General features: G+C 33.2%; 1 protein-coding gene across 4 annotated transcripts; it reads left to right on the top strand.

The window, feature by feature from the left end:
* Nucleotides 1–1,259: 1,259 nt before the first annotated feature.
* POSTN (periostin) lies at nt 1,260–34,881 on the top strand. Of its 4 annotated transcripts, XM_060080307.1 has the most exons (23): nt 1,260–1,426; nt 2,720–2,818; nt 6,176–6,240; nt 7,947–8,104; nt 10,240–10,404; nt 11,348–11,494; nt 12,019–12,160; nt 13,095–13,307; nt 14,276–14,410; nt 15,569–15,717; nt 17,264–17,400; nt 17,985–18,115; nt 18,631–18,761; nt 18,868–18,970; nt 19,079–19,146; nt 19,870–19,915; nt 22,860–22,940; nt 26,030–26,119; nt 26,793–26,882; nt 27,632–27,709; nt 28,091–28,174; nt 32,539–32,580; nt 34,147–34,881. In XM_060080307.1, the coding sequence occupies exons 1-23, from the start codon at nt 1,308–1,310 to the stop codon at nt 34,182–34,184; spliced, it is 2,511 nt and encodes an 836-aa protein (XP_059936290.1). In that variant the 5' UTR covers nt 1,260–1,307; the 3' UTR covers nt 34,185–34,881. The 4 variants fall into 4 exon arrangements, with proteins under 4 accessions (XP_059936290.1, XP_059936291.1, XP_059936292.1 ...); XM_060080308.1 differs by lacking the exon at nt 22,860–22,940; XM_060080309.1 differs by lacking the exon at nt 28,091–28,174.
* Nucleotides 34,882–60,948: the final 26,067 nt, after the last annotated feature.

Raw genomic sequence — 60,948 nt, 5'->3', positions numbered from 1 at the left:
CAGTAAAGAGTGGATGACTATTTACAGTGATGATGTTGGAGGGATTTCTGTATTTTGAGTTTGATTTGTTTCCTGTAATTCCAAAATTCTATTGTTTTATCTTAGAAGATAAGCAATCTACGTTATAATGTCTCACCAGCCTAGAGTTGAAGACTTTTATATAACTGTTATCAGTAATGTTCTAATAGCTAATATACTGATATCAGATAGGCTAGTGTGTAACTTATTTATCCAGGGAAACTCATTGTAGTTATTTAGCTAATTGTTGACGTATCATGTGTGGAGTGGTGAGAGTGGATATTCCCTTGGCTAGGAATTGCACTGTGTAACATTAAGAGACTTTGGTTACTCTTGATAAAACAGAAGAAGAAGAATTCTGGCAATGCCCCTGTTTCTTAATATGTATTGCATTATTCTGTTGCAGTTAGACTGGTAATATTTGTTTCCAACAGGGGATGCTTTTGTCTTGTGGCTATCAAGAGATGCGCTGTCAAGAAATGGTGAACATCATGCCCTGTATGTAATGAAAAAACAAAATGACACATGTTTTTCTTTCCTGCTTTGCTTCAAAAGTTAGGGAAACTTACCAGAACCAGATTTATGTTAACTCTATCTATTCCTTGATATCTGAAAAGAGAAGTGAAATGGGAGGGATCCCCCCAGTTTACACATTGCAAGGAAAATGTGATTCCTCCTACATGTTTCATCAGCAAGTTAAAATTCTTGTCCCATACTCTGTGAATGTTTATGTCCACTCAACATTTGTTTTTAATCAACAGCCATTACTGCCTTGTGATTATCCAACCTACATCTACCTTTGTTATTTGGTGAAAAATAATCTTTCAGTTCTGATGTGAACTGAATATGACAAGATGTGATGAGATCAAATCATACTCTCATTGAGCACAGGGACATGCACTCTGAAAGGGATGTATTACAGAATCATTCTTAAAATGTAAATAAAATCATTTCCCATAAAAACCCTCTAAATCACAAAAGAATAAAACAGAAATACGAACATGAAATGAGTCAGGTAGTAAAAATAAAGAGAAATAAATAATATAAAAATAAAATAAATATCCTTTTGATAATGAGAAGAAAAAGAGGCTCAGTGTGCTCAGTAAACATAGCTGAAAAAGCAGATTCTAGCTGGCAACTTGAAGTTGCTGATGCCTTCTGGAGAGAGTTCAGATTCCCAGGTTGATACAGAGCTCCCTCCCAGAACTCTGCCATGTATATAAACTCTGAGCTCTCCAAAGCCCACTGCCAGTTCTCTTCGTGGACTAACTGCAACGGAGAGACTAGAGATGATTCCTCTCTTACCCATATTCTCTCTGTTCTTGCTCGTTGTGGTTAACCCTGCAAATGCCAATGGTCATTATGACAAGATCTTGGCTCACAGCCGTATCAGGGGCCGGGATCAGGGGTAAGTCAGTGGTTTGATTTTATAAACCTTCTTTTCCCTTAGCTTGTTGTATGTACAATTCTACATGCAGTTACTTATTTATACCTCAGGGTTTTTTTTTCCTACTTATTACAATGTAACAAGAAAAAGGAAAAAATGAGTATCCTGTGGTTGATGTATGTGTTTTAAACTTTAAGGATTACTGTCTAAAAAACTTGTGTATAATTGCTTTTTATGAAACATTGTAAGATTTTAATGTAATTAACAACATTTAACAGGGCATTTCTTTATGATTCAGTTTATTTGTGCTTTTATTTGATTCCAAATTTCTGGAATGAGGTTCTCAAGATGAAAGAATCTATTGTTGGAGACTCTCATTATGTAAACAGCTTTGAAATATCTCACATTATGTTAGGGGAAATTTCATTTATTATGAAAATTAAACAATAGGTAATGTAACCAGTTTCCTGAATTTTTTGAAGCACTTAAGAATGCTTTTAAATTTTGCATTCTGTACAATTTGCAAAAACTTTATTTCTTAGAATAAACTCAACTACAACTTAGCATTTTTTAAGTTATCAGACATAATTTAGTAACTTAACCAACCATTTATTATTAATTTTTGAAATGGATCTTGGCACTACATCCACAATGTCTCAGAGAGATGTTCATAATGCTCCAAAGTTCCCTTGCCTTACAGAGCAAATAAGACTTCCTTCTTTTTAAGGGAGAAAAACACTTAAAATTCTGGCAGAGGATGTCTTAATCTAATTACTTCCAGGCAAAGCAATAAATTTTCCTTTGTGCAGCCATATTATTTAAGTTAATCTTAGCATTCATTTACTTCTGTGATTGCTTACCTAGAAAATTACAGAGTACAGTGTCCTTGGACTTAGTAAAACTTGTCTATTTTGCTGTCTGATCTGTCATTGTTCCAGAGCCCTAAGCCACCCCCAAACCCTAAATGAGCACATGTTTGGTTTAAAAGGGTCAGTGAATTACCTACAATTAAAAGTAATAAGACACGTTGTTTAATTCTATTAGGTTAACTTTTGAAACAATGGCATTTTACTCTCAGAGATGTATAATTTCCTCTCTCTCTCTGTCTCTCATAGACTTTAGTTTTTCCAATGATTCAGTAGGATTGGATCAGAAGGAGATTTGTGCTGACTAGAATCACATCTTTTTTTAGAATTGCATCTTTGATAATCGAATCCACATATTAACTTTTTTTTCTTTTTTTACTATCTGACATGTGGATATGAAAAACTAGTTGTCATTAGGACATTAACTTTCTTTCCTTCCATCTTCCAGCCCAAATGTCTGCGCCCTTCAACAGATTTTGGGCACCAAAAAGAAATACTTCAGCACTTGTAGGAACTGGTATCAAGGTGCCATCTGTGGAAAGAAAACGTAAGTGTCATTTTTTCCTTAACGTGCCAGTTCCAAAGACAACACCACAGTGCCAATGCCTTTCCTTGGACATACACACGATGTTCTCGAAAATACTCTCCAAAATTATGAGCTTAAAAAAAATGGATCACATATGAATAAAGAAATTTTCCCTGAATTTCTCCCTCTACTAGTGGAACTCATGTTATTCCTGAATCTGTGGCAATGGCCATGTGATCTGGTATAGAATCACTGACAGTTTGACTATGTCATTTCTACTCCTGGTTTGGCCTCTTTTATCTTAGGCAAGTCAATTAACCTCTTTGCCTCAGTTTCCTCATTTTATTTAAAAAAATGCCAGAAGAACAAATTGATCTGAAATACCAGGGTTTTCAGGTAAAAATTAATGTTTGCCTACATTCATTTAGAAATTATACAAAGTACACCAGTTTACCCCAGAGTTTTCATCAAAGCTTAAAGTTGGAAGGGACTTAAGTTTCATATCTTCATTTAATCCAGTCATTCCATCCCAAACTGCCAGATCCCCAGGGGTCCCCAAAGGTGATAATGGAAACCCACCACTATATTACTATTTCAATAGCCAAAAAGATGATTACTTTTCAACTTAGTTATATATTTCACTGATTAACCTAGAGTTGGAAAGCATTTTTATCACTTGATAGCTTATTGGTTTAATCAATTAATAAATATTGGTAGAAGAAATATAATCCTAGACATATAAAGGTTGATAAGTACTCATGTGGTACAAATTCTTCATTTTAAGATGAAGGAGCTGAATTGTAGATAAAAAAATTAAAGCTGTCATCCTCAGTCAATGAAAAAATAGAAATGGCTCCTGCCTGCTTCTTATTACTTTGGACAGCAACCTCAGTGGAGGACGACTTGAGAACCAGAATATCTGAAGCACATCATCATTAAACTTCAGTTACCCTAAATAGGTGGAAGGATTGGGGGATTGTTAAAAAACATATTCTTAACTTAATAATATTGGTTACAAATACTAACTGTGGAATCACGTAACATTTTGGAGTCTTGTTTCTTTGCCTGTGAAATGCGGATTTAATACTTGGAGAGTTTCTGAAGGTAAAATGAATGAACTAATGTGAAATTACTAAGTAACTCTAACTCATAACATTAATCATACTTAAATTTAAACTATTTTAAGCAAATTGGGTATATGCTGGTGTGAAAAGGAGGTGTGTGCAGATGCCTATTTAAAATGCATAGGGTTCTCTGTATTTTACTAGAATCATGTATTCAAGGCATATAATCTTATCTGGACTGTGCCTCCCCATGGTAACCAAGACTAGGACCCCACAGGACATTGCTGCCCATTCCCACATGTTGGCTTAACAAGAGTTTTAACCGATGTTACTTTCTGACTTGGACATTATTCTTATTAGTTTGCATAAATCTGCTAGACTTGTGGATCATTCACACAACTACAGTGTAAGTCAGTAGTTACAAGGATCCTGGCCATGATTTAGGTGGCCCCAGTTGGGAACTCCAAAGCTCTGGATTTTTCTCGCTTTGTTCTTTGTATTCTTGGTTACCATGAGGCCTATTTGGAAGGCACACTAACTGCATAAGAAAGGACCTGCTCTCTGAAATATTTAGGGAAAATCTTTATTACACACTTCCTGGAAGTTAAGGAAGTCTGATACAATCTCACTTTAACCATCTAAATATGTTAGAGATGCCAACGCTTGTACAAAGCTTATGCCAAGATTCTTTCTTGCTTTCCATTAAAAAAGAAAAAAAAATCCTGCTTTGAAGCCTGGCTTTTTACCAGAAGTATAACAGTGTCTCCTTTGTTTAATTATATTAGCTTATTTCCCTTAACTTCATTTTCACAAACACATTAACATCTGTGCTCTGGAATAAATGTAAATGCTAGCTGCTAGTTTCAAACAACCAAAGGAATCAGTAACATTGACAGGAAGAATGCCTGATTTGCCATCTGCTTGCAGCTGCTAAAATTTCCAAAGTCATCTTTAGGACTTTATGTATCAGTTGACAGAAATGTTTATCTTCTGTTTGAATAGCTGCTTTGGGGATCTGGGGGAAGTAACTGGGTCTAATGAAAAGCAGGAAGTTTCCTAGGTTTAAGATATTCCCCACAATATACATTGGCTCAATAATATAGTATTTTGTAGACCTCCTTCAAAAAAATGTCAGTGACATTTTCAGTTGGCATTTCCATGAGATTTTAGATACTATTCAGAAAATGAAGATAAATTTCTCACTTTCAGAGATATGCACAGTCATGATTTTTTTTTACTCTTATTTGTCCTACTGACAATATGGGAACTTTGAGTTTTGCGTAGCATAAATTTCCTGGAAAAACTACTTTTTTGTTGTTGTTGCTTTCAAAGCATTAACTCAGACAACTGTATTGTTCAAGTATCATCTGAAATTGCAATTGCCTGTTTTGGAATTCTATACCATATAGTGCATTAATATGAGCATGTGTTATAGAAATTTCTGCTACTTTAGCAATTTCTTCTTCTATTTACTATTTTACATAAAGTATTATTAGTCCCGAACTAAAAATTATGTATCTCATTCTTATTGTTTATGATATATGCTAAAGCTAAAGTATAAGCAATTCTTAATCAATCCCTTGGCATTCAAATATTCACATTTATTTTTATGGGTAGCCATGTAAATAAAATTATTTCAGGGACCATATTTGCCTAAGGCTCTCTTACAGTCTGTATATGTTTCCAATACCAACTATTCTTGAAATTATATTAAAATTAGAGAACAGTTTGAAAATTTAGTTTCCCACTTATCTCTATCTTCTTATCTTTTAACTATCCATAAGCCAATATTCCATGCCAGAAATTTTATTCTCATCTATAGTTTCATATTTTACTACCTATAAGTGAGTTAATACATTTTTCTGATGTTCTTAGCTCCTAATAACCTTTTACTAATAAACATTTATAGCTATTTATAGTTTGCAAAACTATTTCCAAAGCATTGTTTTATTTGAGATTCACAACTACCCATGAATAAGTATTTTAGCTACTACACTCATGTTAAATAGTTGGGAAAACTGAGACTCAAATTTATTAAGTGATTTGCTCACGGTCACACATCAACTAAGTAGTGGAACTAGGAACCAAACTCCATTCTTCTGGCTCAAGATCCTGGAATTTTTCCACCATGCCATGAGGCTATAGAGAGAAATCAAGCTAATATAAATACCTCGATGTCATAAACAAACAAAAAAACTGGATTTCGAAATTCTCAATAAATCACGGCAATAAGTAATATGTTTTGCTAAGTTTATGTCAAAATGTATCCTTTGTAGTTCTTCCATTTTAATATTAATTTTCTTCCAATGTATAGGACTGTGTTATATGAATGCTGCCCTGGTTATATGAGGATGGAAGGAATGAAAGGCTGCCCAGCAGGTAAAGTTTCAATTACTGAATTAAATGAGGAATTTGTCTTGTTTGAGTTAAAAGAGTTGAAGTAGCTTATAGCGAAGCCAATTGTGTGTGTGTGTGTGTGTGTGTGTGTGTGTGTGTATTTAGCACCATGATAAATCCAAGATATATCCCCTATATCTTGGTGTTAATCATGACTTTATCATATTGATAAAGTATTAAAATATACATTATATACACTAAATGCTGGACAACAGAAGCTTATTCTAAATTTAAATTAGTTCAACTTTCCTTCAAGAACAAAACTCCCCACTACAAAATCCCTTTCTTTGAACTTGTCTAGGAACATGGACTGACTACTTGGCAAGGCATCATCTTCTCTGCTTCAACAGCTCTGATTTTATAACGTTTCTCAGATTGAAAGTTAGTTTCCTGTAACTTGCCAACTAGAGAAAAATTAGTTCATCTATTTCCTCTTTGAAATGACATCCATTCAGATAGTTAACACAAATCATCACACCCTTCCTCAGCTACCCTCTCTTCCCCAACAGAATCTTCTCTTCTCTGGGCTCATGGCCCCCAGTTTGAATGTGATATAGACTTTGGAGTCCTTACTGTAATTGGCAGCAACCCATGAAAAGCCTCTAATCCAGTCATTTTTTTTCTTCTGATTGTGATCCAAGACTGGTGTCTACTATCTATGTGTGTCCAGGAAGCTGAGAAAATATTAAGACAAATACCTCAGTTTGGGGTGGGTGGGCTCCGGAACTTTGGTTAATGTTATTGGTAACCATGTCATATCATTAACTCATGCTGAATTTTTAATTAATTAAAATTGATTACAGATCTTTTTAAAATGAATACTGTCAAACCAGGTCTTCCTTTGGGATTTGTTTTTTTTTTTTAACTTAGGTGTGGGACTTAAATGGAACCCTGTGACATTTAACTGTTACGTTTGACTCATTTTTCCCATCCTGTTGGGGTGTTTTTAAATCCTGATTTTGTGATTTAATTTACTAATTGTGTACCTAGTCTTGCTATATTCACAAAGGTAATAACCATTTCTCCTATGATATGATCCAAATCATACTAAATTTTAAATAAGACAGTCATAAAAAATAAGTTGGCTGCACCTAAACTTCAGGCTGACATTCATATATTAATCTTTCTTCTGAAGTTCAGAAGATATATTCTAGAAGTATTAGATATTTTTATATATTTCCTTCCTGAAATTATGATGAAAAGAAGCAGGTCTACATATTTCTTTTAGGGACCCAAATCTATATAATTATACCCCTATACCTAACAGTATTATACTATTTAGGAGCTTTAAACCAACATGAAAAAAAAAATTACCTTTGCCATTGTCAGTGAGAAGTGAGGAACTTTTGTTGTTTTCAGTGAAATAGTCAGATACTTACTAATAATTATAATTGAACCATATTGACATAGCAGATTTGACATGTAAATAGACTAAACATCAAACAAGGATAATAATTGAAAATTCATTTTCTTTCAACACCAAGGATATATGGAATGATATTTTTCAATAGTACTTTCTTATTTGACATTCAAAAGGCAACTTTCACATAAAATTGATGATTTATAGAACTGTATTGCTAAAATTATCATTTAATATATTGGGGGGCTTTATGTAAAGGTTAAATTATTGTAAAATAACATTCTTGAAATTTTTCCCTACGTACTTATTCATCTCTTGATTATTTCAGTTATGCCTATTGACCACGTTTATGGTACCCTGGGCATTGTGGGAGCCACCACCACGCAGCGTTATTCTGATATCTCAAAACTGAGGGAAGAGATCGAAGGAAAGGGGTCATTCACTTACTTCGCACCAAGTAACGAGGCTTGGGACAACCTGGATTCTGTAATTCATTATTTTTATGAATATAATTTTTTTTTACTGCTATTGGTATACTTTAATTGATTTACTGACTTGGAAATGAATAGAAATTGTATATCTTTCTGTCGTACATATATGAGGATACATAAAATGATGAGTTAATTGAGGGTAAGGAGAAAATCATTTTAATACATCCATAAATGGAATAACACCCCGGTAGGCTCATGGACTAACAAAGGCAAACTAATAGTGGATTGAACAAGCACTTTATCATTATTCTAGTTTACTCCTTTCCTCTTTCCCTTTTGGTTGTGAAGAAATATAGGTAATTTTAAATGACATATCTCATAGAAAGGCAAGTTAAGAAGCCTAGTGGAATTTAAAAATTTTAATAAGCTATATTATACATATACTTATTATTTTAATTATATGTAAATATATATGTCTGTTCAGAGACTGACAGATTTATAAACGTGTGTGGATATTTAAATTGAAGGGTTGTAAACAACACATTTAATTTTCAGGGTTTTTTTGTGCATAATCTGATTTACAACACACTAAATTATGACAATATACAAATCTGTAAAACTGGTATAGAAATATATTCCTACTTTCTACTTGATATGAAGATGAACTGATAATTACTACTAGAGTCATACAATATTTAGTAAAACTTAGGCAGATTCTTCTAGATTTTATCTTGCTGCATTAACTGTGAGGTTAATTGCTTGCATTATAGAACTTTCTCTCTTCTGGTTGTCTTTGACCACATCTCTAACCACCTTTCTGGTTCTTTTTGCAGACTCCTCTTCTTCCTTGCCTTAAGAATGGGTATTATGAAGGTCTCTTCCAGGAAGTATACTCTGCAGTTTAGATGTACTTCTGATGGCTTCAGCTTTCACTTTAATGCATAGAGCCATGGAATCTGAGTTTCTTGAATCCCAGGAGAATATTTCTAACATCTATCTTAATATTTCTCCTTGGATACACCATCTGTATCTTTAAACAAAACGTTATCTAAAACAGATGCCACTTTCTTTCTCCCCATCAACAACTGCTTTTCTGCTGTCTTTTTTCCATAATTGGCAGTACCAATCTCAGAGTTCAAACTTGAAAATTATGAGTCATCCTTACTTTGGCTCTCTCCAGTTCTTAGAAACTACTGTTAGTCACCCATATCTCATTTTTCATCCTCATGATAGTCTTTTTTTCTGCTACGCATTACCACCAGATTAACCTTCCTAAAGCCCAGGCTAATCATTATATTCCAAGCCCACAAAAGCCTCAATGGCTCCCCATTGCCAGTTTAATTTACTCTTTACTTGGGCATTAAAGTCTTCTATGTTATGGTCCCATATACTTTTCTAAAATTTATTTCTTAATATTATCTGAGAAACGTAAAGGCATACAATAACCACACTGGACAACTTCTGCTTTCCCAACGTTCACCCTGTGCCAGCAGCTGGACTTAGAATGATCATCACACCATCCCTACCCTGTCTACCTACCCTGCAAGACCTGTCTCCAAACCTGAATTGCCAGCCATCTTCATTTGACCTGGAAAGCATTTTTTTCTCCTTCCATCCTTTATCTTACTATGTTTATTTTTGCCTGTTGCTATAGAATAAGTACCTCAAAGGTCGAGACTTCACCTTACTTATCATTGTATTTCTCATAACACCAAGTACAGTATGATATAGTGTGGTACTGGATAAATAAAAAGGTACAGGATGGTTGAATTCTTGAATTTGTCATAGAATAAACATAAAACGGTTATTAAAACTCTGATGTTGTACACAAATATAATGCCATTTTTATTTTGTTTTCCACTCAAAGTACTTTAAATATCTGATAACTTCATATTCCCTAAGCCTTTACAGCAAGATCATCTCTTCATCAATACATTTATTAAAAATTTTGTTTTATCTCTAAAAATGTCCAAGTGCTCTATAAGATCTGGAACCCTTTACTGAGTACCTCTACTTACAAAATTTCTTAATCAATTGAAATAGTATAATTTTAAGTTATTTATGTCAATTTGGTTTGACCATCTGGGTAATTCAATGAGAAAATAACAAGAGAGTAGAAATAGTGTGATTATAAGATTTTTAATAATTAACGATCATAAAATAAACTTCTGTCATTTCAATTTTTCCTAGGATATCCGTAGAGGTTTGGAGAGCAATGTAAATGTTGAATTATTGAATGCTTTACATAGCCACATGATTAATAAGAGAATGTTGACCAAGGACTTGAAAAACGGCATGATTGTTCCTTCGATGTATAACAATTTGGGGCTCTTCATTAACCATTATCCTAATGGGGTAAGTTTCATTAATAAAAAGTACCTTTCTCAATAACATTGCCCTTAATTTTTTTCTATACCTTTTATATAAGGCTCACAGAAATAATAAAAAGTTAGTGAATATAATGTAAGTGCCATATCAAGACTTTTCCCTACATCTAGAGCATGTAAATTTCTAATTCAGTGAGTGATTTCTACTAAAGAGTGATTGTGAGGAAGAAAATAAATCAATAGTTCATTTATAGTAGACTTAGATGTTCTACAAAAGGAAATTTTAGTATTTGATGTGTTTGAAAAACAAATAATCAGAAAAAAATAATAAATAAGTATTTGTCAGAGAATTTATCAGAGAAAAATCAGAGAATGAGTATTCTTTTATTCACCCTCTGGCTACTATATTGATTTAGGTTCTTGTGTGTTTTAATAAAGTCTTTGTGGGAAACGTCCAACCAGGGTCATAGAGCTCTTTCAACAGTCAGAGTTCCAGGAAATAAAGGGTCACTGAGGAGTCAATATTTAGGAAATCACTGAAATAGAACTGATTATATTTATGCAATAATTGTTTGTTTCTGTCTCAGAACTTTTTTTTAGGACTAATTAGACTTCTTTATGTAACTAATTGACCTACATTAGAAATAGTGTATGACTATCTCTATGAAAGAAATAGAGGAATAAAAGCAATAATTTAAACAAAAAAATGTTTTTGCCTTGCATTTCTAGGTATGTTAAGTGTAACTGGACTTGGGTTCTCAACTGGTTGCAATTTTTCCCAGGTTTCTTTTTTTTTTTTTTTTTTGTACATAGTAATATGTAAGTCTTCACCCTCAGAATTTACATTCAGAATGTCAGTTCTTTCATGTTACACTTACCAGTAATCATGAAAAATAGGAAATGGGGGCTTGCAGTCTCAGTGGTCAACAGATAGCTGTGATTTCTAAAATCTGATTTTCTCAAATAATTAGGTTGTCACTGTTAACTGTGCTCGAATCATCCATGGGAACCAGATTGCAACAAATGGTGTTGTGCATGTCATTGACCGTGTCCTTACACAAATTGGTACCTCAATTCAGGACTTTATTGAAGCAGAAGATGACCTCTCATCTTTTAGAGTAAGTACAAGAAGTAATAGCAGATTGTCTTGGACCAATGAAATCCCTCCTCTTTCCCTGTCAGAATCTAAAATAATTATAAAAAGCTATTAAATCTGGCAGACATGTAACCAATATATTTCTTGAAATGAAAAGGTTTTCATTTTATGCAGAAGAAATCATCTCCTTATATGAAATAATAATATTTATATGGACATGATAGATAGAGAATGATTAGTTTCATGACTGTAGTGTGCTTAGTGCATTTAGAATGAATTCACCAATTATTATGTTTACTGCTGTATATTATTCAGTCACACAAGCATTGGCAAAATTCCCCATCTTACATACAGTTTGAGGAAAGTTTGAAAAGACATGGTTGTTTGCGCCAAAAGATAGTATTTTAAATATCTAACAAGAGTTATATCTAACTTCTATAGTTTTCTATATAATCAACTCCCTCATGTCCACCCAGACTGAGTGTATTGTAATTTTCTTCTGGATTTGCAATGTGCCGGCCTCTAAAAAGCATATTTGTGTTTCAGGCAGCTGCCATCACATCTGATATATTGGAGGCCCTTGGAAGAGATGGTCACTTCACACTCTTTGCTCCCACCAATGAAGCTTTTGAGAAACTTCCACGAGGGGTTCTAGAAAGGATCATGGGAGACAAAGTGGCTTCGGAAGGTACTTAACTGTCTCTCTCTAGGAGAAGCCTCCCAGAATTCCAAGAAAGGAAATGAAAAAGAGATCAAGTCCTGCCAGCATTATAACCTTTGATAAGCAAAGGCAAAGAAAAACTGTTATTCTGAGGTGGACTATAAAAATCTTAAAAAACAAAATCCTTGAAAGAGTAGGCAAAGTAATTCAATAATTAATTTAATAATTAAAGTAATTAAATAATCAGCATATCCTAAAGATCACATTCTTCTGCACTGCTTTCAAGTAACTAAGTAACAGACACTAAAAAGAATTAGAAAGTGTTGAAAAGAAATATTAGATCATCAAACTTTAATACTGTATACATATTGCTCAATGCTTTTAATTCTAAATTTACACTAAAGTTAAGTTGAGAAAAGTGCATGGTTCTCTTTGGTCATTACCTATTGATACATAGAACTTGGTTTCTTTCCAGTCTCCTTTTTCGTTTCAACTAGATTTTACATTGTGACTAGCACATTTCGCTTACTCAGCCTCCCCCAAATTGGCTTAACCAATTTATGATGAGATATTTTGGTGCAAATATAGACAGTTTAGGCACAGATCCCTTCAGAAGTCCTTCAAGAAGTCATCTTTATTTTGGCTATTTTCTAGATGTTGCCTTTAGGGTTGCCACAAACCTTCAATTTGTAAAAAAACAAAAAAACATAGTAAAAAAACAAAAAAACAAAAAACATAGTATCTGCAAAGTGCAAAATAGTGAAGTGCAATGAAATGAAGTATGCCTGTAGAGCTGTTCTGTCATGAGTAGCTGATGTAAGATACCTTAGGTCAATACTTAGGTCTTATATATATATTATATTTCTTAGGAATACTTAGTTCCACAGTGAAACACGTCTTTTAAGGATCAAATGCTATTCTCCTTGATCTGAAAGCTTACTCTTTGTACTTTGTCCTCCAGCTCTCTTGAAGCACCACATTTTAAACACCCTCCAGTGTTCCGAGGCTATCATGGGAGGAGCAGTATATGAGACTCTGGAAGGAAACACCATTGAGATAGGATGTGATGGTGACAGCGTAACAGTAAATGGAGTCAAAATGGTGAACAAAAAAGATATTGTGACAAAAAATGGTGTTATCCATTTGATTGATCAGGTCCTGATTCCTGATTCTGGTGAGCAGCAGTTTCATATTGTTCTACCTACTATCGTTTACCAATTAGATGCCTTAAGAGTAGGCAGATGGAAAATAAATGTGCAGTATAAGGAATGCCATATGAAGTACAAACACAAAATTAACAATGAGCTGAGTACTAAATAGGCAGCTTGTGTAGTCATGGGCATTCCATGCATTGACCTCTGGCTTTCCAGAGTTTCTTTTTTTTTTAAATGAATTTTTATTGGGGTATAGTTGACTTAAAATGTTGTGTTAGTTTCTGCTGTATAGCAAAGTGAACCAGTTATACATATATCCACTCTTTTTTAGATTCTAATCCCATATAGGTCATTACAGAGTACTGAATAGAGCTTCCTGTGCTATACAGTAGGTTCTTATTAGTTATCTATTTTATATATAGTAGTATGTATATGTCAATCCCAATCTCCCAATTTATCCCTTCCCCCCTTCCCCCTTGGTAACTGTAAGTTTGGTTTCTACATCTATGACTCTATTTCTGTTTTGTAAATAGGTTCATTTGTACCGTTTTTTTAGATTCCACATGTAAGTGATATCATATGATATTTGTCTTTCTCTGCCTGACTTACTTCTAATACCTAATATTGATAAAGATTATCACAGTGCCAGAGTTTTTCTTGAAAACAGAAGGGAAGATATAACCAAATGGTTACTTTTGGATAAATGAAAGACCTATGGCACTCACAAGAGCAGAGAGATAAGGCAAGTAATAAAGAATTCAAGAAAACTGCAAAGCAAGAAGTCAGAAAGATATTGTCCTTCTGAAAGTCTTTGGTCATCAACCCCAAAAAAGGGAAGCTGGAACTCTCTTACTAGGGAAAGGCAGGATGTCACATTGCCAGTACAGCAAATAGCTTATGGAAAATAGCCAAGAACTGATTTACTAATTTCATGATTATTGTAATAACAATGATGACATTGTTTGAATGGTAATGGTTTATTTTACAGCTAAACAAGTTATTGAGCTAGCTGGAAATCAGCAAACCACTTTCACAGATCTTGTGGCCCAATTAGGCTTGGCATCTGCTCTGAGGCCAGATGGAGAATACACTTTGCTGGCACCCATGAATAATGCATTTTCTGGTATGTACTGGACACTGTCATTCCTGCTCTTTCCTCCTCTACACACATTGTTTCTTCACCATGATTGTTTGCATTAAGAAATAATAGATATTTTGTGAGGTGTTAATTAGTTTCTTTACCAGCTACACATACAATGCATTAGCACTATGTAGTCTCTATTAAAATGTCCTTCATTTCAAAACATTTCATTATAATAGATAATAGCCTACAGGAAGTGAAAGTTTGTGATAAGTAGTCTTCAGTTGTTCTGTGAACCTGATCATATTTCCAGCACACATAATGGATGTATTAACAGATCTTAAGAAAAATAAATCTGATTTGTTTATTTAAACACCAACATAATAATACTTAGGAATACGTAGGTGCATTTTGCAACTCAGAATTTGAAAGTAAGGTATCAAATTATAAATAAATACAAACAAGAGAAAATGATACACTTCCATATTATGATGTGAACTATGATTACAATTATTTGACCTAGTAGCTGCTATTCAAGGACTGTGTTTAGATTAATACAACCTGACACTTTTTCCGGAAAAAAATGACTTCACAAAGACATATTTAAATTGTTAGGCAAAATTTAGCAATTAAAAACTAAATAAGTATCACCTTTTTAATATTTTTCCAAATACTAGGTTGTGACATAGAAAATTATTAACAAGAAAATTCAAATTCCTAGAAATGCTGTTTTTCCTCTTCGTAATAATAATATCCATACATGTTGACATCAACCCATCTTTAAGAGGTTACATGCTTCAACTCTTTCTCCATAAATAAAAATAAATTTAGAAATGATTCATCAGTAGTTTTTCATGTGACTAATGGACATCAGATTCTCAGAGAAAATCTTGGCCAGGCTTAGAGTTTAACTTTTGTCAGTGACCACATAAAACCATGTGGCCCTCACATAGATGAAGCCCATTGTTTGGACTGCTTGGAATCATATTGTAGTCATTTGATGAAATCGCTCATGGAATTTCTAATTTGTGCACAAAATTCTTAGCTTTTGGCATATAGTCAACTCATATACTATATAAGTGTAGGATCTGTAAGATCTATAGTGGTAGGGATTACCCATTTTCATGATTTTCTCTTACAGGAGAAACTTTATTGCTTTCTAAACAGAATAACACTCTTTTGTAATGAATTTACTTATAGATGATACTCTGAGCATGGATCAGCGTCTTCTTAAATTAATTCTGCAGAATCACATATTGAAAGTAAAAGTTGGCCTTAATGAGCTTTACAATGGACAAAAACTAGAGACCATTGGCGGCAAACAGCTCAGAGTCTTCGTGTATCGCACAGTAAGTGAATCCGAATGAGATAAAATATCCACACTGGCCTAAATGTCAAATGATGTGCCCTTGTCAAAAACTGTTCTTTTTTCTTTTTTTTTTAACATCTTTATTAGAGTATAATTCCTTTACAATGTTGTATTAGTTTCTGCTGTATAACAAAGGGAATCAGCTATACATATACATATATCACCATATCTCCTGCCTCTTGCGTTTCCCTCCCACCCTCCCTATCCCACCCCTCTAGGTGGCCACAAAGCACTGAGCTGATCTCCCTGTGCCATGCAGCAGCTTCCCACTAGCTATTTACTGTACATTTGGTAGTGTATATATGTCAATGCTACTCTCTCACTTCGTCCCAGCTTACCCTTCCCCCTCCCCGTGTCCTCAAGTCCATTCTCTACATCTGTGAAAGACTGTTCTTGTAACAAAAGTTCCTTAGAATTTTATTAATGTGGTCTTAATAGTAAATATTCATAGGAAGATCAGGGAACTGAATAGCTTGTTTGAAAAGACTTTGAGGAAAGTATAAAAAAAGTGCTGTGTATTAATAATTCTGATAAGTTGCACTTGTTTCATTATAAATAACTTTTTCTAAAGCATTATTTCAATTCCATAAATCACTAAAACTCCTTTAAAATAAGCTTTTGCTTTATAGAGTACCGTATTTTACCATTTACAAGGTAATTTTTATATTGAGTCCAATGTTTAGGATGATCTTTTAATGTATGACCATCATCCAACCACCGAATCTCTTTTGAATGGCTTTCAGGATAAACTTTTATAGGCACATAAAGATTTCTAGTAAGTGGTTCTAATGTGCTTTATCTGAGGGAAAATTTCTAGAAAATATTGCTTATCAGAATTACAGTGCTACTAGTGGTGCTGTTCAATTTCTGTCCAGGCAACCTTGCAGCTACAGTTAAAAAGAATTCATAGGAAGTCAAGCATTACCTTGAACTAAACATGACACACAGTGCTGTGCACCATAGTTCCACAAGGCCAAGACACACATTTTAAATGATGCAGAAAATGCTCCACATTCTAAATGATACATATATAAATATTATTGTTCAGAAATGCTATAACTTAATCAGTAATTTGACTTAAAATTGATAGTGTCTTACAGTCAAGATAATATACTAAATATTTGTGAACATCACAAGAGGCAGTAAAGTCATGAAACTTTATGGTTAAAGAGGGTCTTAAAAAGTTAAAGGGTGAAAGTTTACTAAGAGGGTCTGTAAGAATGATTAGAACCTAGAGAGGAATGACAGGAAATGTAGAAGTGGAATTATATGGAATTTTTAAATTTACTGACAAAACTACCTGCCCCATACATAGGGTAGCTTGCCTAGTAGTGGAAGACCTAGCTGAATAGAAAAAGTGAGGTCAGATTGTACAAGATATTAAAAACAGACAAACTGTTTTTTCTCACATTAGAAGTCAGGTGACCTCTTAGAAGATCCCATCCAGAAATTCAATTATGTAGCTTCTTCTACGTAGGGGATTTCAAGTAAGGAAATGGACAACTGTATCTTTATTTCTTTGCTAGGCTGTCTGCATTGAAAATTCATGCATGGTGAGAGGAAGCAAGCAAGGAAGAAATGGTGCCATTCACATATTCCGAGAGATCATCAAACCAGCAGAGAAATCCCTTCATGAAAAACTGAAACAAGATAAGCGCTTCAGGTAAGCTTACTAGTTTCACCTCCACAAGAGAATAAGAGCTTTTAGCATAGTTTTGTTTCACAGTAAGTATTCCAAAATCCATTCGGTATTCAGTGTTGCTGAGAACAGAATTTAGAATAGAAAGTCTATACAAATGTTTTTAAAATTAAGATATGTTTTTAACACTATTTTTCTTCCTGGTGCAGCATAATATGATTTGGTGGGTAGAGAACAAACAAACAAACAAAAATCAACCTAATAGACTGAATTACTTCTTGTAAATTTTTTTAAAATTAAGTTTTTAAAAAAATGATAGTATATTCTAGCAAAGACTATTTTGCAGAATATTAAATAAAGTGTGACCTCGCCAAGATTTATAGGGGGAAAACAGAGTTTAGGAAATTTAAAAATCATATGTATATTTAAATAATTTCCCCATGATAAACCTTTAACAGTAAATTGCATTTGAAACATATGAAAACGTATGAACCATTTTCTCATGCTTCCACGTATAGGGATTCTCCTCTATTTCATGCATGGTGGGTAGGCTTACCTAGATTAAATCTAATAAAATAAACGTATGTCCATATGTCCTTCCCGCTTAGCATCTTCCTCAGCCTACTTGAAGCTGCAGACTTGAAAGAGCTCCTGACACAGCCTGGAGATTGGACCTTGTTTGTACCAACCAACGATGCCTTTAAGGGAATGACTAATGAAGAAAAGGAAATTCTTATTCGTGAGTAGAAGTGAACACCAGATATATTTGCCCCTTGATTTCAGGATCTCATTTCTTCCTCGAGCGTTCCTGCCCAGATATCAGCCCCCAAAGTGTTCCCTCTTTCCTATTCATGACTAGCCTTCGTCTCCTTTAATTCCATTTGGAATAATTAGAGGGTCACTCATAAATGTTCTCAATTAACTGCTTACTGTAATGTTGTTGGACTAGATGTTCACTTATGTTGTCTCTATTAAAGGGCACACAACTAGGTGACAAAGAAAGAAACAGTTACAATTTCAAAAATAATTTGACTTTTTTCTCCCAGTAAGTTGGATAATATTTTGATTGAACTTATTGAAGGGACTGCATGTTTTGACATAGCATTGATATCACATTGAGAGAACAATGACATTATGAGAAATTACAGTGTGGAAAAAATAAAGACAAAGAAATATTTTTCTCCTTCGTCCTCATAATATCAAAATGTCAAAATATATAACATGTTATTAAATAAATATATATTTTCCCCCTAGGGGACAAAAATGCTCTTCAAAACATCATCCTTTATCACCTGACACCAGGAGTTTTCATTGGAAAGGGATTTGAACCTGGTGTTACTAACATTTTAAAGACCACACAAGGAAGCAAAATCTATCTGAAAGGAGTAAGTTCTCTAGTATGAATCTATGAGAGTGTTCATCTATTATTCAATTATCCTAATGTTCTTATTTCATTAAATTTCCCATTGACATTATCCCCTGTTTTAATAGGTGAATGATACACTTCTGGTAAATGAATTGAAATCAAAAGAATCTGACATCATGACAACAAATGGTGTCATTCATGTTGTAGATAAACTCCTCTATCCAGCAGGTTGGTAATTATTGAACTGATTAATGAAAACATAACTCTTTTTCAATAGAAACCTAGATTTTTATTTCATCCATTCCTACAATATTCATTTAATATCCCTCTTCACAGACACACCTGTTGGAAATGATCAGCTGCTGGAAATACTTAATAAACTGATCAAATACATCCAAATTAAGGTACAGATGTTATTGCATGTTTCTAATGTGTTTAACAGACACTGCAGGTTTAACATAAGAAACTAGAAATGTATACGTTAATAAGTAGATGTACACTGGGATTGCATTGCTCTTTGTTGATTATAATGGTACACTGGCATCATTTCTTCATGGTTTTATTTAAGGAGGATTTAATAAAAGCTACTTGGGGCCAAGCAGAATGTTAAGTATTATGAGAAATATTAAGTTGAATCAGATATGGCCCTTTATTCAAAAAGTTTACAGTCCAGCAGGGAAGATAAGACATGTAGATAAAAAGCTATAATTTTTCTATTATCAAATATTTTTGCTACAGAATATAAGGGAAACATAAAATATTTGCTTATAAGAAATTGTCACCAATCACAATAGTTAAAGGTAAAGGAATATTCTAGGATAAATATTGGGTTGAATATTGGTAGGGTTAAAGCACCAGACAACATAGGAAGTATTATTTAATGAACTTTTAATTTGGGATTCACTATTCTATAATTTTTAAAACTCTAAGTAACAAATCCAACCATTTTATGCCATGTTGCCCAACAGCAGGAAATTGGAAGATGATTTATATGAAGCCTTCATTTTCACTAAATATAATGATAGCTTCACTGTCTTTATTTCAGTGAAAACTAAAAATCATGGTGCCAAGATTTTGTTAGTACAACTACTACATTTCATGTTACTAAATATAATGTTTATTTTCAGTTTGTTCGTGGTAGCACCTTCAAAGAAATCCCCATAACTGTCTACAGTAAGTACATAATGAATATTTGTCACATATGTGGCAAGACGTAAAAAAAAAAAAAGAAAACCCAATAATTTTCTTTGTGTTTACTGAGATGATTGATAATCTGGTATTTAGAATTCCAAACAATGGCAAATCTCATCTCACTTGAAACAGGGCTTGAGGTCTGGATGAGACCTCTCAGCCTTGACTATACCCTTCAACTCCAATGAACCACTTCCTCACTCATCTGCTAGCTTGATATAGATATAATTGCTAGCATGGCAAAGACGCAGGGGAAAAAAGACACACAAACATACAAACAGGAGAGCTAGCTAAAAGGCACTTGAGAGCTATCTGAAAATTCAAATATGTGGACACAGAAATAACACTGCTGAAAGATTTGTAGCTCATTCCACTCTCAAGACCTCAGCCAGCTAAGGGCAGGCTGTCAGAGAAGTCTAATATTTATGGGCTGGTGGTTCAAAAACTCTTCCCCATTCAAAATTGGATGAAGGAACAAAAAAATTGTCAGGTGATAAACCTAGAGTTTCTAGATTCCAAGGTTCTTTTATTCCTGACTCTACCAGATTATCAAAATTAAACCTCTACTTCTTAACAATAGCAAAGGTATTTCATTTTCATAAATGTAACTCATAGTATTTCATATTCAATGTGGCTTTTTCCTCCTTTGTCTTTTTTCCTCTCTTCCGTTACAACTTTCAAAGCAGAAATTCTTTCCATTTTGTTTCGACTCTACAATCCAACACTCAAAATGCATCAGTAGCTAAAGCATTGCTTCAATTCTCACATTTATCTTGGCAAGAATTATTCCATTTTATACCATGAGCATACTGTTATTTAATTAAGAAAATTTTCCTTAATATTTACACTAGATATGGAAAAGGAGTAAAGATGATGTAAGGAGCAAAACAAAAGGTCTGCTGTTCTTACTGATTTTAATTATGTAATAATAACATAAACAACCCTAGTATCAGGCCAGCTCAGCACTGTTTCAATGACTTAGTTGGAATACTTATAATTCAACATGGTTTAAATTCCAGTATGGAAGTATACAATCTTATTAAAGATATATTTTATAAAAAATGAAAGAATGCTTATGGGCTCTATTCATCAGAAGTGCTATGTCATCTTCCTCCACTAAAAATGTATATCTGCACTACATTTCTTTACCTTTTCTACTTTATCCATGAGAGGTCCACTACCTTTTATATGTCAATGCAATATTTTGCTTACATTGAGCCAAAATATTATAATTCCTTTATTTTCCTCTACTTAAATTGTTCTCACAGAGAACAAGCTACAGTTTATGAAATTATGCAAGTCTAATGAATCTTACCTACCTACTCACAGCTCTTGAAAGAGCTCTGAGATTTACATGCTGATGTGGAATATTTCTTTAACTCTTCTCCATGTATGCTGTTATTTGGAAGCATAGTTCAAACAGAGGTTGAGACTAATTAAACTAAAGATTCCATTTTCATGTTCCTTTATTGACTTGTCTCTAAAATTTTAATTTTCTTACTATGTATTATTCTTGTCCCCCAAATACCATACATTTTCAATTGTAAGGGGGGAAAATGCTCTTTAGTATGTGTTGTCAAATATATGACATTTGAGGTGGAGAGGAAGAAAATCAGTATTTAATCCTCAGCCCGTGATCTGTCAAAACTACTTAAGTGTTCAGAAAAGCAAGACTGAAACAAAACTAGGACCCCAATAAACATTCTAAACTTCAAGTTCCTTAACATGAAGTGAAAATTTAAGCTAAAAGTAATTAACCCATTCTGATAGTAGCAGCAGAGACCTCTGTGAATTTGACCTTCATGGGAAGGTTCCTCTGTGGCCAGGCCACCTGTGGAATCAGTAATTGGACACAAAGATTTGACATATTTTAGCTTCATAATTTGAGATCTCAATATGTAAAATCTGAAATAACCGAGACACAGCCACAGTTAAGCTCTAGAATCCATATTAATTCAAAGAGTTGACACAGATAAACATCTCAGAAACCTGAAGTGAGAATGTGACAGAAATCCAGACTGTGCTAATATCTCACCTCTAATGTTTCAACACAGTCTGTTATGATTGCACAGATAGCTTTAGTGCTTTATCTAATGAATCCATCTTTTAAGGCTCTAATTAGAAATGATAAAGAGCCAGCCAGTAGTAGCTCTGGTATCTGGCTCCAGAGGCACACTTCCAGTTAATCTATACAACCAAGAGCCAACCAAATAGTTGGCTGCTATCTGAAATATATTTTGCACATTATTATTATTTCAGTTGGATGGACGACATACATTCAAAATACATAGCTTTCAGTATAAAAATGATGATGATAAAGCTGAAAATTAAAGCCATTTTAGCCTATAACTTAAATATTTAAATACATGATCATATCATATTTGTTGCATAGAGCTCATGTCTGTCTGGCTGGAATCCACTTTTACATTTAAGTATTTTGAACTATTTTTGTATTTTCCTTTCTGTATCACTGTTATCAAATGCATGAAAAATACTTTGAGTCTTTTTCTTTCAGTGTCTTCTTCTAATTGAGAAAGAATCCAACAATGCAATTTAAGATATTATGAATTGCATGAAATTAATCATGTTTGTCTTTGTTGCTATGCAGCCAATATTTTCAAGAAGTACAAAAGAAGGTAAAGAGCTTTAGTGGTGCAGTTCAAAATGATAGATTTCTAGATAGAATGCCTCACTTAGCAAGTATATATTTCACTGGAACAAATCCAAGTCACTGGACTTCAGAGTTCATCATCTGGACATGAGAAGATACTAGATACTTACCATGAATATTTCCTGTATCTGACTGCCTGAACATATTACCACACCTGATACCTCAGTACCCAACAAAGACCAGAAAAAAAGAGACAATTTCGTTCAGGTTGTTTTTATGTAAACATCATTTATGTTCCACTTTCTATACTTTCAGCAACTAAAATTATAACCAAAGTTTTGGAACCAAAAATTAAAGTGATTGAAGGCAGTCTTCAGCCTATTATCAAAACGGAAGGTAAAAATCAATGTTATACATGGTTCCTTAAAAATCCATATAATAGACTGATTTCTATGAATGTATCTACATCCTTTTTGAAACTAACATGCTAAATATTTCTATATCAATGGCATGCTCATTTAACAGCAGAATGCGGAATGCAAGTTATTTAGCAGAGTAGATGGTGCATTCCTAATACTTTCAGTACATTTGCTTGTATTTGATTTCATTTGAACTTAATTTACCATTGCATTCGCACTAGTACCCAGATACTCACTATACAAATAAATCCTAAGCTATTTTTTCTGCACCTAGACTCTTTTAGAGAGTATACTCTTTATAGTTTTGTTTCCAGTCTCCCCACATAAATCTCTTTTATACTGTTGCGAGGTGTTCCAAAAAGTGCAGGCATTTTTGATTCAACAACCTAAGAGAGCACAGAAGCTGTATACTGAAGAAAGCTTTTAAAATGTACATCCACACATGATATATTTTTTAATTAAACCACGAGAAACAGAGGAAATAGTAGTTGGTGCAGTTGAGTCAAACCTTAGAATCCTTAATTCCAGCCCTGAATGTGTGTCTATATATAATATACATTACATATTCTTATATGTATACATATATAACACATTAAATAGACATATATACTTACATATATACTTATCTCCTGATGTTTCAGATTAGAACATTAAATAAAGTTATTTTTCTCTCTCCCCCTACTGTGTATGTTAGCCAACTCCAGCAACTCTGATGCCCCCTTCACTTCACATATTTTAATTACTCCCAAAGGATCAGGACTTAAGAAATATTTCCATGTCTAAGAATCTTAATGTGGTGACTGGCCACAGAAGAAAGACCAGGTTTTCTTAATTATTCTGTAAGAAGAATAGAAACAGTCTTCCAAAAAAGGAATAGATGATATCCTCAGTTGAATCTCAAGAAAACTATTATTGTAATTATCTTTGATTTGGGTATTCTCATTTTACGAATTGAGATGGCAACTTCTTGAATACTTTTGATTCCTCGAAAAGTGAGTCATTACTTAAAACTTAGACATTGGAAGTATGTATGTAAAAGTGTATTTCCTAGCTAGTTAGTTGTCTATATTTTTATACATTCTTGAGACTTAAAATTGAGGTATTTAGAATCTGTGCTTTTTTAAAAAACATACTATACCTATTGTCATTTGAGTATTTGATTGCTCTTATATAATGATGAAGAGAATTTGATGATTTAAGAAGTTAAATCTCAGAAATTTTTGTTGAGAAAATGTTTCTTGATCATTTTAATGAAAAATGATAAAATGATCCTTGATTTTTAGATTCTTGTACTTTTTTAAAAATTAGATTCCCTAAAATTTTGTATAATCACTTGTACACAGCTTCTATAGTAAAAATCATTCACATGTACTATTTTTATTTTCAAAGATTCTTCTCTTTTCTTTCAAGCTTCTTCATTCAACCCATTTATCTTCCCAAACTTTGTGAGCACGATTCTATTGTATTACTTTTCTTCAATTAGGAACGCAATGAAGCATCAGCTCTACTTGAGTTTTTCCTATGAAGGGAACTAAGATGAAAAATGGGGTCAAGTCACCTATGCATGAACAACGCTCCAGTTAAAAAACTTGGAAGTTTTACTTTGTGCAACATAATGAGGGAGACAAATATTTACCCTGGCAGCCATTTACAATTGTCCAGTTCTAGAATTACTATTGGCATTTCCTTCTCACTGTTTGAACTTTTGCTGATTCATCGATAACTCTTGAATTCTTACTAAATAAATTAGACCCCAAGACACAATTGTAAGATGTTTCTTATAAACGTTACCTAACCAAATTTTAGAAGAAAGAATAAATCAACTGAATACACATTGAGCACGTATTGTGCTGTGTACTCTCGTAGGTGCCCGCCAGGAATAAATATGAAAAAAAAATTTTTTGGTAGTAAATCCCTGCCTTCATAGAATTTAAGGATAGATGATGTTTCTGAAATTCCAGTTGAGGCTCTTCTAAAGAAATGTCTATTGGGATATTTTATTAACTCATTTCCTGTTCTTAAACTCCTTAGCTGTTCTTTCCTTTTGAAGTTTCCACACCTTAAAAACTTGGCCTTACATTTTGATACTCAGTGTCCCTTGACCACATAGGTCAAATATTATGGTGCGAAATACTTACTGTTTGAATGAACTGTACTCTTGTTTTCATTATTTTAGATTGTCCTAGACTATATAATTCTGGGTAATGGTGTACATTGACAATTTCTGAAAAAACAAATAAACCCTCTCAAAGATAAAAATATAGTTATATTCAACTGTTGAAGGGTGTCACAGTATGAGTTAAATGTACTGAACTTCTCTAAGAAACAGTCTTGATTAATGTAGTAATTAATTAATTAATTAATTAATGTAGTAATCTGCTTCCTAACATTCAAAATGATTTTCTCTGGGAGCAAAATCATTTTGCAAGTCAAATGCAACACTTGACTTTTGCATTTGAAGGACTGTTTAACTATTGATTAGTAAATATATGCATCATTCACATATAGAAGGTAAGTACTCAAATCTATTTTCTCATAAAACCTGAATTTTGTATTTTAAAGGTAGGCATAAAGTTGGGCTTTTTTGATGTTCAGTCTTATGCCCATTAGATAAAAAATGTAAGATATTGACTGATTAAAAATTAAATTAAAAATTTAACAAGAAAAGAAAGTAATAGACAATATCAGTATGGTAAAGTAAGATCTACACTAGTTATCATTAGAGCAACTCAAATTTGTACATACTGTATGATTCACAATGTATAGTCACATATAATATTTTGCATGATCATACTTTACAACTATGAATAAATGGATCAATTAAACATCAATTTAAATGCTAAAGCAGATGAAAGTTATTTTAGTAGCACACTGATAGATTGAGTCATTTGTTCTCATAAACACTGCTTAATTTGAGGACAATGGGAACTGTTTATAACCGATTTCATAAAGCCTGAAACCACTTTGAAATTTGAGCAACACCAAATGTTGAAATAAATTTCCTGTTCTGGTAAATTTAAAGGACTACATTAACATGATAATTTGTCTCCTAAAACAATGCCTTAGGACCCACAATAACAAAGGTCAAAATTGAAGGTGAACCTGAATTCAGACTGATTAAAGAAGGTGAAACAGTAACTGAAGTGATCCATGGAGGTGCGTTTTGTGTGTTTCCTGTAGCCTACTGTGAACATTTTCAAACAGTGTTGGTTTAAATATATTGAATATCTGAGGTTTTCTCTTGGACTTTTGTTTTATATAAATTGTGGGAAAACTTTTCTCAGTTACAGATTCTTATTAGCTGATCAATTAAAACATAGTTTACCTTTTAATGGATATAGCTGGAATTGATTTAACCATTAACTCACCAGTTCCAACAAAACTGTCATTACTCTGCATATGCAAGGATTATGAAATATAATGAAAACAATCATGTCAATACAAAAGAACACATTGTACTTAGAAGAAAGAGTGGCCATTCTATAAGACTGACTAATAAGTCACTGCTAGGACTTATAAGGTTCCCATTCTAATGATGTATAATTCCCTAGATTCTCCCTGAACACTCATTCCACAGTCAAGAGACAAATATGACATGGAGTGTTAGCTTGCTAGTTGGCTCTCTCCCTTACCCAAGATTCAGGACATAACCACTACCTTTTAGACCTTTGTTATATGAATTTATTTGAGATACGTCCCCAAAATTATTATGATTGAATTCTAAATGGCACTGCTGTGAGAAATACATTTAATCATTAAAATGTCTAGCTTATGGCCACTTAGATGCCATAAGGGGATAAATCAAATGCATTTTCTTCCCCTATTTCAGAGCCAATTATTAAAAAATACACCAAAATCATTGATGGAGTGCCTGTAGAAATAACTGAAAAAGAGACAAGAGAAGAACGAATCATTACAGGTAATTTTTAACTCTGTATATGAACTATGCCTGGATTATAAAGAGCAAATCATTTAATCCTTAAATTATTATTACAAGAATCATTAAAGAAACTAAGTCATTTTCTTAGTGGTTACTGAAGTTACTTTATTTCTTTCTTGGTAGAAATAATACTAATCCTAAATATGTAATCTATGTTTTCCTCTGAATTGGAAAATTTGGGACAAATCTATAAGCATGTGTCTTTATTATGAATATGCATGTGTATAATACACTATCTTCACTTTGCTATTTATTAATGAGTTACTAAATCCTAGAAAAAAACCATTCCCTCCTTCGATTTTCCTTTAATCTTAAGGTCTACACATACACATCTACACACAAAAATAATATGCAAGTTTGTATAGAACAACTGATCAATAATTTCAGGAAACCTCTATCAGTCTCCCATTAGTGAATTAGCCTAAAATTCTGAATTCAGCTATTTTTTAAGTCTTTGGGAATTCCCTGGCAGTCCATGTTTAAACAAGCAGTCAGCAAATATGGCCCATGCCACCTACTTATGTAAATAAAGTTTTACTGGAACATAGTGTGACCATTCATTTATACAGTGTCTATGGCTATTTGCACTCTGAAGGACAAAGTTAAATAGCTGCAACACAGACCACAAGACCCATAAAGTCTAAATTACTTTCTATGTGACCCTTACAGAGGAAGTTTGCCCAGCCTTGTTTCAGATCCTTTTTTTTTTTTTTTTGTCTTTCCTTTAGGTCCTGAAATAAAATACACTAGAATTTCAACTAGTGGTGGAGAAACAGACGAAACTCTGAAGAAATTGTTGCAAGAAGGTCAGTATGTCTAGAAGAATAAGAATGTGGATTTCTTTAAGCTATCTATATCAAAGTCTAAAATAATCTTTGAAGACTCTTACACTTTCTACTCTGTCTCATTCCTTTGTTCTAGTTCCATACCAACACAAGAAAAAAGTCCAAAGATAGGGAATGAAACTCAAATGACAGTCATATTGATTGTTTTGTTCTATATTTGCTATATAGTGTTCAACAACTTTGTAAGAAAATTGGTTTATCAAAAAGTAACACTAAAAACCAAGAAAGAACCAAGTGTTGGTCTGGAATTCATTGTTGGGCAGATGCCATTATATATCACATCACGTCTCCTGCCTTTTTATTACATAAACCAATTTCTGCTATAAACATGTATCCTCTCAGAGGTCACCAAGGTCACCAAATTCATTGAAGGTGGTGATGGTCATTTATTTGAAGATGAAGAAATTAAAAGACTGCTTCAGGGAGGTTAGTAAAAGGGAAACGACTAACCCACTTAACAGGTACTGATAACTGAGATTTTCAACTTTTTAAAGACTGAGCATTCAGGTTTTGTTTTGTTTTTTTTTTAGTTAGGTTAAAAAAGACAACATCATGTCTGTCTTAACAGACTGATTGGGTCAATGGTGGTTATAGTAAGTGTTATAAAGAAAGAATTCCTAGTTTAAACAGTCTTTAAAAAGTTCAGTGGGGAGCAGTGAATATTTTTTTGCTTTAATACAGACAACTGTAAAAATATTTTTAGTATGTGAAAGGGGGATACTTTAAAAATTGGTAGTTATTTAAAGAAGCCCAAATTGAAATACTTTTTATATTTTAAAAAATGTATTCACTGCACCCACAACAATAATAAGAGGCATGTTTATGAATTTTTTAAGTGCATAGATCTAGCAAAAAAAATTGCATTTAGTATTTTTATTTTCCAAAACTACATACTTGGGAATGGGTTATCTGTTTCTTCTAACAGTTTGAGTGATAATCTATACCTGGAGCTGTAAATTATTTTGCATATGAAATTAATTTTAATATTTAAAATATGGAATGTTCTCTGCCTATGGCGTTAAAAGGACCTACTTTTAAAAGGAAAGAAGAAAAAAAAGAATTCAAAATCTTATACAAACTCTCAATGGTAATTACTCAAGGAAATAGTAAATGTTAATAAAGTATAATTTGGGTAATTGGTATTTGAATAAATTAATTTCTAGTTCATTTTCTTAACAATAAAAGAATTTAAGGTAAGAAATTGTTTTAGAGAAACAAGTATTTAAATTATTTAGAAAAATCAAATATGCTCTTTGAAATATACTGTGAATTGAGAAACACTAAATTGAAGTTTAATGTTTATCCAAAGTATGGTCCCAATGGGTTTTATGCTTAAAATTTTTTAAATTGTAGTACTATGTCCAAGAAGTTGTAAATTCTCTTAGGACCATGTATATTTTTGGCAATTATTGTTTCCTTATTCTTTACTTTTATATAGGTAGAATCTCTTACATAGTAGTGATACTGTTCAGTGATAGTCAAAATAAATAATTTTTATTGAACCAATGATTGAATTTCCCCTCAAAAGAAAAATTTGTGTCTGAAAAATACAAGATTTCCTTTCAGACTGCAGGGAATATGTGACAGTCCCAAAGCCACAACAGAACCAGTTTCCTGTGAGATCTAATACAGAATTTACTCATCTACCCCTAAATGCTTAACACTGTACTAGAAAAAGGTCGGAATTTGAGGGAAGAGGTGAAGACATGAAAATTAAGTTGAATTCTTTTTTTTTTTTCAGTCCTTGCCATAGTAAGCGGCTTTGTAGAATGGCAGTGCTTTGTAGAGAATGAACCAATTAGTAACTGCACTTGTATATATTGCTTTAATTTATTTAGGCTTAAACTTCGGTAAGTATGTTTTCCTCCCCTTCAATAAGCCCCCATTAACAAGTACATTATAAACAACGAACTAAGTGCTGAAGACTAACTTCAGCCAAGAGAAGATAATACCTGTTACAAGAAGAAGATACTCTAATTTTTGTTAATGGAATCCTTCTTTAACTCTGGTTTATGTTCATCCCAAAGGTTGATTCCTTTAGTTCCCAGTATTTGGTTTCTCCACATATTCATAATGCGTTGGTTTTGTCAATGTCACAACATAAGTTTTAATCAAAACATTTCCAAGGTTTTTTTTTTTTTCTCATAAGAAAGACAATATAAGCAGTATAGTTACTAATATCTGGACACTAAGTGGAAATGCTAGTTTTCTTTCTTCCAGCCCTGTAAAACCATTGGGTCAACACTGAATAACAAGTGTCTCTTGTCTAGATCCCAAGAGACACCGATTTACAAAGAAGCTGGTGTAAATAAAGATTATGTCATGCAAGACTGGCTTTTTTTTTCTTTCAGAGTATTGATAATTGATCTATAGGTAAATGTGGTCTTCATCTCAAAGCTTGGAGTTTTCTATCTGAACTGCTCATACTGTGGTACATATAGTACATTTTGATGAACTGAGTGTATTCCTCAATCATTTAGGTCATGCTTATTAACATGGCTAAGTGGTCAGTTTGGTACTAATATGATGTCATTGAAACACTTCAGACCCCTTAACTAAAACTTCTTCTCATAAAATGTGTAGAGTTTTTCACTCTTGTCTTAGATAGAACTACATTTACTGAAACTACTAAAGTAATTAAGGGAGAACAGCAAAGTAGTAGGCTATGGAGAAAGGAACAACAACAAAAAGTTATCTGGGAAGGTTTTGACAAATCTGACTGTATAACGTGTAAAGATTTATGGCTTCTGTAGAGAACAGAGGATCAGGTTGTAGATCTGGCTTCCAATCTGGGTTCCAACTTGAACTAACTTGTATTATAAATTGATGCTTTTCTGCCTTGCTTTCTTAATCTGAAAAGTGGGGATAGTAATGTTACCTACATATAAGTGAATCAATATATGAAAAGCACTTGGAATAACGTTCAGTGCATATAAACTCTCAGTGATGTTAGCTACTATCAGGATTACGGTCAATTAACGTTAACATGGTCAACAAAGTAATATTTTACACTCTAAATTTCCAAAGTCATAGCCATGTAAAAATGCAAAAATCTTGCAAATAAGTGAGCTGAAGCATTTTGTATGTTTCAGGAAACGTGGTGGAGAGGAGCATTTTTGTGGGATTGTTCAATGATTGATTTATCTTGCCACATTTAGCTTCTCTAAACACGACCTAATACAAGTGTCATTCAGTTTGAGATGGCAGAGAGCCACTGAGAGCAAATCTGGTTTTCTGCACTTTAATCAAGCTTTTCTTCCAGAGATGTTTGTTTGCCACAATGAACACTTCTTATTTTGATTTTATCATAGCTAAATATTAATAAGTTAACAAGTTAGTTAATTGGATATATATTAATTGGATGCTGCCAAATTTAAAAAAGAAAATCTGGGTGTAAGTGCTTGTTTTGAAAGGTAATGTCGAAACCTTGTTTTAAATTGCATAGTAAGTGCTCTTTGGAATTTAATAAGTTCATTCTAAACAATGCTTTTATTCACTACTTAAAGACTGGATCCATCTTTTCATGGCAATTTTATAAGCCATTTTTTTGTGATCAAGTAAACCTGAAGTTAAGAAAAATATATCAACTGGAGCATATTCCATAATTCAGACTTTTCTATCCCACATAAACTTTCCCTCACTATCCAATCTAATGAGGCTTTCTATAGTTCTGTATTTTATTATAGTATTAATATAGTGTGATAAATGGTTATGTATCTTATATTCTGGGGGGAAAAAAGACATGTTGGAAATGTGCTATGTAGACAGAAACAGAATTCTTCAAAAAATGCTTAATGTTTCTTTCCCTTTTTTCTAAATTTGATATTATACAGCCCAAAATACTGTTGGTGATAGTCTCATGTCTTATTTTTTATGGGATTTCAGAGAATTGAATATATATATAAAACAAAAATTTTGACTTCATTGTTGAGTATAGATGATATATAAAAATCAAGAAGTCAAAACTTGGAGAAAAAATAAAGAAGGTAAGCACAGAAACAAAGTCGCTATAGGGACCACACTTATTCATTGATCTCAAATGTCCAACGACAGAGTGAAAATGTGAATTTAGGTTGACCAAGTGGTCTTGTCAATGAGTTAAAAGAAAAATGAGTAATTGGGAAGTATTTTGCAACTATAATGACAAAAAACTGCATTGTTATGAGACACTTAAAATTCTAAAATAAGAAAGATTTTATTATTTTTTAGCTACTTAACTTTTAAATGGTCTTGTAGGATTGGAATTAAATTTGGGAGTATGTTGGCACACACTTCCTGAATTGCTTACTGGTATATTTCTAGAGTTATGATATTTTGTTGTCCTCATGTATTATAAGTTGATCATAGATTAATTTACAATGAGAATTTTACAGAGGCAGAAGTCTGATACATCACAAATAGGAATGACTGGAAAAAATGAGTGGATATCTCTGGGAAGATACTTCTGCTAAACTTTATAAAATGCTAGACATCCTTTCATCATAAAGTGATGCTTTTCATAAAAAGGGTGAAAAAGTCATGTAAGTCACTCGATGCAAAAATGGAACATCATCTGGGGTGCTACATGCCATAATAAAACAATATGTTTTGAAAATAGTAAACATTCATTATGATATATGGAAAACAAATGTCTGTTTGTTGCCAGTGCAAAAGTCTCACTACTCCAAAAGAAATCTACGTGTTTACATGATGTTTATTTAAAACTTTATACTCTTCTGCTCAACTATGGTTTCCTGTCTCATATTAGCCATAACTTCAAAGTATTTTTAACTAAAGCTATTTAATTTCAGACACACCTGTGAGGAAGATACAAGCCAACAAAAGAACTCAAGGTAAATATATTGACTATGGTAATTTGCATATATGACAAACCTTTTGTTATATTAAGACAAACAAAAGAAAAGGAGAGTATTGTAATATATTTTATTTTGAGCAAAGTATTTTGATGATATGAATCAGAAAATAAATCTTTCACTATTAATAAAATTTAAGAAAAACAAATGTTAAAAGAAAGGCAATTATACTCGTGTAAAGTGCTAGACATACTGAACCACTGAGGTAGACTCAAGTAGAATTAATTTGAAAAGAAACCCTTGAATACCAGAGTTGAGCAAAAATAGGTAGCAGGTAGACCTGAACTCTGTGAAACTATTATTTATTATTATTTAAAATGAGGCTACAGTTTGAGACAAAAATAAATTCAAAACTGTATCTACTGTACACATATAGAAAATTATTAATATAGGTATGTACAAAATTTTGATATAATGTGTAGGTTATATACATGTATATATCACCCATCCACTATAATTTTCTTTATAACTTTATTTATGTGCATTTTCTAATCTTCCACATAGGTTACCTTACATTCTGATGCATTCAAAACTCAAAGATTTTCCTTGTGGAACTTAAAATAATTACATGTTTGGAATTTCTAAGATAATTATATACTAATAGTCAAAAGAAGTTGAAGGCTTATAAATGCATTATAGGCATATCTGATTTTAACCCAGTCCAATCTAGACATTTGAAACTAAAGACTCAATGATACACATAATTTTTTTTTATTGGAGTAAAATTGCTTTACAATGTTGCGTTAGTTTCTGCTGTACAATGAAGTGAATCAGCTAAATGTATACCTATATCCCCTCCCTCTTGGACCTCCCTCCCACACCCCCCATCCACCCAACTAGGTCATCACAGAGCACCAAGCTGAGCTCCCTGTGCTATAAAGCAGGTTCCCACTAGCTATTTTACAAATGGTAGTGTATTTATGTCAAAGTTAATCTCCCAATTAGCCCCTCATTCCCCTTCCCCGCCCCGTGTCCACATGTCCATTCTCTATGTCTACATCTCTATTCTTGCCCTAGAAATAGGTTCATCTGTAAGATTTTTCTAGATTCCACATATATGCATTAATATACAATATTTGTTTTTCTCTTTCGGGCTTAGTTTACTCTGTATGACAGACTCTAGGTCCATCCACATCTCTACAAATGACCCAATTTTGTTCCTTTTTACGGCTGAGTAATATTCCATTGTATATATGTACCACATCTTGTTTATCCATTCATCTAATGCAGGACATTTAGGTTGTACACATAATTTTTAACTGAAGGCTTTATCACAGATTTCTTCTAAACATGCAAATTCATCCAAATTTTCTAAGGAACTGAAATCATCACTTTAAATTATTATTTTCATATACCTTTGATCAAAAGAGGACTTGGTTTCATCATCATAACCAGAATATATTATTAAGAAAACATAATCTAATATTTATTATAATAAGAAATGATGGTCTTTTATAGATATAATTATGCATAAAATATCATATGCTTAAACACTATAGTTTCATCACATTTACAATATATATGCTCTCCCTTCTTCCTAATCAGGATCTAGAAGACGATCAAGGGAAGATCGTCCTCAGTGAAAATCCAGACACCAGACAACAAAGTTTACAAAGCCCGAAATCAACAACCTGATCTTAAAGGAAAAATATGAGAGCCAAGTTGACGTGAAGAAATGAACTACCAACACAAAAAAGCAATCACTGAACAATTCTGAATGCAAATATAGTATTTTTTTTTCTGAATGAGAAACAGGAGGGAACTTGTGGGTTTAGCCTCCTGTGGGATAGAATCTGAGGGAAACGCAACACCTTTCAGGCTTTTACATCTTGACATTAAAATTTCTGGCTAACTCTGGAATCCATGAGAGAAAATCCTTGCCACTGGATTAATTACAGTTCAAATCTCAGAGTGGTGAGCTGTTATCCCCTTGAGAAGATTGAACCTTGAATAATGGATAGATAAAATGCATGCAAGGAGTTACCTCTCAATGGGAAATGGATAAATAAAAATGGGTGCTCAGTATTAAAAAAAATAATAAGAAAACCAAAACTTTTGTATCAAAAAGGTTTGCACATTTGTAATACAATGTGGGTTTACCAGAAAATTATGTTATTTCTACAACTAATTTTGTACTCTTGAAATGTTTGTCTTATGTTTCTTGCAATACATATTTTTATCTCAAACATTTCAATAAATCCATTTTTCAGGTATAAAAAGAATTACTTCAAAGTGGGTAATTCAAAAAACTCAAGGTTTAAGTTAATAAGAGGTTTGGACTTGGGAACAGGACTTTATACCTCTTTTTTTTTAATAACAAATACTCATTAAAGGAAATTGAATGAATTTAGTGTTTTTCAAATTTTTAAAACTATTATGATATATAAATAATCATTACACAATGAAGCAATAATTAAACATCAACTGAGTACATAATATAACCCTGGAACTGTGTTAAGTTATGAGGATTCAAAAGAAGAATTAGACAACTACTGTCCTCAAAGGGTAAAAAGACAAATCAATAATCCACAATGTACCATGGGCTATAATAGAAGAATAAACAGCACCACAGGAGCACAAATACCTCTTTTAATTATTCCTAGGCTTAGGCTAACATTGAAGGAGCCAAAGAGATGCCCTTAACAGAGACTTGAAGTAACATAAGAGTCTACTGCATGAAAAAGGAGGGGAAGAAAAATATTTGTTTGCTGAGAATGATAAAGAGATCAATCAGTTTGATCTACTCAGATCTCAATAAATGTCATCCTTATCTTGGACTAGAGATAAGAGCAGACAGGGAATAGAACCCATACTGCTGAGAGTGACAGTGTGATAAATTATATCATGCATTGAAAGTTGGTCATTAAGAGACTATAAAACTGAGGATGACCAAACTAAAGATACCTCTGGGATCAGAGGCTCAGCACTAGAGTAATACTAAAGGATCTGAAAAGATTTGAGGTAGCTGAAAAGCATTGGTTCTTTGAGGAGCAATTGAGGTAAGGAAGTGAGATATAAAGTTCTAATGGTGCCACTAACTGCGGAAGTCTGGGTAGCCTGGGTTTTCCAGAATGTTTGCTAGTCTGGACAGTGGTGAGATTTATGTCTAGCATTTAGAGCCCTTGCCAAGAAACAAAATGTCCTACCAACTCAGTACTCATGTAGAGAATCTTTGGACTACAATCTAAACTGAACAGAGTGTGGCTGTGATTTAACCAAAATGATTCAAAGGAAGTGGTTACGTAAGGTGGTGCTGGTAAAATATATTACATCATCATTAACACAGATGGCTATTCCAGACAGACAGCATGTTGTTAATAATCCTCTGGAAGATCACAGGTTGATTGCATAGAACAAAGAGTATATGGATTCATTCAGTTAGCTCCCTTCAGGGTTTGCATTTGATAATGAACCAGGTGTTGCAAAGTTCGACTTTGAACATGGCCATCGGAGACAGTAGGGATGAAACCGAGGGGTTTTTTAAAAAACTGTTACCTTTAATTTTAAGGCCCTGATGGAATTTTTTGTACCATAGGAGAAAAAAAATCAGTATTTGAGAGTATACATACAAAAATCTAGCATATATCTCTGGGAAAAGACAGCCAAGTGACATATGCAAATATAAAGATAAGATTTAAAGAGAAATTATTTATAAAATAGAAATAAACAAATAAAAAGAAAGAAGGTTAACACATACGAAAATAAACAATAATTTAAAACTGCAAAATAAGAATTTAAAATAGGTAGGTAGATAGATAGATCAATAGATAGATAGGTAGATAGATATCAATCTTCCTGGGACACTTTCTACAAATCAAAGCTGCAGAGTAGTATGTGTTTTACACACAATATTTATTCCTTTAAAAATTTTCAAGAGTCTTATTATCTCCAGTTTCATAAGAAAAACATGAGGCTTAATGAATTTACATAACTTTTCTTACTTCTTTTGCACTGTACTCTTAAATCAGGCCATCAATCAGCTTACAACATGCCCATTACCCAGCAAGCGTAAACTTGAATAGAGCAAACACATCTGTTTTTGAAATTGTGCTTACTCTGCACTACTTTATTTCAGCTCCTTTTTCTAACCATCCTCTGCATAAGTGGCATTAAATTTAAGGCTGAATTTTAAAATAAGCCCTTCTAGTCAATCCTGATGCACAAGGTCCACCACCCTAACTTTGAGAAATATCGCTTTATAGATTTCTGTTGAGACCGTAGTATCCAAGCAACCAGTGATCTACTTTCTGTCACTATAGACAACAGCATTTTCTAGACCTTTTATAAACTGAATCACATAGTATGCATGGCTTCTTCTTTGTCTGGCTTTCCTTTCTCTTGGATTATATGTAGGAGTGGAATGGCAGGACCAGATGAAAGGTATAGGATTAAAGTTTTAGTAAACTTCCAAATCATACTCCAAAGGCGTTCTATTGTTTTGCATTCCCACCAGAAGTACATGAGAGTTCCTTTTTCTCTTGCCAACACTTGACATGGTCAGTCTTTTTAATGTTAGGTTTTCTAATAGGTGTGTAGTGGTATCTCATTGTGGTTTTAATTTGCATTTCCCTAATGTATGTTTTTCATCTGCTTATTTGACATTTGTATATCTTCTTTAGTGAGGTGTCTATTCAAATCATTTGCCAATTTTGAGTTGTTTTTTAAAAATTATTATTATTGAGTTGAGAGTTCCTTATATATCATGGATACAAGTCCTTTATCAGCTATATAAGGTGAAAATATTTTCTCATAGCATGGGACTTAACTTTTCATTCTCTTAGAATTGTTTTTGAAGATACCAAAGCCTATTTTCCTTTTTTTTTCCTTTTACGGATTGTACTTTTGGTGTCATATCTAAGAAATCTTTTATTAACCAAAGATCACAAAAATTTTCTATGTTTTCTTTGAGAAGTTTTTATTAGATTTAGGTTTTACATTGATGTATATGATCCATTCTGAATTACTTTTTGTTTATAGTACAAGGTATGAACTGAGGTTCTTCTTTTTTTCTATACATAGCCAATTATTCCAGCACCATTTTCTGAAAAGACTATCCTTTGTCTACTGATTTCCTTTTATACCTTTGTCAAAAATCCATATATTTGTGTATATATTTGTGTTTCTTTCTATTCTCTTCCATTAATCTATTTGTCTATCTTAATTGAAATGTCACAATGACTGGTTTGAAATAAATCAATAAATCTGTTAGAATTAGTACTCCAACTTTGCTCATATTTTTCAAAGTTGTTTGGGCTATTTTAAGTTTTTACATTTCCAGATGAATTTTTTAATCAGTTTGGTAATTTCTACCGAAAAAAAAAAGAGATATCTGCTGGACTTTGAAATTGTATTGAATCTATGGATCAATTTGGGGATAATCAAAATCTTCACAATATTGAGTCTCCAAACCATGAACAAAATATATCTCTCTGTTTGTATAGGTATTCCTTAATTACCTTACCAATGTTTCATTATTTTAAGTGTACAAGTCTTGCACATCTTTTGTAGATTTTCTTTAAGTACTTGATTTTTTTGATGGTATTATAAATGGCATTGTTTTTATTTCAATTGCTGACTGTTTATTTTCTGTGTATTGATCTTGTATTTTGCAAACTTGTTAAACTCACTTATTAGTTCTAGTGACTTTTTGTAGATTCCATCATGTTTTCTACATTGACAAACATGTTGTCTTCAAATAAAGACAATTTTATTTTTTCCTCTGCCATCTTAATACCTTTAATATTTTCTTGCCTTATTTCATTGGTTGAAATTGAATAGTAATATAATTTAGAATAGAAATGGCAGGAGTGGGCATTTTTTTGCTTCATGATCTTAGAGGGAAAACATTCATTCATTCTTTTAGTCTTAAGAATGATGTTTAGTTTCATGTTAGCATCACTACTTTTTCATAGTTCTCCATTATCAGGTTGAAGAAAGTGACTTCTATTTCAAGTTTGCTGAGAATTTTTATCAGGAATGAATGTTGAATTTTACCAAATGATTTTTCTGCATCTATTGGGATGATCATGTGGGTTTTTGTTTTTGTTTTTTTTCAGTTTGACAATATGATGAATTGAATGGAATTAATTTTGAATGTTTTGGATGTAAATCCTTCATTCCATTCATCTCTTTCATTCTGGGATGAATTCCACTTGGTCATGATATATTCAATTTATGAAAGCTTTAACAGTTTTCACATGTATGTTCATGAGAGATATTGGTCTATAATTTTCTTTTATTGTAATCTCTTTGTCTGAGTTTGGTATCATGGTAATGTAGACCTCACAAGATGAGTTGGGAAGAATTTTGTTCAGTTTTTAGAAAGTGTTTTGTATAGAATTGATAATATTTTCCTCCTTAAATGTTTGATAGAATTGATAGAATCATCAAGGCTTGTAGTTTTCTTTAAAGAAACAACTAAATATCCAATTTCTTTAATAGTATAAGGCTACTCAGATTATCTATTTTTTCTTGAATGAGATTTGGTAGTTTTGTCTTTCAAGGAACTTGTCCATTTTACACCATTTTGAAATTTACTGGCACAATGTTGGTCAAAATATTCCATTATTATCCTTTGAATATCTTTAGTGATGTCACCTCATTCATGCCCAGTTCTAGAAATTTGTGTCTTCTCTCTTTTTCTCCTAACCAGTCTAGCTAGCCATCAATCAATTTTATTGATTTACTCAAATAAGCTTTTTTTTTTTTTTTTTTTTTTCGGTATGCGGGCCTCTCACTGTTGTGGCCTCCCCCGTTGCGGAGCACAGGCTCCAGACGCGCAGGCTCCGGACGCGCAGGCTCAGCGGCCATGGCTCATGGGCCCAGCCGCTCCACGGCATATGGGATCCTCCCAGACCGGGGCGCGAACCCGTATCCCCTGCATCGGCAGGCGGACTCTCAACCACTGCGCCACCAGGGAGGCCCTCAAATAAGCTTTTGATTTCGTATGTTTGTCTGTATTGTGTTCCTATCTTCTATTTCACTATTTTCCACTCTTATCTTTATTATTGTCTTTCTTCTGCTTTATCTGGTTTTAATTTGATCTTGATTTTCTAATTTCTTAAGGTAGAAGCTGAAGTCATTGACTTAACAACTTTCATTTTTCTAACACCATACTTTAGTGGTATAAATTCTCCCACTAAGTATTGTCTAGTGGTCTCTCACAACATTTCACGTTTTAAAAATTAAATTAAATTAAATTCAAAGTACTTTCTAATTTTCTTTCTAAATATGTTTAAAAGTTCCATTATCTTTTAAAGAAATTGAAATAATAAGAAAAATATCTACTTACACATGTAGTGATGATTTCTCATGTTCTTTGTTCCTTTGTGTAGATCCATATTTCCATCTGGTATCATTTTTCCCTTCCTAATATTTCTTGTAGTGCAGATCTGCTGGCGATAAATTGAATTTTTCTGTCTAAAAAAATCATTATTTTGTCTCTGTTTTTGAAAAATATTTTTGCAGGATATGCAATTCCAGATTGCCTTTTTAAATTTATAATGCTTTAAAGATGTTATTTCACTGTTTTCTTGCTTGTCTCATTCTTATTTGTTCTGTATTTAATATGTGCTTTTTACCCTCTTTGCCATTGGTTTTGTAAAATTTGATTATTATGTGGATTGGGGTGGTTTATCTTATGTTTTTGTTCCTAGGATGTATTGAGTTTCTTAGATCTGTGATTTTAGGATTTTTATCAAATTTTATTTTCTTATCAATGGTTTGTTCTGTCCCCTCCTTTCTGGGACTCTAACTACATATATTAGACTATTTTTAAGTTGTTGTATAGCTCACTGTTGCCCTTTTTAAAAAAGAAGGTTTTTTTCCTCTGTGCATTTTTGAGAGTTTCTAATTTTGTCTTCATGTTCACTAGTCCTTTCTTCTGCAATGTGTAACTTGACCCTGAATCCATTCCCTGAATTTTTCATTTCAGACATTATAGTTTTCATCTCTAGAAATTCAATTTGGCTTTTTTTTATATCTTGCATGTCTCTCCATAACTTTTTGAACATATGGAATATAATTATGGTAACTATTTCAAAGTTCTCTGCTATTCTAACAATGTGCCAACTCTGAGTCAGTTAACTGATTGAATTTTGTCCTCATTATTCCCCATATATAACTTTGCATGCTAATAAATTTTGATTGGTTCCCAGACACTGTAAATTTTTCTTGTTGGATGCTAGATATTTTGCATTCCTACAAATATTCTTGAATATTGTTCTAGGATGTAGTTACGTTTCTTGGTAACAGTTTAGTCCATTCGGGTCTTGCTCCTAAGATTTGTTAGGCAGTGCCCAATCTGTGTATAGTCTGTGGCTAAATATTCCCTGCTATTTAGGCATGGTCCTTCTGAGTACTTTTCCCAATGCCCAATGAATTATGAGGCTTTCCAATCTGACTGGTGGGAACAGGTGTTATTCTAGGCCTTGTGTGAATGTGAGGTACTGCTTCCTCTAATCTTTTCAGATGTTTTTTTTCCTCTTTTCTCTATTAGTTTTCTAATATTAATGTGATTAATAATTAATTATTTCTAATAATTTTCTAATATTTCTAATCATGTGCTGATGATTACCCTGCTGAATACTCATGGAAGCCCTCTGCATATCTTTAACGTTCTCTCTCTGTGCAGCTCTCTTTACTCTGGTCCTCTGTCCTGTGAACTCTAGCCTTCTTAGTCTCCCTTTACACCCAGCTCTATCTCATCACTTCCATGAGTCAGCCAGGGTCCACCTGGATTCTCCCTTCCTGTACTTCAATCTGACAAGTCTTTCAGAACAGAACACTGGGACAATCACAGAGCTCACTTCACCTGTTTCCTGACTCTCAGGCATCACTGTCATTCATTGCTGATGCCCAGGCACCATTCTAGAATACCATTCTTTGGAAATTTTTCTCTGTTTTTTTTTTAATTGTTTTAGTCAGGAGAGTAAATCTGGTTCCTGCTAGTCCATTTTTCCTGCAAGTGCAAGATCTTCTCTAATTTAATTTAGTTATATTAATTCCATTTCATAATCATAAACTGCAACTCTAAATAGGAGCAGCCAACTGGAAAATGTTAATCATAAGAAGAGCCAGATGGAAACATGTTGATGGGATGAACACAGATCTATCATAAGTAACAGAAAAAGAATTCAAGATGAAATATGTTACAGCTACTAACATTGCTATTCAATGTGCACATGCACTCACATATACACCGATAAGAAACTGTCTATGTCTACTTAGAGGGGTGAGATAGGGAGGGTAGGAGGGAGAAGCAAGAGGGAGGAGATATGGGGATATATGTGTGTGTGTGTGTGTGTGTATATATATATACACACACATATATATCCCCATATATGTATATATATATGTATATATATAGCTGATTCACTTTGTTATACAGCAGCAACTAACAACATTGTAAAGCAATCGTACGTCAATAAAGATGTTAAAAAAATGCTATAGAGACAATAAAAAAAAGAAATTGTCTAAAGGAAAATGGTAATTGAATTTTATTTATTGAGATTTCTTTTTATATTCATCTGAACAGTTATTTCTTTTTATCTATGAACTCTGAAAATAACATTTCTTAAAGTTTTAAGCACTTATTTATGTTAATTGAAAATAGCCTCATTGTCTTCACTTCTGAGAGTCTCTGAAAGGTCTTACAAAACATCTTACAAACACTAATGTTTGTAATGTCTTACAAACATTAAATATTCATTGATGAGATTTCTACGCAATATGATGAGAAAAGACTAGTAATTTTCTAGCCAACCTAGGTTCTACAAACAACAATAGGAAAACTTAGACCATATGTGAATAAGGCTGTTGGATGACTTTCATTTTTAGCAATAAAGTCATTAACTAATGAATTTCTTAAACTTTAATGAGGTCTCACAAAAAGGTGTGGAAATACAGAAAAAAATCTGAAACATAAAAGGTAATTATGGAACTTCATGAAAGATAAAGCAAAAAATTCCATAATTACAACCTTCAAGGGGCTGGTAAGAACAATTAGCTTGAAAATATAAGAAATAATCCATGAGAAATAAAAAAAAAAAAACTGGACAGAAACAGGGTCAGTAAACAATGTGTAGATTAAGGATCCAGCTCAGTTGAAGGAATTTTAGTAAGTCCTTCCTGAATGAACTATTCCTGAAAATTAATCCTAACTTAATTTTGTTAAACTTTAGAAACTATTTATTAGGTTAAGGCTCTATTATAAAAATCAATCTGGATTTTTTTCTTAATATGGCAGAACAATATACCATTTAGTTAAAAAAATTGAAATCTTTAATTTTCCTGTTCTAGAAGAGCTCAATTAAATTTTTTCTTAAGTTCATTATATATCACCAATATCTGAGTTTCAAATATTTGTGGCACAATTTCTATTTGCTTCTCTTTTACTACAATAAAATGATCATCTCTCACACACTTTAGATGGATGGGGTCCACAAATGCAGCCATCAGACAAAGACAGCAAAGAACCTGCCGCAACCATACATAACTACTACATTGTTATCTCTGCAGACCCAAAGCTGCTCTCTGGTATTCACTATCTTCTTAGCCCCAATGTAATTACATATTCAGGAAAATGAGCATAAAAAGAAAATAAAATCCCTAGGTCTTGTTTTACTATGACAGTTTTGTCTAAGCAGTTTTATTGCCAAACATAGGAACTGTATTGGAAAAATTAATGCAAAGAGTAGGAAAAGACTGAAGTAAAGATTAACACAGTTTATGCTACAGTAGTCTTTGATGAGAAATACTTTTATGCATGAATTATTTAGGTAATTTCCTCAGTCCTTTATTATCTTCCTGTTTACAGTCATGCCTTTGCTTAGGTCAGAGAAATAGGACACTTAACCCACTGCATTCCCTTAAATACAAAAGTCATATAATCTTGGTGGTAATTATGAGTTCTACCAAACCCAAAATAGCTTAATCTAGTTTGAGTGTAAACCAAAGGATAAGCAAACTATGGACACAACCAGCCCACTACCTGTTTTTGTAAATAAAGTTTTATTGGAACACAGACATGTATATTCATTTATATACTGTCTGTGGCTTCCTTCATACTATTAGGACTGAGTTGAAGAATTGCAACAGAGGCAGATAGACCACAAACCTAAAGTACTTACTACCTGGTCTTTTACAGAAAGAAAAATGCCAACCTTTGGAATAGACTCCAAGTTAGGAAATATTTCTGTAATTTTACACTAAACACAAATCACATACTTAACTCATAATTTTCCACCTGGTTGGAACTAAATAATTTGTAGAAATTAGTCCCTTTAACACAAATGTAATCTCTGCTTTGAAGAGATTTGCTTATTAGTTGATAACTTTGTATCCATTTCTAGTAATTTAGAATTCTCACATACTTTCAGCACTAGGAAAGGAATGCCAATGTATTAATTAAAGTAACACTAATTCTACACAATTTGCATATAATCAGTAAGACATAAGAAATGATCATTCATTTCTTTTTGGAAACTATTATCAAACACTGGATATGCCAGTGATGGGGGCTGAGAGAACAGTCTTCCTCAGGTACCTGCATCTGTAGAACTATAGCCCCATTTGAAACATCATTTCTAAAGGTGCTATTGTTTATAAGAGGTTTTAAAGCCTTCAATTCAGGTGTCTAAGAAATAGAATTTATTTGTCTTATTGATGACTTAGTCTCTATTTCTAGTCACATTCATTATGATTGGCAAAAAACTTAATCTTTGGTCAATTGTAAATATTCTCGAGACATATAGATTTGAATGCATATGTTTTTCTTCCACTTACTTCTTAGATATCCAGCACAGTCTCTAGTTCCAGTTGGCATTTGCAGTACAGTAATCTCAAGGTATGAAGAAAGGTACTGGACTGCCTGTATACACATGGAAATTGGAGACAACTCCTATTTAGATGTAGTTGGATCTGTTTGCTGTTCAGTGCTCATCAGTATACCCAAGGTGTACACATTCCCACCTCATCCTGGCCATTTGGCCCATGCGTCCTCCTTGGGAACAAGGTTCTATATCCATGCTCACAAGTCTCTGTGGCAGCAGGAAACTAACTCAGTGCTTTCTCAGTCCTATTCTGCCAAAAATAAAAACCACAATACAACCATCTCCAAAGAGCCAATATTCAAAACATAATACTAAATTTGGGCAAATCTAAAAATAATACTAAATTGTGATGAAAATGGAAGTACATGGGAGAATTGCTGGCATATTCTTTTTGAAAATTATAGCAACAGCTTGAAATTATATCAACACTGATCTAATAATTCCTAAGACTATACTGGTATTTAAGTACAAAGATTTCTGGGTGTGAATGTCTTCATATTTCTTACAATAACAAAAATATTTCTAATGAACTTATTATTTAAATAATATTAGATTTAGGGAAAAGTTGCAAAAATAATGCAGAGAGTTTCTGGTTACCCTTCACCCATTTCCCCCAACATTAACATCGTATATAACCACAAAAAACATTTTTTAAATAACCTGAATGTTCAGATTAGATTATGACAGCTTTTTAAATGTGTTTAAAGACAGAAAACTTTATACTATACAAAATTTTAAAAGGAAATTATATCATATAAACCTATTTATATAGTATAATATATATACAGTATAATAATTTACAATATATAAAATATTGCTCATCTTCAAGAATTTGCTCAAATGTCTCCTTCTCAATGAGATCTACCCTAACTGCCCTATCTAAAGCTGTAGACTGATCCGATCCTGGCACTTAAAATCTCTTTTACCCTATGTATTTTTTTTATCCCGTAGTATTTATCACCCTCAAGCATACTAAAAAATTTATTGATTTATTGATAATATTTGATGTTTATTATGTATTCCCCTCCCCTCACATAAACTCCGTGAGGGTAGGGATCTTTATCTGTTTTGTTCACAGCTATATCCCTAATGTCTACAACTGGGCTTTTCACATACTAAGCTTCAATACTGAATTTGTGAATAAGTCTATTTAAAATAACTGCAAAAATTTTGGAAGAATATTACTCAAAATATCAACAAGGTAGTTTTACAGGTATTTTATAATCCTTTCATCATTTTCTGTATGGTATACACTTTCTACCATTGATATTTATAATCAGAAAACTTTTTAAAATGGATATTTGCACGTGTACTATTGAAAAGACATGGCTAAGGGGATTTGTATGTAAATGGTAAGGAACATGTAAATCCTTACACATACCAGAGGCTCAACATTTTTTTCAGACTTCTGTGGACCTCCTCACTGCCTCATTTATTCAACATTGATTCCAGTCTGCAATGATTTCAGTTATTCTTGCTTTTCCTCGCCACCTTTTTTTCCATCTGTTAGGTCTAAAATGTCTTCTCTTTGCATATTCCTCTAATAATTTCTTCATTTTAACACAAGGCTTTTCTTTTGCTTCTCTTCACCTCTTCTGCCTACACTACACATACCATACATCCTATTTTCATGCTCTTACTTCTCTTACACATCCCAGAGCTTGCGTTACGTAAAACACTCACATCTCCTTATCATGAAAGTGATCTATGTTTTGGTCACATGTATACTCCCATTGCCTTACACAAGGGCTGGCATAGACAATACAGTTACAAAAAAGCAAAAATTAGGAGTAATAACAAAGTGTCATCACCTTAATTGGACCTGTATTTTCAACTAGGAGCCTGTGCAGACCTTAAAGAAGGTAGACATGCCCTTGCACAAGAGATGAACGTCAAAAGAGGACATTCAACACCTATCTCTAATTCTTGGACTTGGTTTCCCAAAATGCCCTACATCATCTGCACTGCACAAATCCTTTGTTTCATTCTTCTAGCCTCTCTGGTCATATACTTACTGCCTCTTCCACTGCTATGTCATCATCCTGTGCCTTTGTTCTAATAAATGTTTCCATTTTTCTTGTTCGTCACTTGGTTATACTTAGTATATACTTTTTCTTAATGAACTCACTCTGGGAAACAGCTTTCCTATGACTTTCCATTTCACACTTATAAGCAACCACCACCCAGACAATCTGACATTTCTAGTGGAACGCAGAAGTTACACAATAATAAGAATTATTTTTAAAATAAATAACACCTATTTGGCGCCTATTATATGACAGAACCTGTTAAGAACTTTGTATGAATCCTCCTGACAATTCTATAAGGTAGGTATAATTTTTATCTCTATTTTAGAGAAGAGGAAATTGGATCACAGAGAGTTTAAATAATTTGCCCAGATTAGCAAGGAGCAGAAATCGAATTTGAATCTATATAGTATGGCTTTATAGTCTGAGCTCTTAATGATATGATAGACTGAATCTCTTTTCTCAGTTTTCCCTGAATCTGGTCTTGAATCCCATTACTATCCTTTGGAGCCTTATGATTTATTTTCTGGACTATAGCAATAGTTTCTCAACTGGGCATCCTACTGCTAGTGTTTCTTGTCTTATCTCATGTTTAAAAAATTAACTAACTTATTTTTATTCCTAAAACTCAACTCTGATTGTATCACTCCATTGCTTAGCAACTTAGCACTTTCACTTAACTCTGGAAGTCTAAACTTTTATTCAGGCATACACAATGCCCTTCAAATTGACCTAACCTCACACTAAATCTGACAAACACTGGGTATACCAACTGATTGAAGTACTCCTAAATATTTACCACGTTTCATTTCTCCTCATGTTGAAGGCTCAGCTTGAGTCCCATATTGTCCATGGCACCCCTCTTGATGTGCCCAGCAAACCATCCATTCCTGTTCTGATTTCACATATGGCTTCAGTGGAACCCTCTTTTGTCACATGTTATAGCCAACCTCGTACTGTATCTCTCCTGCGTTAATTCATTCAGCAAACATAAAACTATATATTTGTGCTATCTTTCCTATAAAACCTCAGATTTTAGAGACAGTGCTACTTTTTTTCATTTTGACATCCCTGTGGTTCCTAATTAGGTGTGTTTCACATAGGTTATATTTAATGAATGATGATTGAAATAAATATATTTATTTGCTCAAAATTTTATTGAATACTTTTCAACAATTTCTCCTAAATCAAAGTTACAGTGTTTCCAGTTGTGAATTAGTCCAATTTCTCTCTATCTTTAATAGCCATTTCTAGACAATTAGGCTGTAAACAAGGCAATTGGAGGGGAAATTTGGTGTCAGAACCTTCTCAAGCTGTTGCTCATCTGTACACATCTGTTGGTCATTATTAGTCACAAGAAAACATCTAAGAGTTTACAAGTTTTATTTAAGTTCTCCTTCATAGTCTCTTTATATTAGCCAGCCATCATCAGACCCTGTGTATACTAGTCCTTCCCATGTACAAGAACTTGGCTTCCTTCTGAATCTTCCTGCTTATTCTTTATGTTTATAAAATGAAAAAGCTCATGATCAATGTCAGATTGAACACAGTTCTGGGAACTCCAGATGGCCTTTTTCTTTCCTTCAGAAAGAAGAACATTTCACACAGAAATACTACTTTGAAATGACCATTTTGTGGTTTTGACAGATTATTTGACTTTTAATAGAGTGTTGTTAATGAACAACTGAATTTGGCAAAAATGATGGCCCCATTATGAAACATATCTCACTAACACAGGCCCAATCACAAATACAAGCTCCTGACAATTCTTAAACTTGTAGAATTTTAGTCTACACATACTGCAGTTGTTATCTATTCATAAGCATAATAACAAATACTTGTCAAGTCTGTGCACAGAGCACATACAAATGCATGAACATAGAATTCAGAATGCTACTAAGTTTAACGCAATATGCCATTTCTTTGAATATTATGAATCACTACAAATAGGAGCTAGGAAAAAAATTAAATGTTATGCTCTCACATTATCTAATTGAATATTACACGTTACTTTTTAAACTAAATTTTCTAGTTTTTATTTTCATGTGTATATTATTCAAGATTCACGAAGTTGTAAACAATGGAAAGACCACTCATAATAAGTCAAGCCAAACAATAAAATTATTAGTTTATATGCTAGTAAGCATAAACAAATAGCTCCCAAGTTTCAAAAAAAAAGAGCTGCAGACCAGAGCCTTAGGAACTGGAACAAGAAACTCAATGCGAATAAGCTCTAGCCCTTCCTGGGCTTTTGTTTTTGTCTCTGATTATACCCATGGTATGGAACATGGGTACTGATAATATTAGTCTCTAAGCCCCAGAAGAAAGAATGGTTTTATATTTCAGTGCATGGAAAGGATATCAACTGATCTGCCATGATTTATGTGTTCATCCTTTGGACCAGTCACTGTGGGCCGGAGACTGTGGTAGAAGAATGCACTTGACTTTATAAAGAGCCAGACCTCTCCCAGGAAAAAGCTCCCACAATGTCCAACAATGTGTAACATGCTGGGGACTTCTGTACTGAAGTCAGCAGAGAAAGGGCAAGGTAACATAGGAGAGTCCATGCTTCACAGAGAGAGTGAGGTTTGGATAAGTAACATGAGAGCTTAATAGTATGGTGCTCTTTTAACTTATACGGTTATAGGTAAAATTGAGTTCCGGGGTACCAAAGGATTAATGATAGTTCAGAATTCTCTCAAAGCAGGAGATGAAAGGTGCTGGAGTTTTCTGTAGCTCCTGCTCTATCTATTACTGTAGAGGTTGCTCCCATCATATGCACCAACAGCCTCTTTACTTGAGGTCCCTTGTACCTGCCTTCATTGCTTTTTCTAAACAGGTTTCCTTAATCCAGGTAAGGAAATGTCAGCCATGTCTAATTTATGATTCTTACATTTTTAAAGCAAAATTTAATCTTTTAGGACATAAATCACCCCTTAGAATATAAGAAGCATATGAAGACATACATTAATTATGAAAAATCATCAAGGCCTTATTCCGTTCTTTTCATACCTAGGGGTTCTTTATTTACACCTTGGTGATCTAAAAAATCACTATCAACTTCTTTTATCCTTCCAGTTATAAAATATTTTAATAGAGTATATCATATAATTTAAAGAGGAAATGATCTCTCCTAGTTTAGAACATACTTGTTGGAATTTATTTTCAACACTCACCACCAAAAACATGAGATTTAACTTATCGGCCAAAGGCGCATTTCCAAGGAACTACCAAATCTGTATTAAGTCACAAGCTAGACTTACACCAGCTAGTGTCTGCTTAGTAGGATACTATTGTTTCTCATGAGTTTTAGACATTTCCCCCTAATAACTAGCACTGAAATCTGTGACTGTAGTCACGACTCACCTAATAGTTAACTTTCTGTTAACTCGGTATTCATATTACAGAAGTTACAAAATATTTTATAATAGTAACTATATTAACATTCTATGCAAGATGTGGTTTTACTTGGTTGTTTTCCCTCACCCTTATCCTAACAGCTCACCTGGGTGCCCTCATTCTCTGGTGGTAAAAGCATAAATAGGGCCAGCTTTCCTACGGATCAGTTTGAATTAGAAACATGCCAATACTCTGGCCCAGTAATTCAGCTTACAATAATTTATTCAAAGGAAATAATCAGAGAACCATACTACACACTTACTAAAATGTTTACTACAGGTTCATTTATAATACTAATATAAATATATATAGTATAGTAATATAATAGAAATAACGTTTATGTCAGACTTCAAGAGAATGGTTAAATTATGGCTATTAGAATAATATCCAGGCAGAAAATGTTTTGATACATTTTTTTAAAGGACCTGGCAGAATTATCAGAAGAACAATAGAATAATATGTTACACAACAGGTTACTGTAAAGAATATACAGCATGGATCCATTTAAGTAAAATATGTATGCATAGACAAAAATAAAACTTTTGGCAATATCTTAAAAATAATTATCTTTAATTGTAAAATTATACTTCTTATGTTACAAAATTTTTACTATGATGCATCACTACTAAAATAAAGAGTTATAAAAATTAATGTTTAGTTATTTAATTTCATTCTCTAATATATTTACAGGTACTCCATCCAAGTATGAAAGAATGTGTGGTGATGATTATGAAGGCAGAAGTAAAGACAAATAGGGAACATTTCTTCCAACTTACAAAAAGGAAGGTATAAGAGCAGGTATTATTTTTCTGTTTATGAAGACAAAGACTACCATTTGTTTATAAAAGCAGAAAGTAGGTGCAAAGATTCATTAAGGCTTTTTGTGGATGAAGTAGAGGTAGGAACATCTGGCATACTATCTACTATAAAAGAAAAATGAGGACCAGTTAGAAAGCTACTGAGGCAATTTGGATGAGAAATCCTGGTGGCTTGAACAAAGGTAGTGGCAATGAAGATGAAGAGAAGATGATGGTTTTAAAACATATTTTGAAGGTAGAAATGAGAGGTCTTGGCGATGGATTGGGTTTAAGGTGGAAGGAGAGAAAGGAATCAGGATGATCCCCAGGTTCCTGGCTTGAGCAACTGGCTGGGTGATGGTGCCTTTTAATAAAATAGGAAAGCCTGGGAGAAAAAAAAAAGATCAAGAGATCAGTTTTGGAATTGATAACCCTTGGGACCTCTATAAACATACAAGTGGATATAACAAATAGATTCTTGGACAAAGGAATTTAGAATTCAGAGCAGATACTCTAACTAGAGGAGATACAAATTATACATGTGTTGTCACATTGCTGTTGTTTGAAATTAAAAAATGGATTAGATTAGGAGACAAGTCAGAGAAAAGAAAGAAGAATTTCAGTAGCTGGAGATTCAGTAGCTGGAAGAGGGGGAGATAGGAAATGAGATTGAGACAGAGTAGCAACAGAGATGGGAGATACACCAAAATCGTAGTTTCAAGGGAAGAAGGTTGTTTCAGAAACGGAGTGGATGAATGCATTGATCAATGGTAAGACAATGAGAAAGAGGATGGCAGAAGTGTGCGGACTATTCCAACAAGATATCATTGTGGGCCTAGGCAAGGGCAGTATTGGGAGCAGAAGCCAAGAATGGATTGACAAAAAGATGAAAAGTAAGAGAACGAACGCAGCAGAAATATACAACGTTTTTGAAAAATTTGTCTTTGGAGGGAACAGAAAATGAGGCAGTACTTGGAGAGGGCTGAGGCGTCAAGGGAAGTGATTTCTTAAGGAAAAGCTTTTATTTTAATTTTTTTATTGAAATGATTCAGTAATGATTCTATATTATAGGAAGCAAGACAGTATTACAAGCTGTCAATGAAAGTTTTCTGGGAGGTAGACAGCTTAAAAACATATCGAAGAAACCTCATTAAAATGTTCTATACATCCACTTGAAGTAAATATGAATTCAATATTTTGTTTTTTCTAATTACCTCTCTTTGGATATGAATTTTTTCTACTATAGTTTCTCATCCGGATTACTACATTAGCCTCTCACTGCCTCAAGCCTTACTTCTCTGTTATCAGTATCTTTCAAAATCCCAAGTACAACTATATCTTACCATAAAAAGTCATCCCTAAGCTTTCAGAATAAATGCTCAACTCCTTACTTTACCTCTTCACATCAGCCCTACCTCTTGAACATCTCCTCCCACTTCACTTATTCTGCACCGTTTTTCCAAACAACAATGACATATTAAATATATTCTGACTCTCTGCTTCAGACTTGTATATGCTTAGAATACATATTTGCTTAGAATGTTCTCTGCAGTAATCACAATACTCAAATCATATCCATAAATACATACACTCTTACACATAAAAAACCCTTTTATATCTAGATAATATTTTTCAGCTCTCAACTCAAATGTCTCTTCTTTTGGTAAGCTTTCCTTAATCCATTTGTTTTAGATTCTGATTCTATAAAGTACATTTTACTAATCATTGCCCTCATCCCACTGTATCATATCATTGGTTTTCTTGTCAAAATTGGAAGAAAATAGAAGGTCCTGGAAGGTAAGAGTAAAGGTTCATGAACCTTGTAGTCCCAGACATAGCACAATGTCTGACAATTGTTCTTAACATAGAGTATAGCAAAATAGCTAGAAGGAAGCTGGAAAGAGAATTGGGAAGAAAAAAGAAGGATTTACAATTTATAGACATTCCCCAGCTGAACCTTAAGTCCATTATGCCAACCTATTTGAGAACCACTGAACTGGGGGAATATCCATTCCTGGGAAGCAACAGGAAAAAATTACTTCATTGTTTTCCTTATGGGTCTGAAATCATACCTAATTAAAAGAATACTTTGTTTTTCTTAACATAGCATATACTAAGAATTGCAGATGTCAAATTCTGGCACATTTGCAATAAACTTACCAAACAAAAATTTAAAATTCACTACTTGAACCAGATAGAAGATTGGAGGAAAATAAAATGTAACATTAATGATAGCCATATTTTCTTCAAAATAGGCTGCACATTTTTGAAGAACACTGTTATTCCTTATGGTTTGGCTAATCCAAGTGAAAGAATCACTGCATATTTTGATGTGACATACTTTTTGGTCTTACTATTAAAACAAAAAAAATGTTTTAAGGTATTTCACCCCTTAAATAATATGGCAAAATGACAACAAAAATATCCTTTGGCACAGTCCTATATATACATTATCAAAACTGATTAAGCCTTCAAAATATGTATCCTATTCACCTCTGCTTTCCCGCTCAGGCTATCTCTTCATATCTTGTGTTCTTTTCAAATTTACAACAGGTAACTGAATCATCTACTTGCTACAAATACACTGAGAATTTGTTTCTCACCCTCAGATTGCAAGAAAGGGGTAAAGGAAAAGAAAGAATATGTTCTACTTCTTATTCTGTTATCTTCTGATTAGTTTATTGATCCCAAACTTGTGTTTTCAGAATTATTTATCATCATGATATATGTTTGCTGAGTAGTTGGTTTCTAAAAGGACATGCATCTTGCTATGGGAAAACTTAGAATAAAACCACAGTAAAATACTTAGAAATTTTAGTTCCTCTTGAGCAATACAATGTTACATGTTAAGGAAAAAGAATATATATATATATATATATATATATATATATATATATATATATATATATATATATACACACACACATATGAATCACTGGGCTATACACTTGAAACTAACATGATATTGTAAATCAACTATACTTCAGTTTTGAAAAATTGAGTAAAAAAATTAAAAAAATAAAGTGAAGCCAATGAATTTTTATGTCTCCTGGCTTCCCACTTTTGAAACGCCTGGGTGAGTCCATCTCTTATCCTCTCTGCATCCTTGAGGCCTTCTTGTTTATTTGAAATAAAACTAAGAGCTGCATGAGAAGCCAGATTTAAAAAAAAAAAAAAGGAGGCCGCAGTGAGGTAGAAAAATAAGGTTCACAAGAGTGAGTGAGTGAGAGAGCAGGAATAATTAGAAATTTGGCATAAATTTGGAGAGCATGTCCAAAATACAAAATAAAAGATAATTCTTTGGAAATATTCAGTTAAGTTGATGCTAATTGACTATATCCTCTTAGAATCTAGAAAGGAGAAAAATAACACCATGAAGTTGAGTGCATTTGTTAAAAACATAGTTTCTACTATATGGAACCAAATGGTTAAAATTAGAATTATGTTAAAAATTCAAATAAACACTTTTCTGATTATGTTTCACTTTACTGATCTCTTAAATTTTAAATTTTTGTTTAGGTTAGGTAATTTATCTTTTATTGAACCTTCTTTGGGATATAAATAAATAATTCAGAAATAGTAAATAAAATTTCTAATAAAAATGTCTGATTGTATAAAACAGGGACTCTTACATAGCAGAATACCAAGCATCAAAGACAAATACCAAAGTTTTCACCATGGAATAATCCAGAACAAAGCCTATAAGATGTGGAAATACCAACCACTTCTTTGTGTAACATAACAATGTGAAACAATTATAAACTGATTAAGTGATGGATTTATTGACCTTTGTTTACAGGCTCTTACATCAACTGAAACAACTTATTCTGAGTCCAAAGCATGTTCATTAATTGAGTCCACTGCCTTTTCATATACTTGATTCTATCACCCCTATGACATGAGTGATTGGTCACAGATGCTAATTAACATGCATTTGGAAAAGCACTAGGGAAGAAGTCAACAAAAATTTTTTATGAAAAGTTTGTGGTCCTGAGTAGCAATGTGATAAAATGGAGAAAAGACAGCTTCAGTGGGAAGCAAGGTTTAAATATTTGAATCAAGGGTTTATAGGTTGGTTTTGCTCTCAGGGTTCTAAGTTCTATCACACAGAGTATTCTGTGTTCTTTTTTTCAAAATATGTTTTTGTAGAGGTAATGAACATACATGGCATAAAATACAAAGTACAAATGCCCATATTTTTAGAAAGTAAACCTCCTCCCTAAATTTAGCCATTCTTTCCAAATTTCCTGTGTAGTCTTAAAAATATATGCTATGCATATATGAGCATATATGAGTCTATGTCTATCTATCTATATAAATGTCTACTTATCATCTATCTATTCATCTTATACATCATCTTATACATCTTATACATATTAATCTTATTTCCTGTGCCAATCTTTTTTTTTTTGAAATGGTAATATATTGTGAACATCTTCCATATTGGTATATATAGGGCTACTTTATTCTTTTTTCTTTTTTTTTTTTTTTTGCGGTACACGGGCCTCTAACTGTTGTGGCCTCTCCTGTTGCGCAGCACAGGCTCCGGACGCACAGGCTCAGCAGCCATGGCTCACGGGCCCAGCCGCTCCGTGGCATGTGGGATCTTCCCAGACCGGGGCACAAACCCGTGTCCCCTGCATTGGCAGACGGACTCTCAACCACTGTGCCACCAGGGAAGCCCTACTTCATTCTTTTTAAAGCCTTTTAAGTTCTGTAGAAGTTTTCTTCTTTGACAGAAAGCTGGCCCCATAGTTTATTGGTTAATACTAAATTTTTATTAAAGAAAGAAGTAAAAAGATACACTTGTTTATCTGTTGGTGATCAATATATTCAATCTTCCCATAACTGACTTCCTTTCATGTTTACCATATATAATAATTTAACACATTTTCAAAATTGGCATAATTTATTTTAGTTGTACTTTGTTAATTCAAAGTTTGAGAATCATGATTTCGAATAATGTATGGCTGTCTTCCAGTTTTGAAACTACTCTGCTCTTAGAGGAATTGGGGAGATCCAGAGTTATTGGGTTAAAACTGTCCATCCAGAAGGCTAGTTCTGCATGTGAGAGACTGTTAACATGAATTTCATATCCATTAATTCTGATATCCTTTACAAATATCATTTACATGTGTACACAGTCTCACGGGGATTTGGTCTCTGACTTGACTGCTTTGGGAGGCTGACAAGCACAAGACTCTAAGAATAGAGCATCCAAACTAAACTGTAATCCTTCCAGCCTAGTCATCCACTTAGACAAAAATGACCAAATCTTTGGTCACTATGTTGGAACAGGAAAGAGCCATCAAAAAGGAGCCTTCAGTTGTATTCTGTTAGATTCTGGGAACTACATGATCAACCTGAAAATATGCAAAATAAATATTAGTTAACTAAAAAAATATGAAAGAAAATCATAAGCTAAATCAGTTAATAGTCTTTGCTCATGAGGTCAGAGAAGTATAAAATAATAATCACTAGCATTTGCACTATGTATTTTAGGATTACAAAGTACATTTGCAAATACTAATTCAATTTAGTAATTGGAACTTGGTGTACTGCACGTGTATGAGTATAACTACAAAGAGAATTCAGAGATTTGTATGTCAACATAATACCATATGTTCACACAGGCCTCTACCTATGACTGACATTAATACCTTTAAATTATTACAAGGTAGTGAATAGAAGGGGGTGGAGGGGGGTGGGTTTCTTCTGAGGTATTTATAGTGTTCTGTCTCTTGATTTGGGTGCTGGGTTTCATTGGCGTACTCAGTTTGTGAAAAGCCACAATGTATGATTTGCATACATTTGTATATCCCAATTTACTTCAATTAAATGGTAGGAAAACTACAGAGTAATACATGCTCTAAGTGTTAAAACAAAAATTTTTAAACATTAACCATAAATTTATCCAAATGTTCATGGTTCACATGTTTTTGATCTATTATATTTCCACAAAATATATAATCATAATGTGGCACTTTTTATATTCTTTTTTCACTTTATGATGTATTATATACTAACACCTTTCCCTCATAGTAATAATACCTCTAAAGTAGCATTTTAATTATTTTTTCTATTTGGTGAGACCATCATTTATTTTTGATTTGTCATTTTTCTCTTCATGGGACATTAAAATATATCACAAATGAATTGCTACCTTTACTTGTTATGTTAGCACCCTTGTGCCCTCAAAGTCTATTTTGGTTTCCATTTTTATTCTAAGCCATCTAATCAATAGTCATTAAAATAAAAAAAAAATGTCATTTTCAGTAGAAAAGCCAAGCTGTAAACCAAACACGAAGAGAACTGTCATATTTCATAAATTCTAAGATGCACATATTCTTCACAATTTTAACATCTCTGAAATCAGAATGCATAATGTAACTAATGATGGCTTATAGACACTATCACTCAGGCAGCCCTTATGATGAAATTGTCACTGCTTCATGTCTCACATGTGTCAACTTCCTCATAGCTCTTTGAGTCATGTGCTTTGTTTCTACTACATGTTTCATATAATTTCCATTTAAATATTTTCAGAATATTACATTTATCATTATTTTGTCTTATTTGAGTCATGGAAGCATCAGGAACGAAACTGATACTGAGACAAATATCACTGTAAGAGAACTAGTGATAATTCAATATTTTTGTAAAACAAAACAAAATACATTAAGGATTCTAAATGAGGAAACTACCCATTAGTTAGAATCTTCACTTCATTTTGATTGCAAACAAAAGCAGGAGAGGTATACTGATTGCAAAATTAACAAAGCTTAAGCTGTAGGGTCTTTCGTTTGTCTACTACATTTCAAATACACTGTTAATCAGAGTGTGCAAAAACACGATCCTTAGCCCTGTGAGCTAAACTCCAAAGCTATAGAATTCATCCTTTAGCCTAGATGATAAGGAAGGTGGATGGGATACACTTAAATATCACATTCTCTTGGAACTTTTGTCTGGCTCTCAAATTATTCTTGGTTCCCTTGGTAATATTCCCACAGTGAATGCTTTATGATAATTACATATGAACTTGGGTATATTTTGAGGCATTAATCTTTGTTAATTGTTATTATGCATACATACATACACATAGAACAAACAAAAAGAAATTCTTCCATACCTAGGGAAAGAAAAGGGGTCAAGTATGGTCCTAATCCCTAAAACCTGTGAATATGTTACCTTACATGGCAAAAGGGATGTGGCAAGTGTGATTACGTTAGGGGTCTTGAGATGGGGAAGTTATCCTAGATTACTATGGTGGATTCAATGTAATCACAAAGATTCTTATAAGAGAAAGCCAAGAAGATCAGTGTGAGAGGCAATATGTAATGTCAGAAACAGGGGTCACAGGAATGTGAGCCACAAGCCAAAGAATGCAGGCAGTCTCTAGAAGGTGGAAAAGGCAAGGAAAGGATTCACCTAGAGTCTCCAGAAGGAATTCTGATCTCTAGAACTGTTAAGAGGATAAATTTGTATTGCTTTAAGCCACTAAGTTTGTGATACTTTGTAATAATAGCAGTAAGAATCCAATACACAGACGTTGATAAAATAAAAGGGTAAGTTATAAGGGGAGATAGCAGGTGTAAACCACATGGGCGAAAAAGCCCATTTAAGGGAATGAAATAATAAAAACTAGGCCAAACAGTTGGAAAAACAAGATCATGAAGCCTTTTCTTCACAGGAGAGACTTAGGTATGTTCAAAAGGAAGAAGGAAAAGCAGAGAGAGAATTATCAAAGATTATAAAGAGAAACTGCGTGTGAAGGGATGAATTTCTCATGGAAACAGGAAAGAATGCTGTAATAAGCACAGCTACCATGTGTTTGCTCTGTGACAGTCCTTGTCAGTCAGGGTCCTTCCCACTTTACAGAAGCACCTTAACAAGTCCTTAGAGTGCCCCACTTACTGATGAGAAAATTATGGCTGAGGGTGGGTAAATAATTTGTCCAGGCTATACACATTATAAATTGTGGAGTAGGACCTGAATCCAAGTCTGCCTGATAACAAAGGTCATGCTCTTAACCCCCTGAAAAGAGAGGAAAGGTTAGCACTGCTGTCAAGCCCTTACTCCCTGTCCTTTGAGACGGGAGGGGACAAAGTGAAAATGGATGAAGAAATTAATGTGCTTTGGATATAAAAGCAGAAGGATGAAAATGTATTTCATAAGATAAGTTTAACGTTTTTTCATGAGCCAACTTTTAAAGTATGAGGTCAATATCAAAATATTTTCCATTGAATCACAATCAATATGTTATTTTTATGCACAATTTTAACGACTACTATATGGTCAAGAATTTCAGTTTAACTAAATTGTTATGTTTTCCCTTAAAAGAGAAAAAATAAGTTAGGAATAAAATTAACATGCCAGAGTGTTCAGGTTGAATCTAAATCAAAACAAATTATATTTCTAGTGTGTTTCAAAAGTTAGAGCTATTTTCCCACATCTCTGAGTTACAGATTTTACTGAGTGAGAAAGTCCAAACTACTTTGCAGAACACAGTGTGAATTGACTTATCCGAATGGTATTTTGTGTTTCTAATTTGGGAAGGTTCTTGGTTTACCAATTTGTCTGCATCCAAAAAAGGAAGAGAGACCACAATAAGAGCTGGGTAAGTACATGGAATCAGTCGTTAGTATGCAGATGTTCTCACTTAGTATTTTTTTAATGTTTCAAATCTATGCTTTCTTAAAAATCCAGGTATCATTCTAAATTTTAAACAATTAGATAGGATTCATTCAACACTTGATTGGATTTGGGCTAAGTTTTGAAGACAATTTAAAACGCAAATTGATGACAAAAACAATGTAACTTGGGAAAATATTTCAAATGAATGGGCCAGTTTGGACAGTTCATAGAAGTAATAATAAAGATAAATTAATGATTTCAAGGAAACTGTTGTATAGCAGAATCAAATATGTACTGAAGTAGAAAGAACAGATTGTCATTTTGAAATAATACAATTGTGATGTAGACAATAAACATAAAATGGTGCACCAGACTTTACAGGAAAAGGAAAAAAGTTTAAAATCATAAATGAGGAATGGAGAACGGAAGTGCAAACTATGAATGGCAGTGTTCCTGTAGGAAAATAGAACAACTGAACCAGACTCAATAATTAACATACAATGAAGAAAACATCCCCGAGTTTAAAAAATAATACCTAAGCATATAGATTAAGATACTTTATCATATTCGGGGGGGGGGGGGAGGGCAATGAAAAAGACCATTCAAGTGAGTCACATCCTGGAAAACAGCCTTCCAAAAAGATTAAAAGTATACCTCTAAGCATCTATGCAGAAATTGAACATGCAAAAAATATAAGGATCTATTAAAGAACAAAACTCAAGTTCTCCCCCAGACACTCTTCCAAAATTCCAGATAACAAAAGAGAAACCTTTAGTGCAAACATAAAGTTTTGAATGCACCTGATTTTGGTCACCCAGCCAATCTAGATTTATTAAAAATAGCAACAGAAAATTTCAGATATTTAAAGACTCTGAAAATGTCTCCCTTTCCCTTCTTGAATAAAATATTACAAAAGATATACTCCAGCCAAATAAGAGTTACATTACCATCTTGTACATCCTTGCATAGCCCTCCTTGAAAGACCATGTGTTTGGGGATAATTTTTCCTCACTCATCATCCATCCTCATACAAAGAGAGCTATATTCATGGAGTTTACTCACAGATTGTACGATAACCATTGACTCAAGATCACTCTCTGCTCACATGCAGTAGAATGTTTGCTCAGATCTATTGGAAGCCATTATATGCCCAGTGTCAGTTGGAGCCCAGTTTATCTGGAGCGCTCTCATTTATTTTGCTTACAATCGGGCTCTCTCCTACTCTGGTCTTATTCCAGCCAAAGGCTTTCTGCTGGTATTTAGTGGCAGGATTGAGTCTGTGTTGGTGATGATGTGGGTTAAAACTCTTCCACTTCAAGCCCTCTGTATGCCTATAGCACCTGTATTCCTCCATCAGAGGACTTATAATAGTGCAGCTGTCTGTTAAATGTTTCCTAATTCTCCTACCACATTCATATAATCCTTATAAACCAGTTCCCAGCAGAGTCCTTGAAGTACAGTACATATTTTAAAATTTTGAATAAATGGATGGAAAGGAGCTGCTAGCCAGACATTATTTAAAATTTTATTTTTGGTTGACTGAGACTTCAATAGTTTAGGTGTGAAATTATAGAATTTGTGCATCTGTTGCTCCTCATATATTACATATTAAACAATGTCCTAATTTGTGGGGCCACTTGTGGCTACTTTCTTACTACA

The sequence above is a fragment of the Mesoplodon densirostris genome, chromosome 17, assembly GCF_025265405.1.
Source record: "Mesoplodon densirostris isolate mMesDen1 chromosome 17, mMesDen1 primary haplotype, whole genome shotgun sequence".
NCBI classification, from domain to species: domain Eukaryota; kingdom Metazoa; phylum Chordata; class Mammalia; order Artiodactyla; family Ziphiidae; genus Mesoplodon; species Mesoplodon densirostris.
Note: the sequence above shows the minus strand (reverse complement) of the source record. Positions and strands in the feature narration are given on the sequence as shown.

Coding starts and splice junctions, on each gene's coding strand:
- POSTN (XM_060080307.1), top strand. CDS start 1,308: ATGATTCCTCTCTTACCCATATTCTCTCTGTTCTTGCTCGTTGTGGTT. Junction 2,819..6,175: donor GCCATCTGTGGAAAGAAAAC/GTAAGTGTCATT, acceptor TCCAATGTATAG/GACTGTGTTATATGAATGCT. Junction 15,718..17,263: donor GAGTCTTCGTGTATCGCACA/GTAAGTGAATCC, acceptor TTTCTTTGCTAG/GCTGTCTGCATTGAAAATTC.